At 36.4% G+C, this 72,089-nt stretch overlaps 2 protein-coding genes and 1 pseudogene across 3 annotated transcripts; all 3 read left to right on the top strand.

Annotated features, from left to right (window-relative positions):
- The first annotated feature begins 51,004 nt into the window (after positions 1 to 51,004).
- On the top strand, positions 51,005 to 54,892 carry LOC119983113 (multiple organellar RNA editing factor 1, mitochondrial-like). Its single transcript, XM_038826784.1, has 5 exons — positions 51,005 to 51,463; positions 52,806 to 52,903; positions 52,975 to 53,040; positions 53,161 to 53,939; positions 54,593 to 54,892. The coding sequence occupies exons 1-5, from the start codon at positions 51,075 to 51,077 to the stop codon at positions 54,602 to 54,604; spliced, it is 1,344 nt and encodes a 447-aa protein (XP_038682712.1). The 5' UTR covers positions 51,005 to 51,074; the 3' UTR covers positions 54,605 to 54,892.
- Positions 54,893 to 56,062: 1,170 nt separating this feature from the next.
- Positions 56,063 to 57,296, top strand: LOC119981893 (annotated as a pseudogene).
- Positions 57,297 to 60,218: 2,922 nt separating this feature from the next.
- LOC119982442 (phospholipase D delta-like) lies at positions 60,219 to 69,271 on the top strand. Of its 2 annotated transcripts, none has more exons than XM_038825821.1 (11): positions 60,219 to 60,506; positions 61,253 to 62,210; positions 62,947 to 63,063; positions 63,217 to 63,411; positions 63,559 to 63,831; positions 63,925 to 63,993; positions 64,167 to 64,314; positions 65,554 to 65,702; positions 66,536 to 66,709; positions 67,146 to 67,343; positions 68,877 to 69,271. In XM_038825821.1, exons 2-11 carry the CDS (start codon positions 61,254 to 61,256, stop codon positions 69,168 to 69,170), a joined length of 2,574 nt encoding a protein of 857 aa, XP_038681749.1. In that variant the 5' UTR covers positions 60,219 to 60,506; position 61,253; the 3' UTR covers positions 69,171 to 69,271. The 2 variants fall into 2 exon arrangements, with proteins under 2 accessions (XP_038681749.1, XP_038681748.1); XM_038825820.1 differs by having other exon boundaries at positions 61,206 to 62,210.
- Positions 69,272 to 72,089: the final 2,818 nt, after the last annotated feature.

The raw sequence follows: 72,089 nt of genomic DNA, 5'->3' as shown, positions 1-72,089 counted from the left end.
AGGCTGTGCCATGGAATTATGAGGTTGAAGTTAGAGGAAAGCAAGGAGAAATGGTAGATAATATTTCTGATGTTGGTGGAGTTACCCGAAGTGGGAGATGTTACACGAGAAATGAGCCAGAAGGGAATCCGGTAGTGGATCTTGAAGCTGAACGCAAAAGAAAAGGGAAAGCAACACCTGAAGTTGAAGGATTTGGTTCTATTCCGGAAGAAGGTCTTTTTGTACGCCCAGAGGAGAAAAAGAAAGTTGTAACTGATGTGGAAGTCCAGGAGTTCCTGAAAATTATTCGGCAGAGTGAGTACATGATAGTGGATCAATTGAAGAAAACCCCTGCAAAGATTTCGATTTTGGAGTTGATAATGAGTTCTGAACCGCATCGACAAGTCTTGATGAGAATGTTAAATCAGGCGTATGTATCAGACAAGATTCCTACAGACTCTTTTAATGGCATTGTGGGAAATGTGTTGGCCTCTCATTTGTTGTCCTTTACTGAGGATGATATTCCGCCTGAAGGGATGGGGCACAACAAAGCTTTGCATATTTCAACCATGTGTCGTGGAAAGGAATTAGCAAGTATTTTGGTGGATAATGGGTCATCGCTTAATATTTTACCAAAGGAGACTTTTGAAAAGCTGCCGATTGACAGATCTTATTTAAGACCAGTGCCGATGGTAGTAAGGGCATTCGACGGAACACGTAGAGAGATTATGGGAGAAATTGAAATACCTTTACAGGTTGCAAGCGTAACTTTCAATGTACCATTTGTGGTAATGGATATCTCACCAACTTACAGTTGCCTGTTGGGACGACCTTGGATTCACACTGCAGGAGCCGTTCCCTCATCATTGCATCAGATGCTCAAGTTTGTTCATGATGGAAGGGTTTATATAGTAAAGGGCCAGTCAGAATGGATGGTTGCTAGTTTGTCTAATAATTCTCCTATTGATGCTCCAACAGAAGGGATTGAGAGTTCATTCCAATCTTTTGAAATTGCTAGTGCTAGCTATGTGAAGGAAGGATTTTCTCCCCTAATGCCACAAGTATCCAAGGTTACGAAGAATGTAGCAAAATTTATGTTGAAAAAGGGGTTTCGCCCGGGAGAAGGACTTGGTAAGAATCAACAAGGAATTAAGAAGCCAGTAGAAATGGTGAAACATCCAGAACGTTGGGGTTTGGGTTATAAGCCAACTAGAGCTGACAGGAACCGTGCACAAGCAGAAAAGCAGGCGAAGATGTTTGCTCGTCTGGAAGGAAAGGAGCTGGAAGTTGAAAAGAAACCGATTCCTTGGCTTTATGACAGTTTTGTGTATGGAGGGATGCAGAACAAGATAAGTTTGGCTGATACTGGGGCAGTTTTTGGAAAACTGCCAGTTGAAAACTCAACTGATGTAACTGGGGCAATTTTGGCAAATATATGTGTTCAGTTTGAAGAGTTCCAAGTAGCTGTGGTGGAAGAGGAACAGAGTGCGACTGCTAGACCTTGCTTTGTCATCTCGCGTCCTTCAAATTTCAAATTAGACAACTGGACCAGTCTGGAGCTCCCAGTATCTCTCAAGAACCTACAAGAGTAATCCCGAGTGCACTACCATCGTGGGCCCAGCTCACGGCCTTCGTTTGGGTCTTTTGTAATGAGCATGCTTTACTTTGCTTTCAATAAATCTTATAGTATGGCGATTGCATGTTCAATCTTTGTACATATTCCCTTTTCCATGAAATGAAAGTCTTTTGACAGTTATCCATATTCATGTTTCTCCATTTCCATTTAAGTTTTGTTCTCCATTCTCAAAACCATTTTTATTCATTTCTTTCACAGGATTGAAAATGATGATAACGAAGATGACGAACTTAATGAACCAGATTTTGATGCACCCATTAGCAATGTTGAATCTGACTATGAAATAGAGGAAGAAATTGAGATTTTACCTGAAATGTTAAGACAAGTCAATCAGGAAGAGAAACTAATAAAGCCGCACCAAGAGATAACTGAAGTTGTTAATTTGGGAACTGAAACGGAGAAAAATGAGGTTAAGGTAGGAGCTGCCTTCGAAGGAGAGAATAAGAAGAAATTGATAGATTTGTTGCATAGTTACCAGGATGTCTTTGCATGGTCTTATCAGGACATGCCCGGTCTTGATACAAGTATTGTTGTTCACAAGTTACCATTGATTCCAGAATGTACCCCAGTGAAACAAAAGCTAAGGAGATTGAAAGCAGATATGCTTTTGAAGATAAGAGATGAAGTGAAGAAGCAGTTCGATGCTGGTTTTTTAGCAGTGGCTAGATACCCTGAATGGGTGGCAAATATTGTACCTGTTCCCAAGAAGGATGGGAAAGTGCGGATGTGTGTCGATTATAGAGATCTTAATCGTGCAAGCCCGAAGGATAATTTTCCACTTCCCCATATTGATGTTTTAGTGGATAATACAGCTAGACATTCAACTTTCTCTTTCATGGATGGATTTTTGGGTTACAATCATATCAAGATGGCACCAGAGGATCGTGAGAAAACGACTTTTATTACCCTCTGGGGAACCTTTTGCTATAAAGTCATACCGTTTGGTCTGAAGAATGCCGGTGCTACTTATCAACGGGCCATGGTCACTTTGTTTCATGACATGATGCATAGAGAAGTTGAAGTATATGTCGATGATATGATAGCAAAATCCAAAGAAGGTGAAGATCATATTGTGAATCTCCAGAAGTTGTTTGATCGATTAAGGAGGCATCAATTGAAGTTGAATCCAGCTAAGTGCACATTTGGGGCAACCTCGGGGAAGTTGTTAGGTTTCATTGTAAGTAGGAAAGGAATTGAGGTAGATCCTGATAAAGTGAAGGCGATCTTGGAGATGCCACCCCCTCGGACAGAAAAGGAAGTTAGGGGTTTCTTGGGAAGGTTGAATTACATTGCCAGATTCATTTCACAGTTGACGGCTACTTGTGAACCTATCTTTAAATTATTGCGTAAGAGTAACTCTACTGAGTGGAACGAAGATTGTCAAATCGCATTCGAAAAGATCAAGCTATATTTGAAAAGTCCTCCAGTATTAATGCCTCTTGTGGCGGGCAGGCCGCTTATTCTCTATTTGACTGTCTCAGATAGTTCGATGGGATGTGTGCTTGGACAGCATGATTCATCGGGAAGGATAGAGCATGCCATTTATTACTTAAGCAAGAAGTTTACTAGTTGTGAAGCAAATTATTCGATGTTGGAGAAGACTTGTTGCTCTTTGGTTTGGGCTGCACATCGGCTTAGACAATATATGCTTTATCATACGACGTGGTTGATTTCCAGGATGGATCCTATCAAATACATTTTTGAGAAACCTTCTCTTTCAGGGAGGATAGCTAAATGGCAGATGTTGTTATCAGAATATGATATTTTGTATGTCACACAGAAGGCAATCAAAGGGAGTGCAATAGCAGATTATTTGGCAGATGGAGCAATTGATGATACTCAGTCTATGGATTTGAAGTTTCCAGATATTGATGTCATGACTGTGTCGATAGAAGAGGGGAATCAGAAGGATTTGGCAAAATGGACTATGTTGTTCGATGGTGCTTCTAATATCATAGGATGCGGAGTCGGTGCAGCTTTGATATCACCTGAAGAGAATGTTATACCGTTTACAGCTAAGTTGTATTTCGAATGTACTAACAATGTGGCTGAGTATGAAGCATGTACGATGGGAATTCAAGCTGCTATCGATATGGGGATTAGGAGGCTACGGGTCTATGGTGACTCACAGTTGGTGATTAGGCAATTGAATGATGAGTGGGAAACTAAAGATGACAAGCTCATTCCATATTACCAACATATCAAAAAGTTAGTCAAGTTTTTTGATTGGATTGAGTTTGATCATATCCCCAGGGAAGAAAATCAAATAGCAGATGCTTTGGCAACTTTGGCGGCAATGTTTGATGTAGACCCAAAAGGGGAAGTGCAGCTAATTAAAATTGAGAAACGAGAAGTTCGAGGTTACTGTTCAAATTTAGAGGGAGAGCCTGATGGTAAACCGTGGTATCATGATATCCAACTGTACATTGAAAAGAAAGAATATCCATCAGGGGCATCAGAGAATGATAAGCGCACCATCAGGAGATTGGCGGGATCTTTCTTCTTGAATGGAAATGTGCTTTATAAAAGGAATGATGGGGTAGTTTTCTTGCGTTGTGTCGATATGGCGGAGGCTAAACTAATTATGGAGGAAATTCATGAAGGAATATGTGGGACTCATTCCAGCGGATATGCAATGGCACGGAAGATTATACGTGCAGGGTATTATTGGTTAACCATGGAGAGGGATTGCATAAGTTATGCAAACCGATGCCATAAGTGCCAGATTTATGCAGACAGGACACATGTTTCCGTCAATCCATTACATGTGTTGACGTCACCATGGCCTTTCTCAATGTGGGGATTAGATGTCATCGGTCCAATTGAGCCGAAGGCTTCTAATGGGCATCGGTTTATTCTGGTTGCTATCGATTATTTTACCAAATGGGTGGAGGCTGCTTCATATTCTATTGTGACGAGTAGCGTGGTTGTTCGGTTTTTGAGAAAAGAAATTGTTTGTTGATATGGAGTCCCAGAAAGAATTATCACTGATAATGGCACGAATTTCAATAGCAAAATGGTGAAGGATTTTTGTGACCAGTTCAAAATTAGTCACCATAATTCAACTCCATACCGTCCAAAGATGAATGGGGCTGTCGAAGCGGCGAATAAGAATATCAAGAAGATCATTGGGAAGATGACAGAGAATTACAAAGATTGGCATGAAAAGCTCCCTTTTGCTCTATATGGTTATCGGACATCAATACGCACATCTACCGGGGAGACGCCTTTCTCCTTGGTGTATGGCATGGAAGCGGTTTTGCCTATCGAAGTGGAGATTCCATCCCTTCACGTAGTTCTGGAGGCAGAATTGGAAGAATCAGAATGGACTCAAATGCGTTATGAGCAGTTGAATTTGATTGAAGAACGAAGACTAAGAGCAATTTGTAAAGGGCAATTGTATCAAAGAAGATTGATGAAAGCACATAATAAGAAAGTTCGACCTCGCAGTTTCAGGGAAGGAGATTTAGTGTTGAAGATGATCTTGCCACCTCAAAAGGATCACCGAGGGAAATGGACACCGAATTATGAGGGACCATATGTGGTGAAAAAAGCTTTTGAAGGAGGGGAATTAATTTTGACAAGAATGGATGGAGAAGAATTGCCTAATCCGGTGAATGCAGATGCCATCAAAAAGTATTACCCATAGCAAAAAAAAAAAAAAAAAAACTCGCTAGATTGAAAACCCGAAAGGGCAATCTAGGCAAAAATTAGAGCAAAAAAAAAAAAAAAAAAAGAGCTCGCTAGATTGAAAACCCGAAAGGGCAATCTAGGCAAAAATTATAGCATAAAAAAAAAAAACTCGCTAGATTGAAAACCCGAAAGGGCGATCTAGGCAAAAATTAGAGTTAAAAAGCTCGCTAGATTGAAAACCCGAAAGGGCGGTCTAGGCAAAAATTAGAGCCATAAAAATCCCGCTGGAGTGAAAACCCCTCGTGGGCGCTTCAGGCAAAAATTAGGGAAACAAGAAAAGTCTCTACTATAGTGAAAATGGGAGCTTCAAATAATATTGAGATCAGAAAGGTGTGGTGAAAGCAACTAAGGGGAATGAGGCAGAGGCTTTTCGAGGATTTGAGATGAATATAAGGAAATACAATGAATGACAGATAGCGAGGCTGTACACAGGTGAATTGGTTATGTTCAGGGGTATGCATGATGAGTCTGCGAAGGAGAAGATTGATATAGAAGTGGTCAGATTCAATAATTGCAAAATGGGGGCACACAAAACTGGGGTAGTTTTGTGCGGAATCAAAGTTATCTCATTTTATATCCTGTAAGGATTTCTGTTATTTCCTTTATTTCTAACCCTCTTGAATCATATATATACTTGATCAGTCTCTCCTGTTATTTATCTATTCTAAATAAAACTCTCTGAAGTCATTCAATTCATTTCTGAATTCCTCATTCATTGTTTGTGTTCTTCACGATTTTTATTGTTTGTATATCTTGCCTTCAGAAATTTCATGTAGTACAAGCATTGCCATACTATTGAATTTATTTGGAAGTTAAGTGAAGTAATAAAAGAATCATGACAAGTGTATTGAGACATTGTTCTTAGCAGGAACTTGAGAGATTTTGGTGTTCTTGACTGTAAAGGAGCTAAAAGAAATTAAATGGCGCTAAAAGGCATGGTGGAGCCGAAGAGATTTTGGTGTTCTTAATTCTAAGAGAGCTACAAGAAATTAAATAACGTTAAAAGACATAGTGGGGCCCAAGAGATTCTGGAGCCGAAAAGCTTTTGTTTGGCATTAAAGGTATGTCAGATTTGATGGAAATAAGATGGAAGCAGTAAATTGATGGAAAGACCAGACAAAACGAGAATGAAAGATACAAGAATAAGCATAGCATGGCAGATTGAAGATAGGGTGGAATCAAAATTCGCAGTCTTCTCATGATGGATGATTGTAGGATGATAGGGGTGATGGTGCTTACGACAATTAACCAAAATCAAAATTTCAAAATGAGAAAAATAAAAGAAAATACAATTTTCTTCATGCATTCATACACTCATGGATATTTTCTTGCATAAATTCAAACCAACATTTGGCCAAGCAGGGAATGGCCTTGTGATCCCGTGCCCTTTATTTTTCTGCACAAACATTTGGCCAAGCCGGGAATGGCCTTGTGATCCCGTGCCCTTTATTTTTCTGCACCAACATTTGGCCAAGCCGGGAATGGCCTTGTGATCCCGTGCCCTTTATTTTTCTGCACAAACATTTGGCCAAGCCGGGAATGGCCTTGTGATCCCGTGCCCTTTATTTTTCTACACCAACATTTGGCCAAGCTGGGAATGGCCTTGTGATCCCGTGCCCTTTATTTTTCTGCACAAACATTTGGCCAAGCCGGGAATGGCCTTGTGATCCCGTGCCCTTTATTTTTCTGCACCAACATTTGGCCAAGCCGGGAATGGCCTTGTGATCCCGTGCCCTTTATTTTCTTGCACAAACAGTTGGCCAAGCCGGGAATGGCCACAGTGATCCCGCGCATTTCAGTTCCCGTACGAAACTCGGTTGACTACACCTTTGTTTGTTTTTTATTTCATAAAAGACATACAAAGGGGGGCAGCTGTAGTACCCGGTTTTCGTCCGGCCCAAAAAAAATAGAAAAAATTTAAAAATTAAAAAATACAATAATAATAATAATAATTCAAAAGCCCATTCTGGAGCCCGTAAGCTCACAAAAAATTCAAAGCCTGTTTCTTGGACCCACAAGCATGCAAAAAATCCTAAAGCCTATTTCTTGGACCATAAGCCCATAAAAATTCAAACCTAAGCCCAAAAGATCTAAACCCTAGAAAATATCTAAAAATAGGGCAATTAAATAAATAATAAACAAAAGAAAATCCTTAAGAGGGAAAGGTAGTTCATTTATTAGGGTTTCACAAAAATAAGGAAAAGACAAAAATGTAAATCTTGTGGGTTTTAGAGAAGAGGGGAAAAATAGGGTTTTTGGGGACATTTTGGGATTTTTTACAAAAAAGAGGTTAAAGAAATAGAGATTAGGGGAGCCGCACAAGGGGGAGGAGCAAAAAAAGGTTTTAGAGGTGGGGAGAGAAAAAGCAAGAGGAGGCGACAATTGAAGAAAGAGCCGCACAATTGGGAGAGAGAGCAAGCCGTGAGAGAGGAGAAGGGGGCGGAAAGAGAGAGAACAGAAAAGGAAGAAAAAAAACAGAGGTTTTGGGTGTGAAAGAAAAGAAGAGAGGGAGCTTGTGAGAAAATGGAAGAGATATAGAAGTGTAAGGCCGCTGCAGAAGCTGACGCTCAAAAGAGAGGAGAGAAGCAACAATCGCCGCCGCACAATCAGGAACAGAAAATCGGAAGCTGCCGCACAGCCAGGAATCGCGAAGAAAGGAGAAAGAACCGAGAAGGTAGTGATTCCTTAATCTGAATATGATTTTCTTTTTCTTTGATTATTCAAATTCTGCTTTGCAACCGCTGGCTTTTATAGTTGAGATGACATAGACTTGTATAGGTTGTTAAATTTTCTTCACTGGTGCCTTAAATCTGATTCACAGTGTTGGTCGTGTTGATGATAAACAACCGAGGGTTTATATGTTAGTTGTTTAGGTTCTGAGGATGTGTTTGCTGGTGTTTCAAATTCTATGTGTTGTATGTGGTTTATGGATATATGTTGGATTTGAATGAAACATACTTGCTTGCTCTTTAATGTCGATATCTGGTTCAGATTACATGTGGCTTACTATGGTAGCATCGGTTTGTATGATGGGTTCTGTTCTTGGTTTGGTGCTGGTTGTATATGTGTTCTTGATGCTGGGTTCTGTTCTTGGTGCTGGTTACACAGATTTTCTCTACACAGACTTTCTGATTATGTCATTCGGCTTTTGTCTATAGGTACATGTATATATGCTCCTATTGATTCTTTAAAATCTGTTTAGGTGGGCTTTGGTAGTATTAATCTGTTGGCGTTGCTTGCTTTTGTTCATATTGAGATGTTGGTTTTGTACGGTTTCTGAACATGTTTTATATATATATATATATTTTGTTCATATAGGTGATAAATCTTCATGTGTTTGTGTTTATATGTTTATGTGTATAAATTTATTAATATGGAACTTATTTGGTAAAATTCTGATTTATGCTAAGTATCCATCTGACCATTTTCTTGTTGATGTTGGGTTTGGACCGGGATTGATCCCGCTTGGGCTGGAGAGTTCATTTGAAGATTGGACTGGGTTTGAGCCACACATGGGCTCCATGGGCCACATTTTGTATTTGTATTATTTGTTATTTGTATATAGTTTTATCTTGTTTTTATTTGTATACGTCTATTTTTGTAAATGTAAGTCATGTAATAGGGTAGTGGAAATAATGAAAAGTAGTTTAGAGTAGTGTAGTTTAGTTTCATTTATTTTTAAAATGATTAGTATGCATGTTTAGAGGTTTAGTTTTGCCAATCTATCAATTTAATAATCACGTCTTTACCAACTTTTCATAAAAACAAATTAATGGATACTACATTAAAGTCAATTAGGAGGAGGACTTGATGACATTCATCTCCTGCCTAGACTTTAATTGTGTTATCCTTATTTAAACAAATGTAAATGGTAATTTAATTTACTAGATACCTAAATTAAAGTTCATTAGGAGGAGGACTTGATGACATTCAGCTCCTGCCTAGGCTTTAATTATGTTATCTTTTCAAATTAAAGTGTCATTTGTATTTCTAAACACAATGATAAATTAATTTTCTAGATACCTAGATTAAAGTTCATTAGGAGGAGGACTTGATGATATTCAGCTCCTGCCTAGGTTTTAATTATGTTATCTCTTCAAATTAAGGTATCATTTGTACTCGAAAACATAATGGTAACTAAATTGAAGTTGATTAGGAGGAGGACTTGATGACATTCAGCTCCTGCCTATGCTTTAATTATGTTATCTTTTCAAATCAAAATATCATTTATATTGGACAAACAACTTTTCAAGAAAAAGCACATAGATCAATCTAGGTAACCTTTTAGGGAGTTGTGGGGTGCCTAACACCTTCCCCACACTCAATAGACCCCCTTACCCATTTTCTGGTTCGTAGACCATTTTTAGTGTCCAATTGCACTTAAATCAATTGGTGGCGACTCTAAATCATTTTTTTCATTCTTCCATCGCCAGTCTGCGTCGTGACCCCGGTTGCGACACTGACTTATCCACATCATTCTTATTATTAAAATAATTTATATTAAAAGGTAAATAAATGAAAAAGAAAAGCCACGCTTGAAATTAGGGAAAAAAAATTAGTAAAACTTCCATCATCCCCTCCGCAAACTCCCTAACGGCACTACCGCACGTGCACACCTGCATCGCTCAACGTCGAGCTCGTCTCCCTCAAACTCCTCCCTAAATCCAAGACTCGAGGCATTCAAAATTAATCAAAGAATACAGCTCGGTCCAGGTTCTGCAACTTCTCAATCTCGGTCAAACCCACACCTACTCTTCTTTTGTCCACAAACACACATATTTCTCTTCTTCAATCATCAACATCAACCTAAACAATGGAATAGTTGCAACTACCCGGAGATCGTAGTGGGTTGAACAAGAAGATCTTTTATTTATTATTTATTTTTATTTTTTGAAACAAGAAATCTTTTATTTCTTATTGAGCAAGAAGATGAATAAGAATTGGTGCAGCAATGATCGGGAAAAAGGGAAGCTTCCGGGCAGAAGTCGATTTTTTTTTTTTTTTGTAAATTGGGGTTTGGCCTCTTGGTGAGTTGGTGTTTTTAATGATTTGGATTTTATTTATTTTTTTCAAAAATGACACGTGTATGCCATGTTGGATTCCAATTGCCACATCTACAATTTCCGTTGAGTAGTTAGCCGAAAAATGAGGATCATGATAGATTTGGGTGGTTTTTTGAAACATCAAAGATATTTTGGGCAAAATTTAAACTTCAAGGATAGAAACGAGAAACAAGTGTAACTTCAAGGGTATAAAAGTTGGTCTAGCCAAAAGGATAATGCTGAAAACAAGAGCAGTCTTAATGCAAAATGTGTCAATGGGTGGATGTGAGAATGGATGCAAATGATTTTTTTATCTTGAACTTTGATAAACTATATGATAGACATTGGAGCAAAGATGAGCACTAGTTTATGGAAATTATTTTTGCTTTGTTAGTATAAGTCCATAACTAGATGCACTTTAATTTCTTTGTAAGTATTCTACGGTTTGTATATATATTGTCGATGGACTATATTTCAATGAGGGGTGTACATTGGACTGGGTCCCAGGTTATCGGTCTGGGTTTGACCTGACCCGATAATTTTTAAGAGGTGTATGACCCCGCTCGATAACCCGGTTAAAGAACTCCGGGTTATCAGGCTATACCGTATTTAACCCGATAACCTAGGTGTATAAGTTCTTTTGAATTAATGTTGAGTTGTCAATGGGTTACTTCTTTTTAAAATTTGTTTCCCTTTGTTTCTTTTCTATTTTTCTGGTGTGAGATACTTGTTCTGGTAGCTTTATTATACTAAGGGTGTACGCACTTCAACCTTTCATTCATGTGAGCAGTTTTAAAAGTTTGACTACCAACACTTGCAAATTTCAAGCATCAATCATGTCAATATTTAACACTTTCTTGGGTCTCCATAAAAGCAACAATTTTCAAGCTGTTGATAGTAACCAAAATGTAGTAGGAAAGTATTAAAATCCAATTCAAAAAGGTTGGTTAGTTGCAGAGGGACTCTGCTATACCATACTCCTTTCTCCAATATCCCACATCGAAAACATTAAAAAAGAGCGTAATGGGAAGCCTCTTTAAAAGCATAAAGAAATCCTTTAAATACTGGGCTAGTTATATAAAATTATTTTTGGTTGGGTTATTTTCTTATCGGGTGACTCGATAACCCAAAAATCATGAAAATAGTTTCAGAACCCGACTCTATTAAAAAATTATTGGGTCGGGTTTAGCTCGGAAAGATAAAAAAGTTTTAAGGTCTGCCCGATAACCACCTGATTTATCTGGGTCATCGAGTCGAGTTATGAAGCCCAGTGTGCGCCCCTAATTTCAATACGTTGATATTTTGTTGATTTATTATTCGCATGTTCTTTTGTAATAGTATTTTTTAGTTGTTTTATGCATAGTTTATCTATAATTGATAGTATAAAATACAAGTTTCAACTTACAACATAATTATTGTGGTTTACATTTTTTTTATCCTGCTTTTTCATAATTTTTTGGAGGTCTTAGAAAATTGTAGTTTGGTTCCATATTAACATATCTATAAGTAAATAGTAATCATATTTTAATTTTTAATTACGTATAAAATGTTATATTATGTTAATTATTTGTATAGAAATAATTGTGCTATCAAAAAAATAATTGTATTAATTTAAATTTATTTTTTAAATTTTGTAAAATCTTATGATTTTTCGATTCGATTTTGTTGGCCTTCCATCTGATAGAGATAATTCCAGAGGTTAATAGTATGATCGAGATACTCCAGGAGATAGACAACTTGTTGATGAAGCTGGTAGTAAATGTAACGCCCGACCCGGGATGCGTTATTTTTGGTATCCTCTTAATCAATCTCCTAATTAATCAATCATTAGATCACCCAAAAATTCCGACAGCACCTCTCCATAATACAGAGGATGTCAACCTGGAGTAACACGCAGCAATTTCACAAATATATTCACAACCTAGGCAGGGCCTCCGGTCATCTAACAATTCATATCACAATTTAAATTCTCAATTCTAAGCAGGACCTCAGGCCACCTAACAATCATAGCATCAATCAATTTTCACATCTAAGCAGGGCCTCAGGCCACCTAACAGTCACACATAATTTCTCCACACAACAACATATATAATCAACATCCAGCACAAATAGCAATCCAGCAAACATAAGAAATCGTTAGGACACGAAGTCCACAAACCCGGTTCGGGAATCCCGATCACACGGAGTACCCTCCCTATCGTCCATCCCATCATCGAATAGGGATATCACACAATGTCTTAACTAAGAAACATAGATATGACAAAATAGTAATAACATAAATCAAGTTTAGAACTATCTAGTCCTATCACTCTCTAGGGGTCCATCCATGTCACGCTCCCTCCTCCTGATCCGCGACCCTGGTACCGGAACTAGACTCACCTGCGTGGAGGGAATAGGAGAAAGAAAAGGGTGAGCGAAAGGCCCAGTAGGGAATAATAAAGAGTAAGTGAATAACATAAGACTAAAATATTAAAGAAAGGCACAAATGCAACAATATGATAGCTAACATCATGTACACCAAACACAAGTAGATAACCACACCATACGAGATCCTAACTTGGCCCACCGGCATCCCTACACATATCGGGACCCTGAACAGCCCAACGACATCATCGCATGGTGTTTCGAGCACATATGGAATCCTGATCCGGCCCACCGGCATTCCCGTAGTCATGGGAACCCTGAACGGCCCAACGACATTCCACATTTCACATCAATCACTACTAGGAGATATACGGGTCCATACCCGACATCTTCCATGCAATTACAATGCATGTCCAACATGGTTATGCAATAGGGTATACATACAACCTAAATATACATATATACTGCTACATGATGCATGTTCAAGAGTAAATCATGCTCAATAGAAGATTGAACAAGTAGGGTATGCAATATAATTCAAATCATACAATAAGGATATCACAAAGTGGGGTTATTCTCCCTTAGGCACAAATTAAGGCGAGAACGCATCATAATGAACAATGGGGAAAGATAAATATTCTCAATAGGAAGACATATTCGAAGAGAATAACAAAGGGTGGAGTTTCCCTACCTCGCACTCCAAAAATTAGCTATGTAAATCAATACTCAACCTTGACTTTTCCCGGCCTCAACCAACCTATTATTCGATAAACCCATCCTCCAATCAATATACAAACAACTTCAATTGCACATATCTAACACAAATTAATCCAATAAATCAAGAACTCGTTACCTTCTCTTACCCAAAACTTCTCAAATTCTTGAACTTCACCTACTCAAGCTTGCTACTCCAATCCACAATAGAATATAGCAATACAACCATAAACAAGTTTAAATCAACCTATTAGATCACTAATTTCATCTAATTTAAAGAATTTCCCCCAAATCTACAAAACCCATGAAACCCTAGAATCCCAAATCACCCAATCTTTAAATCCTAGCTTTTAGGTTTAAGAAACTTACCAAGGTTGTAGAAACAAGTAGAGGGAAGGGATTCCCGCTTCCTTTAGGCCTCAAATGATGTAGGAACCCATGGATTTGAGTTTGGGTTCAAACCTTGAAAGATTAGAACAAAGAGAGGGATTTAAGAATATGTAAGCTAGATAGAGAAGTTAGGAATCTAACTTGAAACAACTTGAAAGAGGGTAATCTTACCTTGGTTGATGATCTTAGATTGATGGGAGAGAGGAAATTTAAGAGAAAATGAGGTTTAGGGTTTGTTTAGGTCGGATATTTTGAAAGAAATCATGAAAATGGATGTTTTAAACCAATTTCGGGGTGCAGAATTAGGGAGGTGTCCGGACACCTCTATAGGTGTCCGGACACCTCCCTAAATCTACACCCCTAGGTGTCCGGACACCTATGCCTAAAAATCTCCCTGTTCCGTTTTCTTCTATATCTGTCCGGACGGTTACCTCTGTAGTCAAAAATTTCAGTTTTAAAACCACTCGTACACCCCCCAAATCACTCGGTATTAATTTCTAATGATTTTATATATATATATATATATATACATACTCAACACGTGTTTGTTATACCTAATTTCTAAAAGAAATGAAGTTCGGGGTATTACAGTAAAGACTGATATCACATTGATACAGCTGATAATCCCTACAGTTTAGCATTTGTTTATTTGTAATTATCATTTGTATTCATCTTATTTATTACTGTGATTGAGTTTCCTATTTGGTTAAGGAAACATGTCACATACGGTTGTATATATTTCATACCATACGACTAATACGAATATTCAACTTTCACACAAACACAGAAGTTCTTCATGGTATCGGAGCAAGCTATCTAGAACAGTCGATCCTTATCTTTACCAACTCATTCTTCTTTTCTTCGTCTCTACGAAAATCTTTCTTTTCTCTGCTCTAACTCTTACCTTCTAAAATCTCAAATCCTTCAACACCAAAATCTGGTTCAGTACCACAATCTGATTCAGGAAATTCTCAAAGTAATCCCGTGACCATTACCTCTTCAATGTAGCCCGGAACCGTCATTCCTCTTATTGGGAACTTGATCTCTTTAAATGCTTCATCTCAATTACCGTTCAAGCTTGCTAAAGAGGAGGAAATTAGACCTCTTGGAAGTCACAAATGACCAACCTTTTATTTGAGTATGGTCTACTTGGCTATGTTGATGGATCTCTGGTGTGTCCAGCGTCTACAGAACCTGACCACCTGCTTTGGCTTCGGGAAGACAGATTGGTGTTGCTGGGTATGCAAGCCACAATCCACAGTTCACTCAGACCCACCATCGACAGTTGCAAAAGCTCAACTGAAGCTTAGAATAAATTAAAGTCCAGCTATGCCAATAGGTCCAACACCAGTATACTCACACTTCTCTCAACATTGATGAGCACGAAAAAGGAAGGCAAAACAATTGCAGAATACACGAATCGAATCAAAAGTCTTGTTGAAGATCTGTCTCAAATCGGACACAGATTAAGTGATGCTGAAATCATTGCCCATACTCTCAATGGTTTGCGTGATGAATACAACTGTGGCGGTGCGGATCTGGGACACCCCAATCTCATTCGAAGACTTGTATGACAAAATGTTAAATGAGAAGCTGGTTAAAAAATCATATAACAATACATATGATGAGTCCCCAATCACTGCTAATTATGTCTCAAAGAGAGGAGGAAGACACAGTTGCGGAGGAAGGTACAACTGTGGGGGTTATCATGGTTATCAAGGAGGACGCAATCCCTCACATACAAGCCATCAAAATTCCTCCCGAGATTTCTACCTTGGAAATAATACACAGGGTACTTCATCACTTTCTAGTTTCTCTAATAATCATAATTCCTCTTCCTCATGGAGACCAAACAGCTATACAACTCAATCAAGGGTGATTTATCAGTTGTCTGATACACCGGGTCACAATGCCAAATTTTACCGATCCAAACCTAAGCCTTCAGCTCATCACAATTGAGAGCCACAAGCTAACTATGTTGAGAGTGATCCGAACTCATCTCCAAATAATTGGGTCTTTGATTCTGGTGCAACCCATCATGTAACATCTAATCTTCAGAACATGACCATGTACTCCGACTATACTGGGGATGAAAATGGAACAGTTGGCAATGGTAATAAACTTGTTATCTCGCATGTTGATTCTTCAATACTTCACTCACCCACAACCACTTTTACACTCAATAATATTTTGTGTGCACCCTCCATTAAAAAAAACCTTATTTTTGTTTCTCAGTTCTATCGACAAAATCATACTTCTATTGAATTTTTTCCTACTCACTTTCTTGTGGAGGATTTGAGCAGGGGGGCATCCTTGGCACACGGCCAAAGTAGGAATAATCTGTATGAATGGTCCCCTCAACATTCTTCATCTGCAGCACTAAATCCATCTGTCCATCTTCTTACAACATCTCAACTATGGCATCAACGACTTGGTCACCTGTCTGCTCCTGTTCAAAAGAAATTAATTGCTCACCAATTAATTCCTTTTGACAATTTATCTTCCTCTATATGCAATTCTTGTTTTTGTAATAAGAGTCACAAACTATCTTTCAAGACTTCGTCTGTTCTTTGCTACGAGCCCTTTCAATTAATATATTCAAAGGTTTGGGGTCCTACTCCCATTCCCTCTTTTAGTGGTATTCGCTATTATGTTATTTTTGTGGACTACTACACCAAATATACTTGGTTATATCCTCTCAAGCAAAAAAAATGATGTCTCAACCTTTTTGAACAATTCAAAAAATTGATTGAAAATTATTTTACCACTCACATTAAAACCGTTTATACTGATGGTGGTGGGGAATTTCTCGGTCTGTCTCATACTCTAAAAAAATATGGCATTCAACATCTTACATCTCCCCCTTACACACCAGAACATGTGGGCTCTGCCGAAAGAAAACATCGTCATATTGTCGAAATCGGTCTTACACTTCTTCATCAAGCATCTATGCCTTTCCATTTTTGGCCTCATGCTTTTCAAACTGTCGTATATCTCATTAATCGAATGCCAAGTTCTGTTCTTCAATTTGACACACCTTATCATAAACTCTTTTATGTTCATCCAAACTATGGGAATCTTAGGGTTTTTGGTTTTCTATGTTACCCCTGGCTTGTGGCTTCGTACTTACACTAAACATAAACTTGAACCTCACTCGAATCCTTGTATCTTTTCACACAAACACATAATTTCTTCACCATCGATCTTATATAAGATTTCGATTTTGACAACCTTGTGTACTACGCTAATCCTCTTGGGGACAATCCTGAGCAGCTTCATGCATTGGTCACCCAGGAGTAGTTTGCTTTACTTACACAACATATGCGAGTTATGATAGAAATGTTGACTGCACTTTCATAGCTATAGCCATAGTCAGAGAATCCAGCTCTAGACAATGAGGAAAATGAAGGGCATTCTTGCTCAAAAAGTCAGAGGCCCAACACCTGAGAAGACATCCGAGATAAGATCTTAGGGATCAATCTCAGAGGACATGGAGTTTAGGAGATGGTGGATCGACATATCGCATCTCTTAAGGGAGAAGTTCTCATGAGCACTATAAGAGATATCTTGTTGGCACCTCTTTGTCTACTGAGCTGCTGAGTGTTAAGATACCGTAAAACTTCAAGGTCGCAACATTAAAGAAATATGATGGATAAAATGACCCATTCGATCACGTCATGGATTTTAAATTTGTGATGGAGTTTCGAGAGGCTATCGATGTGGCATTATGCAAAGCTTTCCCAACCTTTCTCGTAAGAACGATGAAGACCAAGTCTCTAAAGCTACCTCGTCAATGAATCATTTGACCAAGTTTCTAATGCTACCTCGTCAATGCATCATTTGCTTTGTGACTCAATTTGCAAGTGCTCAAAACCGAGTAAAACCAACCTCAGCCTGATGAACGTCTAATATGGCAGGGATGAGTCCATGAGGACTTCAACATAAGATTTACTCAAGAACGCCTAGATGTCCTCTATCTCCAAGTCCTAGTGGCGATAACAGTGTTGATTTGGATTGTGCGACATGAGGGTTTTCATAACTCCTTCTCAAATAAGCCTCCCTAGGACATGACATGTTTGAACTCCTTGCTTGGGCCGAGAAATATATCAACTCGGAGGAGATTATTAGCGAAGCACAAATCGCATCTCATCCTTGACAAGGAAGATGAATTTTGAAGAGCCTAGTCAGTCCAACCGAGATCGACAAGAAAATTAAAGGAGACGGGGAAGAGATGACTAGAGAAAAAAGGAAAGGAAAATCGAGCAACCCTCAAGACCTTGGTATAGCAATTACACACCCCTCAACTCATCTCTTGATAAGGTATTGATAGAGGTATGTAACATTGTTCTCCAAAAGTGGTCCCAAAAAGATGAAGGCTCCCTCGTGCAAACGACCCAGGGACAAGTACTGCTAGTTATGTCGAGTCAATGACCACGACACCGATGATTGCAAGCAGGTCAATGATAAGGTTGATGGCTTGATTATGAGTGGGTATCGAAAGAAATTTACTAGTGGTTGGAATGACAGGAGACAAGGAATAAATGATGAAAAATATGATGACAAATGATAGAACCAAAAATCAAGGAGGGATGATGACTCACCTTGGTGAGAAAATATGGAACTACAGGCATAATAAACATCGTAGTTGATGGATTGGCAGCCGATAGGGAAAGCTCTTTAGCAGGGATAGCATATGCCAGAATAGTTCACCAACTGTACCAACAACCCAAGAGATCGAGGAGTTCATTACCTTCTCAAACAAGGATGCTGAGGACATCTAAACTCCTAACAAAGATGAACTAGTGGTAGAGATGAACATCACCAACCACACCATATATAGGGTCCTGGTAGACAATGGGAGCACTACAGACATACTAGTCTTTGAGGCTTTCAGATGGATTAACATCCTCGAAAGTAAACTAAGATATCCTCGACACCACTATATGGGATCAGTGAGGAATCAATTATCCCAGTAGGAGTGATATCTCTCCAAGTGACCCTTGGGACTAGCCAAAAGAGGAAGATGTTTCTGATCGATTTCCTAGTAGTGAATATCAAGTCTTCCTACAATGGAATTATCGAAAGACCTTTATTACTCAAAATCCGACCAATGGTATCAACATACAACCTCAAGATGAAATTCCCCAAAGTATATGCTATGGTAGTTGTGAAAAGAGATTAGAAAGGAAGAATATGTGGAAAACATTATTATAAAGAGCATAAGATCATCCAAGCAACCTACAATAGATCTTTGACACTCTGAAAAAGTTTCAGATGAAACTAAATTAAGAGTATTTAGAATATGCTCAGTGACATTCCTAGGATTCCTTTTAAGTAAAAGAGGGATCAAGACAAACCTCGAGAAAGTACAGTCTATCCTTCATATAGAGCCACTGAGCAGCCCCAAGGAGGTAAAACAGTTGACTGATCGAGTAGAAGCATTGGGGAGATTTCTTGCTCAGTTGGGAGACAAATTCAAACCATTTTTCAATGCATTGAAGAAGTCTAAAGAGTTTCGATGGACCAAGAAGTGTAAAAAAGCTTTTGTAGATCTTAAAAACTACCTCGATTAGCCACCTCTACTCACCGCCTCAATGATGGAGATGAGTTAAATTTTACATTGCAACATCTGAGCATGCAATTTGTGCTGTGTTAATCTGAGAAGAGGAGAAAATACAAAAACTAGTATACTATTTCAAAAATGTAATTATAGGTTCATAGATCAGATATAGTCGAGCAGAACAAATGGTCTTTGCTCTTGTCACCGCAACTAAAAAATGGAGGCTATACTTCCAAGAGCAGACCATGATAGTCCTCATCGACCATCCCCATATATTGCAAAAACTCAACACGTCGGGCAGACTATCAAGTGGTCAGTGGAGCTTAGTGAATTCGACATTCACAAACAACTAACACAAGCAATCAAAGACAAAACCTCAGCAAACTTCATCATTGAATGCCAACAACCACTCAAAAGGAAATGGCTGAGAAGGACCATGACCAGTGGCAGCTCTAAGTGGATGGATCCTTCAACCAGGATGGAAGTGGAGTAGGTATACTCCATAATAGGTTAGCTCATCCCAACCTATTGGTTTATAGCCATTAAAGAGTTTAGTTTGATCTGGTGATAATGAAACCGATGGGTTTCTTTCTTCCAATTGGATTTATGGGCCAAGTAGAACATACCCAGACGATATCACAACCCAATCTATGCACAAGTCTCGCTACTATACATAATACCAAAGAAAACCACTGAACATATACCAGATAAACAAATAAATTAGTACAGATAAATTTTCACAGATAAATTGACAATGAATCTTGTTTGAAAGAGCTTTCCACGATTGTTAACAGATATATATGTATAAAAAAAATTTCATAGATATAAACAAATAAAAAGATAAACATATATGTCGCAACCGAGGTCACGACGCAGACCGACGATGGAGGATGAAAACGTTTAGAGTCTCCACCAATTGTTTTAAGGTGCAATTGGACACCATAAAGACCTGCGAACTAGAGAAAAGGGGTACGGGGATCGCTTGAGTGTGGGGAAGGTGTTAGGCACCCCACAACTCCCGTTTGAAAATGGTTACCCTAATTAATTTAATGGCTATCTCATGGAAACTTGCTCTTCACAAGATGTAATTGTTTAGAGAAAAAGTTTATATAAAAAATACTATCAACTTATGATAGTTTTGGAAAAAGGTTTGGAATAACACTCTCAACTTATGATAGTTTTTGAAAAAGTTTGAAATATTACTATCAACTTATGATATTTTTTTGGAAAATGTTTGAAATATCACTATCAACTTATGATAATTTTTTTTTTTTAAAGTTTAGAATAATACTATCAACTTTTGATAGCTTTTTAGCAAATGATTTTTAATCAATAATGATTTGTTCAAATATTGACTATACAGGAGCAAATTTATTGAAATAAGATACTAACCGACTATTTATCGAAATGAAAATAAATGGTGGATTTAATAAAATGCACTACCAACTTTTGATAGGTTTAATAAAATACACTACTGGTAAGTTTAATAACATAACTCCAACTTATAATATAAATTGAGTTTAATTTTAAACACCAACTTATGACATTAATGGACTATTGGAAACAATATCACCTATCAATTTAATCTATCATTGTTAACTTATGAAAAATTTATAAGTGAGATCAAATAAGGTCCATAATTCCAATAAAGAAAATCAACTTATGATTTCCTTAATTGAAATGGCCTACACTCAATTTTAAATTTACACATCAAAAATGGGTACTCAAATGTAAATCAAGATTCAAATCAAATCAAACCTAATCAGGGTAAAATTAATCCACAACACCTAAACTATGTAGTTCACAACACCATTGAATACTTATATGAATAGTATGCTAAAGGCCATTATTTTATGTAATATTCAAACTCGATTTATTTATTTGAATAAAATATATTTAGCATTCAAAATGAGAAAAGACATATTGGCATCAGTGTCTTTTATTCTATATGGTATATGAATTGGTGTGTAGAGTCTAAGCTTACACACGGAAGATCAATTCATAAGTTCCTATCGAATATAAGTAAGCGACCACAGCTAAGACGGAATTGGACAAACCGTCGGCTTGGCTGTGCTATAGTATTTCAGTATACCTATCTTGGTTACGGAGAGCGGCAAAGCTTGAACTTACTATACCAGTACACTTGGAGTGTATTGATCAGGACTACGTGTGAGTCAATTTTCCCAGTCTGACTATATGAAAAATTGTAAACTCACACAGACATTATAGAATTGTTCATATTCTTAATTTATTAAGGATTATTGGTACATGTGCATTTAATGTACGGAACTTTGATTTACTAAAGGGTGAGGTCTTTTTGTACAGGCCAACAAACACCAAGTGAGTTGGGTCATCGCATTAAATGTACGATGGAAAATAATCTGTTAATAAAATTCACGTCCAATTATGGATTGATGATACCTTCTTGAGAATGCTTATAGGATTTGAGAATGTGTCAAAACCCTGTAGGTGGATTTTGATTAATCCGACACATTCAAATAAGTTAAGTGGTAAGCTCAAGGAAATATTAAAGATGTCAATTAAATATTATATGTCAGTGGCATATTTAATTGACGGGTATCTATAACTTAACGTGAGGAATTTATGAACAAGTATAACGAAAGGCTCAGATTTAATTTGAGATAAAACGGAGAGTGCAATTATAATAGTTTAGTGGAATATGTTATAATTTATGAATTATAATTATGTCCATGGGTTTGGGCTGATAATTAAATTCATAGGAAGCTTATGTTTTATTTTTCCTAGTTGGTCCCCACTGAAGCCCAGAAACCCAATACTAGAAGATACAGGAAAACCAAAACGGACCGGAATTAGGAGAGGGAGAGGCTTAGGGGCCGGCCCACCTAGGGAGAAAACCCTAGGTGTGGCCAAACCCTATAAATACACACATAGTGTGTGTTTTGTTAACACAAGTTTTGAGACACCAGTTGGCCTCTCTACTCTCTAATCGTTTCCACTAGTTTTGGTTTGTGTTCTTCAGGTTCTTGGAGAAAAGAGACCACCCTCTCAATCCAAGTTTGAGAATTGGTGCATACGGTGGAAGATCCGCAGGTTTGAGCTTAGTATCAAACTCGCTGACTCCATCCTTCGTTCCTGATTATTAGAGATCAAATCAGAGAGATCTCAAGGTATATAATCTTCTTGTAATTAATTGATATATGGTTTGTGATATGGTGATTAGTATTTGATAAGAAATTTTTGAAACCTGTCTAGCTATCATTTATGTCTATGAGGTCCTTATACGTTTCCGCGAATTGCATGTTTCCAACAAATACATGTACAAGACAAATACGTTTACACAATATACATAGACGCAGGCAAGAGTGCTTTATTTTTCATTTTTTTTAGGGCCACATAAATAACTCAATCTCAGAAAGCGTGCTTCCTATTGATCATTAAGGGTTATCTTTGTAAAACCTGAGATATAAACCATCAGACGAACATGCATTTGCCCTCTCCATTGCAAGATAAACTCCATAAAGATACAAGGGCAATAGCAGTTACTAAACAAAACATATAAACAAAACAGATGAGAATCGGAGAGATACCTTGTTTTAGAGTTTTGGGTGCTTATATAGAAGCGATTGGGCAGAGAAGATGAGGAAAAGAGAGAACCGGGAGAGGATTGCCTCAAGTGGCTCCTCCCTCCACCAACAACCTTAGCCTTCTTTTTCTCTTTCATCTCACTTATGGCTACCAAAACCCTTTTTGTTTTTTTTTTCCGGGGCTCTCCCTTCTACACCAAAAACCCTATTGCTTTTCTGATGCAAATTGAGATTGAGATATTTCAGTTAAATATTTTATTTTGATATTTTAGGAAATCAATTGTTTGTAAATCAATTAGTATTATTTTTCTAGGAGTCTAGTATCTTTTTTATTAGGAGTAACATTATATATTTACTTTTAGGTATTTGTTTCCCGTTAGAAGTGTTAAGGGTTTGACTAGGGTTTCGTTTAGTTTACTATTTAAGGTTGTAACCCTTATTGAGGAAGGGAGTTTTTGAGTTAAATAAAAATTATTGAGGCGAGCCGCCTTTTATTTCCAATTCTTTGGTATTCGTTAGAATCAACAAAGTCTTGAAGCCTTAAATTTGGTATTCGTGTGTCGAATCAACAGATTTAAGTAGACTTGTTCCTGGTATTCGTGTGTCGAATCAACAGGTTCAAGTACTCGTTCTTTCCACCACGCCGCGCTGCATCATTTTCCCCTTTTTTTCTCTATTGTGCCGCTTCTACTTCTTCTTTGCTCCAACCCAAAACCTTTTTGTTTCTCCTCTCCTTTTTTGTTGTCCCTCTCCGGCTCCTTCTATCTCCCTTTTATATTATGAGACTAAAACTCTATTATTCTCTCTTTACCAAAAAGACCCCCGAACCCTATTTATTATCTCTTTAAAAACCCTAAGAAACTAATGCTTTTTGTATTTTTCATTCCTTTTGTAAAACCCTAAAAAGTTGCACCTTTTCTCTTTTTAAGGTTTTATTTCCAAAATCTTTTAAGGTTTTTAGATATTTTCTAGGGTTTAGTCGTACTGGGGCTTGGGTTTGAATTTTTATGGACCTATAGTCCAAAAAAGGGTTTTTGCATATTTGTAGGCTTGTGGGCCCGAAAAACGGACTTTTGGAATTTTTGATTTTTGATTCTTGCATTTTTGTATATTTTTTATTTTTTACTCATTTTTGTTTTTATTAATTATTCTTCAACCGGACGAAAACCGGTTACTACAATATACCAGATAAAAAATAAATCAATGCAGATAAATTTATGCAAATAAATTTAGTGCAAATAAATTAGCGTAGATAAATTTTTGGAGATAAATTTAATACAGATAAGTTTCATATGCACATAAATTGATGTAGATAAATTTAGCGGAAATACATTTAACGCAGATTAATTTAAACAGGTAAATTTATGCAAATAAATTTAATATAAATAAATTTATTGCACATAAATTTCATATGCACATAAATTGACGTAGATAAATTTACTGGAAATACATTTAACGCAGATAAATTTAAAGCAAATAAATTTAATGCAAATAAATTTATTACATATAAATTTAAGCATATAAATTTCCACATATAAAATTCCACAGAGTCTTGTTTAAAAGAGTTTTCATGCTTATTAATAGATGTCTTAAAAAAAGCACATCAATAGTACTTGATCTCTTTTGTGCTGGAAAGGACATCAGTCGCTTCTAGCAGTTGGGGATAGAAGTGTTTGAGCTGTAAATAGTGTATGTGTGTTTAGGTGTGCCAAGACTTACTGTCAGTCCAAAGATTCTTGATATGAAGATTCTTGCACCGAATCTGACCTTTTTGCCAAATGAGCTGTGTGCTACTTGAGAACACAAGAGCTACAGGTTCAAGGTTGCCTTTCGAGAAAAAGGACTTAGAATTAATTAGTGTCAAGGAAAAAGTAGGAGATAAAATACTAACACCATAATGAAAGAACTTCTATTGAAATGAAATGAAAAACAACACATTACAGGAATGCATCAGGAATTTTATTAACTGGGAATAAATCATGGAATGTATTGAGGGCTTGCTTAGAATCTAAATAGAACATAGCCATGGAGCTACAGCCATGAAGGCTTGAAAAGTAAAGAGCTAAGCTAAGAACTAGTTTGTCGGAGCCATGCTAATTGTATAGATAAGTAACTGAAATCAATGCCTATTAAAGAAGTAAAGTTTTGTAGACACAGAGTTTGTGTTTGACGGGGGTGAGTGTAATTCTCTCTTCTTCTTCCTTTTATATTCTTGATGATTATAATGGTCTTCATCTCTTGATTCCCTGGCACGATACTGGCATGTGCAATAGTGGGAAATTGTCTTCCGTTTTGTTGATAGGACTGTTGGGTTAAAACTTTTCATAACAATAACATCCTAAAAGTAATGGGCATCATGGTGAGCATCCTAGGTTGTACTCCTTCTTTAAGGTGGATGTAGGAGTATTGGGAACATGCATCATGTTGTACTCTCCTAGATTGTAGGCATTGTGCTTGTGAAGGAGGAGAAATGGCTAACAATCGCCATATTGATAGTGTTTCTAAATGCTTGAACGTGGGAATGTTTCTGCTTCTTCAAAGTGTAGGATGAACGTGGTTATAATCTCTAGTTGGCGTGCAATTGCTAGAGACGTGTTTGAGACTTTTTAAGAACGTTTAGGCTGCAAACTCTGAAATCTCCTAAACTTCATGTACGCTTATCCAGTTGAAATCTCGGTTTCCTTCTATCAAACTATTTTAAATCATACTTAAACGATTATGACAATAGATCCTTTGATTGTATCATTTTGGACATACTTATTCAGGCATCCCTGATTTCCAGTAACTACCTCATGGATTTTAGCTCATATAACAGTAGATTTTTTGCAAAACGAACAAAAAGTTAATTTAAAAATTCTCTTACCCTTGCATGTGTCCACTAGTGATTGTTTGACCATTGCAATTGTGGACCCCACACTGCCATGTGTCAGCAGGTGACTGGAGGTCACTTTTGGTACAAACACAGTTATAAATAAATAAAAAGACAAACATATACCATAAAAATAAATAAATTAATATAGATGAATTTACACAGATAAACTTCTACATAAGGTCCTATTTGAAAGAAATCCACTCTTGTTATATATATATATATATAACACATCCATAGATATAAACAAATATAAAGATAAACATATATCATAAAAATAAATAAATTGATGCAGATAAATTTACACAGATAATAATTTTCTAAGCTTATTCCGAATATATTATTTTCTTTAAAATCTATTATATTTTGAGAGATAAGTCATTTTAAAGTTTTGTTTGGGAAAAAAAATCAAAACTAACGATGTCATGTGCGCGTTGAAAAAGTGTGAGAGAGCAAAATGCATTGATGAATATGAGAATTTAAGAGTAATTTGGTCAATAAAAAAAGTCAAAACTTTTTGTTCTTATTGGTAAATGTTTTAAAACCCAATGGACTTTATGGTAAAAAATTAATTACATGAATCGATTGGAACATGACTTCCAATTTTTGTCATTGATGGTAATTGTCCCTTTTAACTACTCGGTAGTGATAGTCATCCATAGGATTAGTGTACATAATGGCCATAATGGCATGGCATGTCATGTCATGTCAAGTGATGACAAAGCAAATTCAAATAAGCAAAATTTTCAAATTTCAAAAATTCAAATATTAACGCAAAACCTAGTCTTATCTCTCCTCTCTTCTCTTGAGATCCAAATATTTTTTTCTCTCTCCTCTCTCTCTCCAGCGACATTCTCTTTTCCTCTCTCACGGCCAACAACAGATCTCTGCCGTCCGTCCACCAGAGTAAATCCTAGACACCACTTGTCGGCAATCGTAGTTGGTTTTGTCATAAATCCATTGTGAAGTCGCGGGTATTCGCCAGACAAAAAGCAACGATATAGATGATTTTGGTGTCGGTTTGTCAACCCAACACCACCAATGGACTCCCTAGGTGAGGAACACCTAGCATAGCCCTTCATTGACTTAAACGGTCACCGAAAAATGGAGACCCACGTCGAAGGTATGCTCCAGTGTATTGTTACATTATCTCGAATTAATTACACTATCAAGAAAAAACTTAATTATCAATATGGGGAGTTGAGTTCAAGTTTTTTTGGTGATAATAAAGTCTAATGTCATGATGTATTGTATTTTTAGGTTTCTTCGTTTAAATTTGTTATGGCATTGTTATTATTAGGTTTCACTTGTTCAAGATCTGCGGTGGTTTTTGTTGATTTGAGTGTTTTGGCTTGTTATGTTCAAGATCCAAGTTGAATAGTAACTATGTGATGCTTATTTTCTTTCCTAATGTGTTACATCCTCATTTTAATGTGTTGTCCAAATATTGTTTCTCATTGATGCAAACTCTGAATATTACACTTTGATATTGTATTTTTTCTCATTGTTTATGTACTTTGTGATTTCTAGTAGTGTATTTCCTCAGTGTGTTTACCCTAGTGGGTTAGTACATAATGAAATCTAGCTGTGTATTTAGCCCATGATATTATTACACTACGCATTTGATAGTGTATTTAGCTCAATGTATTATTGCACCATGCAGTGCACAATGTAATTATCCCAATTGTTTATAGTCTAGTTCATACTAATAGTATAGTTAATAACATGTAGTTAAAAATATTAATTAAAAACAAATGCTCATTGCTAATTAAGAATTGTTTGTTTCAGGATGGCGAAAACAAAAGTCAAAAGAAAAAAGCTCAATATCCCCTTACAATACCAATCCAATTTACAAAGGATAAAATCACTATTTGGAAGCATACGTCTGAAAAATAGACATAAAAGTTGTTTACAAAATACATCTTTTTGGTGTTTGATAACATTACTAAGAACAATGTAATTATCTCATTGAAGAACTATTTGGAACCATTTTCTTATGGTATTGTTTTGTGAAAGTATAATACTATGATAACATTATCTAAAATAACGTATTTAGCTTTTTTCTGAACTGTTTTGTACAATTTTTTATGAATTTGTTTTTATATGAAATATTGCAAGGTGTTATTAAATTGTCAAGATTAACAATGTAATTAGAAGTCTGGTGAAATAATGGTAATCATTTATCAAGTTTCTTTGGTAACAGTACAGTGTTGGGACAATGTGATTAATCACACGGTCTAATATGAGAATGTAAGTAGGCACTATCTCCATTACATAGCAATTCAACATAGAGAGTGCCTTATTATATAGTCAAAATGGGACAATGTAATTGTGACAGGGTAACACATTCTGCTACTAACATGCCATAATTTTGATCGATTTATTATAACTTAGAGGCTATTTAGTTGCACAAAATAATTAAATTAAACTTTTAAGAGGTAATATCAATCCTAAAACTATGAAAATGTATTTATGACAGTGTAGTTGTTGCAGTGTAATTGTGACAGTGGTTTATTACACTGTCTGACAATATGCACTCCCCTTATCACATGTCCTAATCTTGATTGGTTTTTTATTACTTGGAAGCTATTATGTTGCACCAAATAACTAAATTACTCATTGTATGCCCTCTCTAAAGCCTATACTTCTCGGTTGTATTCTTCACATACTTACCCAAATCCAGATGCACAAAAACAACAAAAAAGGGAGAGGAAATCCAATAAAAATGTCTTATTACACTGTCAAATGGATACAGTGCCTTACGACACTATCAGATTCCAACAACATTTTCGGTCGAAAATAGGGTGGGTTAGATACTCCTCGCCGTGATGAGTCCATTGGTGGTCTTGATTTTCTTCAAAGGTGGTCAGATTGTTCGATTCTGACGATTTTCCTCAAGGTGGCCGCGGACTTTTGAGCACGATTTTGACAATTATGGTGGACGAAACTCGTCTGGGTTTGTTGGGTTTTATTCCTCATCTCTTTATTGTTCGTTTGGAACTAGTTGTGTCACAAACGGTGATCAGATGATAAAGATGTCATGGGAGAGGTGGTGAGCTCAAGTGAGGAGAGAGAGATGAGATGAAAGATGAAGAAGCTGGAATGAAGAGAGAGAATGATAGAAAGAGACGAAAAAATGGTATGTAATCTTTGAAGAGAGAGAGAGGGGGAGAGAACAAAAAAAAATGAGGTCAGAAAAGTTGAAACATGTAAAAAATATTTCATGAGAGAGAAGCAGAAAAGTAGTATTAGTTTTAGGGTTTTTTACCACAAAAATCTATGTGACATGCCATATAGATTATGTATGTTATGGATGTCAAAAGTTATGTAACTATATCATTTTCTTTAACTACTACATCTAGCCAAACACAAATAGAAGAATTCAACTCTTATAGAACATGGGCCTCTGACTTACTAGAGGTTCTCTATTATTGGGTTTAATAACAAACCAAAAGAGTTTCACTGCTTCAGCATCTAACAAACCAATAGTAGTAGATCTAGCAGCGAGCTCCAAGCAATGACATATAGAACTCGTAAGTTAAGGATTTCATTCATATAGAAGCTGTACATTTTCCATAGTCTTCAAATGAAGTCAATGAAAATACATTTTTATCTCAGTATGAACTTAGAAATGACATATGTCATTTGGTTCTTGAAATAAAGTATGCAAATTTATCAAAATTGAAGGGATAGTTTGCACACCATCGAAGAGAGATTATTATCCGTGTTTCATTCACTTGAATCTTCTGGTGAAGGAAACTCTATTTCTTCGTCCTCTGAACACTTGGAGTATTCTTGTTCGCATGATATTTTTTCTTCTTCCCGGTTGAAGCATATCCTAAATTCTTTGAGTTGTGTAACACCAAGCCAATTCTTATTGCAGGCAATTTCAACACGTACTCCCAAAGCATCAAAAATAGTTTTTGCAATGTGAGATCCTTTGTGACGTTCATTCTTCGGATAAATAGAACCTATTTCAAATGCAACAACTCCTATATATATATATCAACTATAAAACAAGTTCCATAGATACAACAGGATGTCTAATTAAAGAATGTTATTCATCATATTCATTCTGACCAACCAAGTCCCAACATGATGTTGAAAACTCACCCATAAGAGGGCCCCACAGCCAAGGTCAAAGTCAGGGGCCTAATTACATATTGAAAAGTCAGCTTGTCAATAGTAGGATTGCCCCCTCCTTATATTCCACAAGCCAGAAACTCTACTTCTCGATATGGTATTCTCATCACATCACATGATTTTAACACAAGTACAAGTTTGACCCTCTATTAAAAAAAGAAGAAGAAGTAATTTGACCCTCTATTATTTTTGAAATTATGAATCAATACCCTCTCTTTTTTCTGCAATCATGAATTTTTATACAAATTGGAAAAAATTAAAAATTCTGCAGGTGAGGATTCATCAGGAAGAGCATACTCTCAATAGATATAGAGATCATTCATTCATTCATTTACCATTCAATAGTACTACTGTTATGTTCCTTATATATATTCATGAAAATAAGAATAATAATGTGAAAGTATGCATACCTATTTCAAGTATTTGGAGAAAATTATATTCATGTATGAATCTCAAACCAGTTTTGTAATAAGATATAGGGTCTTGGGGATACTTATAACACCTTCCATGTCGGATCCATTCCCATCTCCAAAACCATTCATTTTCAGTATCGTTTTTGTAGTGCTCAACATGTGGCCAATCTTTGGTCAAATTTGTTGATATGTGTTTTAATAACTCCCTCTGTTTACATTATATAAAAAAAAATATATTATCACGAACAAGAAATTAATAAAGATGAGATGAGTAGTAATAATTAATGAGTGATAAAAAAAAAACAACATAATTCATACAAATATATACTAACGTCAATATCTCTTGGCCGTGTTGGTTGAACTCTAGAACATCCAGATTTGTTGAATGGTTTCACCGACTTTTTCTCTGTATACATCGGCCAGACACCGTGAATAACAAAATGTTTTATGAAAGGCCTATGACAGTCACTTTTTTCTTTCTTCGAATTGCACAATGAAGTCGGCCATGCGAAACTTGTTTTCATTAACTTATACGGACCCAATTGCTTGGCCGTCGCGTCGAATGATGAGGAGGTGATCATGACTATGATCATGTAAACAACCACCATATAGCCGCCCAACTGCCTCATAATTTTCTAGTAAACAAGAAGGTGAAGGTCTCTCAGTTAGTGTTGTTTTGCTCAACACTTTGAATGTGTTTTATAGAACCTAATTTTCAACAGTAGGAGGGCCGGAGCATATTTTTTTTCCTTGTCTTTTGTGCTGACATTACAAATGCGTTGAGACAGTTTTTTTGTTTGTAAACTCCTCCGTGTTTGCAGCAAGAAAAAACAAACCTTTCATGTTAAGCCATCCACGTTAAATGCATATCAAAATTAACACCATTCTTGGTCACTAGTCCACCTTGACGGGTGGAAATATGGAATAACCGTCCTGCAATATTATAAAATCATGAATAAAAAGAGATAAAACATGGTGGTATTTCATTAATCCGCATAATCGGCCGGTTTCTATGAATCGGAGAATCATGACTACAAAACTTTGAATTCTTTTTTAATTTCATTATCTGTATTTCTTTTTCCACATATAATTTGATAATATTTGTATATCTATATCAATTATCATAACATATGTACATGTATATCAATTATCAATTATCACTTGAGAATATAATTTAATCGATATATCAATATAATCTATTATTATTATGTACATTACAATAATACTGTTAATTGTTGACTTTGTTGTTAATTGTTGACTTTGTATTATAATCAGCTCCTTAATTATAGGTAGTGTTAGGTAGTGATTGATGATTAAGTCTTCCCAATGTTAGGTAGTGATTGATGATTCTTCATGTAATTAGGGATTGTATATGATGCATTTAAAAGGGGACCTTTAGACCGTGTAAAAGGGTGTGAGAAAAACTATCAATAATATTAATTTTATCTTTCTCCCAAATCTGTGCTTTCTTCCAAATCTGTGCTTTCTTCAACTTGGTATCGGAGCCAGGTTCTTCACGATGACTGACAAACCTGCCGCTGCACCTCTAGTTGTTGTTGGTTCAGGAAGCAACTCCGACAATTCCAATTTCCAAATCGGTATCGTGTTGAATGAAGACAACTATGATTTATGGGCACCACTTGTTGAGATGCATATTGCAGGGAGAAAGAAAATGGGATATCTTCGAGGTACGCTTACGGCTCCCTCCGAAGATGATCCAAAGTATGATGATTGGTTCTCTGAGGATCAACGAGTTAAAAGTTGGCTTCTCTCTGTCATGAAGCCTGAGCTGATGAAGCACCATATCCGCTTGCCGACTGCAGCGGCCATATGGCAAGCTGTAAAAACTTCATTCGTGGATGACAAGAATGAGGTACGAGTTTATACTTTGAACCAAAGAGCTGCCCGTATACGTCAAAACGGGAGACAAATCTCTGTTTATTTTGGTGAGTTGTTTGAGATATTTCAAGTGTTGGACCACCATAGTAGGGTGGTTATGAGTTGTGCCAAGGATATCAAAATATATCAAGATTTCAAGGAGAGACAACGGGTTTATATCTTCTTGGGTGGTCTTGATGATGAGTTTGAGCAAGTTCGTGGTGAAATCCTTCAAAAGGAACCTCCACTTGATCTCCAGGCATCTTATACTTACGTTAGACGCGAGTTTGATCGAAAGGAAGCCATGAAGGGTGAGGGGGAGAACATTGGGGCTATGCTTGCCCGAAATAATCCCTCACGAAATCGGCCAATTGGAGATCGATTCTTCACGGAACAAATGTGCTCATTGTGGGCGTCCAGGACACTCTAAACAAAAGTGTTATGAGCTAATTGGTTATCCGGAAGGATGGGACAAGACAAGGGATTCACGATACAACAAGCAACGGGCATCTATTGCAGTAACAAAAGCTTCTACTGACTTCCATGAGGAACCAGACATAATATTGGACCAAGCTACTGCATTAGCTACCGCTACACATCATGAAGGTAAGGTCATATCAACCAATCATTCTGTTTTGAATAATGCATGGATAATTGACTCTGGGGCTACGGCCCATATGACTTATGATTCCAACCTCCTTAAAACTTTACATATATCCTCACAAAGTGACGTGACTACTGCAAATGGTAGTATTGTTCCCATAATTGGGGAAGGTACTGTCCATTTAACAAATGACCTTCATCTAGATACTGTACTTGTCGTTCCATCTCTTGATTATAATCTCCTTTCTATTGCTCAAATAACTGCTACTTTACAATGTATTGTTATTTTTGGGCCAAACTCATGTGTTTTTAAGGATATCCAGACCCGGAGAACGATTGGTTATGGCACTAGGCGCGGGAAGCTATACTACCTGGACCTTACATCGGAAAGCACTGGTCACCTGACTCGAGCCCTTATGATGGATGGTTCTCAGCAAAATTCTAAAAATATTTCTGATATTTGGTTATGGCATCGTCGCTTAGGACATGCTTCGTTTGGTTATTTGCGGAGACTATTTCCTAAATTGTTCTCAAAAGTTGACGTTTCTTCTTTTCAGTGTGAAGTTTGTGAATTGGCACATAGCCATCGAGTTCCATTTTCTCCTTGTCAGAATAAAAGCTCAGTTCCTTTTATGATGGTTCACTCTGATGTTTGGGGCCCGTCCAAAATTCCTACTTTAAACAGAGCTCGTTGGTTTGTTACTTTTATTGATGACTGTACACGCATGACATGGGTTACTCTTATGAAAAATAAAAGTGACGTGTGTTCTATGTTCCAGAAATTTCATAAAATGGTTATTGTTCAGTATGGTGGTACCATTAAAGTCCTCCGAAGTGATAATGGTCGAGAATATGTGAATGGCGAGTTGACATCCTTTTTGGATACTCATGGTATTATTCATCAAACCACCTGCTCTAATACTCCACAGCAAAACGGAATTGCCGAGCGAAAAAATCGTCACCTTTTAAATGTTGTCCGAGCTTCTCTACTAGAAGCACATACCCCGGTATCATACTGGGGTGAAGCTCTCCTATCAGCTACCAACTTGATTAACCGAGTACCATCCCGTATCCTAAATTTTCAAACATCTCACCACACCTTAACTACCTTGACTGTTGCTCCTACTGCATCCAATCTCCCTCCTCATGTGTTTGGTTGTGTGGCTTATGTACATTTACATAAGCATCAACGTGATAAACTGGAACCCCGAGCGTTACAATGTATATTTGTTGGGTATGGTATTCATCAAAAAGGATACCGCTGCTATCACCCACCTACAAAGAAAATCTTTGTTACTATGGATGTCAAATTTCATGAAATGACTATGTACTATGATAAGCCTGAATTTCAGGGGGAGAGATGTGCTGAAAGTGCCGAAATTCAGTCCCTACAATACAGTGTCATACCAGTTAGTGGTGACACAACAGTGAGTGGTAGTGGTGAAAAGGTGGCAGCTAGTGGTGGTGAAAAGTTGGCAGTTAGTGGTGACACAAAAGTGAGTGGTGGTGGTGAAAAGGTGGCAGCTAGTGGTGGTGAAAAGGTGATTGAAGCTACTGTAGATGAGCAGCCCATTTCGCCTCCCACAACTGAGCAGAGTGTCATAACTAATCAGCCATTGACTGAGCAGGTAATGGATAAAAAAAATGAGACAGGTACTGATATGGTTTCTGCGCCAAGTTTGATGCCACATAACCAATCGTCTCCGGCAATGGAAGTTCGTCCACTCTCACGTCTCCCACCGCGAGTGAACCGAGGTATTCCAAAACTTGCCTATGAACCTGATCCTAAATGTACTGTAAGATATCCTTTGAGCAATTATGTGTCTACTAAGTCATTCATTTGTCAGTTATCCTATGTATCGATTCCTAACAGTATGCAGGAAGCTATGGCTGATTCCAAATGGCGAGCAGCAATGGATGAAGAGTTGAGCTCATTAAAAAGGAATGCTACATGGAGAATAGTTGACCTGCCACCTGGAAAGAAGCCGGTGGGATGCAGATGGGTTTTTACTATAAAGTATCTGGCAGATGGATCAATTGATCGATACAAGGCGCGACTAGTAGCGAAAGGATATACACAAAAATATGGCATTGATTATTCAGACACTTTCGCACCAGTAGCAAAGATCAATACTATTCGGGTACTATTATCCCTGGCAGCAAACCTTGATTGGTCTTTGCATCAATTTGATGTAAAGAACGCATTTTTACATGGAGAGCTACAAGAAGAAGTTTATATGGACCTTCCACCAGGATATAGTCTACTTGGCACGCATAAGAAGAAGGTATGCAGATTGCAGAAATCACTCTATGGGCTCAAACAGTCACCTAGAGCATGGTTTGGCAGACTGACTCAAGCAATGCGACGTTTTGGCTACAAACAAAGTAATGCAGATCATACTTTGTTTATTAAGAAGAAAGAAGGTAAAATAACAATTCTTATCGTGTATGTTGACGATATGATAGTCGCAGGAAACAATGCAAGGGAACGGGTAGCACTTCAGCAATATTTGTTCAAAGAGTTTGAGATGAAGAACCTTGGTTCCCTAAAATATTTTTTGGGGATTGAGGTATCCAAGAATAATTCTGGGATTTTTCTGTGCCAAAGAAAATATATCCTTGATTTATTGAAAGAAACAGGGATGACCGCTTGTCAACCAGCCGATACACAATTAGAGGAGGGACTGAAACTTGGGATGAGTTCAAACCAAATATCCGTGGATAAAAGGAGGTATCAACGGTTAGTAGGCAGGTTAATGTATTTGGCACATACACGACCTGACTTGGCACATGCGCTTGGAGTGGTGAGTCAATTTATGCACAATCCTGGAGAACAACACATGAACGCGGTCATGAGAATACTAAGGTATTTAAAAGGGAGTCCTGGAAAAGGTATTTTGTTCACAAGAAATGACCATCTCAATGTCGAGGGATATACCGATGCTGACTGGGCAGGATCAATAGATGATAGAAGATCCACGTCTGGTTATTTTACATTTGTTGGCGGCAACCTAGTCACATGGAGGAGCAAGAAGCAACATGTAGTTGCTAGGTCTAGTGCTGAGGCAGAATACCGTGGAATGGCACTAGGCATTTGCGAACTATTATGGATTCAGTTTTTGTTACAAGATTTGGGTTATAGTAATGGTCAACCAATGCATTTGTTTTGTGATAATCAAGCTGCTCGAGATATTGCACATAATCCAGTCCAACATGATAGAACAAAACATGTAGAAGTTGATCGATTCTTCATCAAGGAGAAGATCGAAAGTGAAGTTATAAAGGTGCCGCATATTCGAACAGAAAATCAGGTAGCAGACATTCTAACGAGGGCTGTGAATAAGCGTGTCTTTCATCGATTCTTGTCCAAGTTGGGTATGTATGACATCCATGCACCAACTTGAGGGGGAGTGTTAATTGTTGACTTTGTTGTTAATTGTTGACTTTGTATTATAATCAGCTCCTTAATTATAGGTAGTGTTAGGTAGTGATTGATGATTAAGTCTTCCCAATGTTAGGTAGTGATTGATGATTCTCCATGTAATTAGGGATTGTATATGATGCATTTAAAAGGGGACCTTTAGACCGTGTAAAAGTGTGTGAGAAAAACTATCAATAATATTAATTTTATCTTTCTTCCAAATTTGTGCTTTCTTCCAAATCTGTGCTTTCTTCAACAATATTACAAAATACAAATTAAAAAAAAAAAAAAGTCAAAAAACCCCCAAACCCAAATTCCCCCAAAAATTTCTCAACCTGACATATAGACCACTTATAGAGATCCACACGATGTAAACTTTAATGTATTTCTTTTTTGTGATCATTGTTCTACTCTATATAATGTAAACTTTAATTACTTTTGTTTTAGACTTTTTTTTGGATGACCATATTTTGGTTTTTATTTTTATTTTTATTTTTTAACATTAAATTTAATTTTAATATATTTTTTTATTTGTTAATTGAATTTGCAATTCGACCAATGAATAATTCATTGGTTCAACCAGTGACCCGATCATTTACGTGGATCGATGTCTCACACGGTTTTAATAACATTGCTTTATAGAACACGCGCCTTTGACGTCACTGAAGGGTCCCTACTTATTGAGTTTAATAATAAAAAGAAAGAGTTTCGGCATCTAACAAACCAACAGGAGTAGTTCTAGCCTAACACTGAGCTCCAAGCAAAGAGAATAATAATAATAATAATAAGGAAACATAAAAAATGGCTAGATCTAGAAGTTATGATGCACCATAACTTGTAGATCTGCATCAAGACCGGACCTACAAAATTTGGGGTTTTAGACGAATCATTTGGTCAGGCCTACTTAACACAAACTCATACAAGATTTCATCCCAGCTTATCTTTTTGTGCTGCAAAATGACTTGTTAAAATTTATATTCAATATCTTATGTTTTATTTTTGGGATAAGTATGATAAAAACACTTAGACTTATGAAAAAAGATCGATTGAGCCTTTGTGTTTTTTTTTCATGCCAAATCAGCCCCTCGACTTCAAGAAATTGGCAACATTAGCCTTTTGCACTCTTTGTCGTTAAAAGAATTTGATGTGGACTACATTTGATGACATGTCTTTGATACTGTTCAAAATGATAATTATGTGTAATACATGACATGGCATGTTAGAAACAAAATGAAAATAAAAATAAAAAAATCCACTAAAATTTGAAGATCAAAATAGTTCGTACGAACCAGCTACGAACACCCTTGTCCAGTGTGGCCCTCACCGGCAAACTCCCCTCGAGCAAAACCCATTAAAATTTGAAGATCAAAATCAGACGAGCAAAACCCACTAAAAGGGTTTGAAGAAATGGGCCATGCCGATTCAAGGGTTTGAAGAAATGGGCGATGACGACGGTGCGGTGGTGCGTATGATAGCTTCCGTCAAACCTTGAGCTAGTGTGGTATGACAATGGCAGTGGCATTCTTTGTAGAGAGAATCATAAAGAAATGGGAGAAAAATAGTTATCAATTTTTTATTATCAATAATGCCTTGCTTAGTTCCTTGAATGTGGAATGATAATGTAGCTCAGAGGGCTTGAAAGCTCCAGATTTGTATTCACAAAGATGTCGGGTGGAAGTGAAATCTGTTGGAAAATAATGATATTAAATATCATTAAGTGTAGTTGAATGAAATATACTTCATTCCAAGACACATTTTCCACTCATGTGTAATTCTCATATACATTGGTGCATAATATGACCAATTCAAAGTTAGTTAAGGTCCTCCCACAAATTTCTTGGTTTGTTTATGGTCAATGATTAGTGGAGATAATTTCACCATGAAAGTGGGTCAATAATGAGTCCTAAAAATCAGTCCATATTGCTGATTTTGTGGACCATTTTGTTGAAATGCTCTACTATAAATAGAGAGCTTAGTTGTAGAGTTGAGAGACTACAAAAACAATTATTCTCCTCTTATTCTTTTGTTCACAAATCTGAGAGTACATTCATTTTCTTGGTTCGAAAGTGTTGTGTGGTATTGAAGTGTCACTTACCTACACAAAAAGAGCGTTGTATCTTGGGAGGTGCTTGTCCGGAAGTGTTGACACCAAGTGGCTGGGGCAAATTCACCTTAAGGAGATTCGGTGCACACCGTACCTCGCTCTTCCTTGCTGTTCTCCTATCAATTGTCTTGACGTTTTGGTTTGGTATTCTTTAATATAAGCAATTGCATTTATGTTACTGTTTTGTTTATGTATGTTACTGTTTGTGTCACTTGGTCATTGTTTATGCAATTATTACTATATTGACTTATGCATGCTATATATATATCCAACAATCTTAAGGTGAATTTTGGCTTTTGTATCTTTGTTAAATCTGGCATGCTTGCATATATTGAAAGTGTATTGAACAAATTTTGCATCTGGTAAAACGTGTATCTTCGCCTATAAATTGCTATATCATTTATTTGTATAAAATTACTGGTGCATGCATATTGAACGAACTTTGCATCTGTCCATCTTTATATGTACGTGCATATCAACTTGATTAAAAAAAAAACCGATTAATGCAGAATCAATGAATTGTCATATAAGTTTGTGCATGTGAATTGTCATATAAAATTACTATTGTTGTTGGTTCGGTGCAATTGTTATAGTTGGATTGATTTCATTGGAACAAAGCATGCTATATGCTTAACTGCTTTTCTGCCAAATGAAAAATTAGATTAAAATTTTTTTTAACCGTGTATGTCTCAATATATGTGATACACAAATTCAATCAAGTACTATTAATCGGTTTTTATCATTACTTTAGTTATTACAACTGAAAATTTTTGTTAAGTGTTTATTAGTGATTCTAGTTCAATATTCTTATATACTGAATTTTGTCATTGTATGCAAATATTTTGGTAATCTTTTTAGTGATTTAACGATGACTAAGCAATGTCTAGAAAGTTCTGTCTAGGAAAGAGGTTATTTAATTGAGCGCCGTAATATACGGAAGGCCCCCTCTTACCTGGGAACGATCTGGTTGCTAAAGTTGTTAGTCTCTAATTTAGAAAGCCGACAAAGTTTTTTTGTGACTTTAAATTCTGTGTTAATTTTGTGGTGTTATATCTTAGAATTATTTGATCTATTTGTGTTACTTACACTACACATTGATTTGTGTAGAAAGACAATGGCTGAAAATCAAAATAATGAGAAATCCACCGTCCTTCCTGGAGGTGATGAGAATACCACTGGTGGTCTGACCCCAGTTGGTTCTGTTGCCCAAGCTGGCGTGACTACTCAAGGTAGCCCTGCTCTTCCTACCAACGTGACTGGTATGGTTGGCCCTAGTGGCGTTGGTGTGACCACTCCGATGGCACCCACTGTGGGGACAGCTGATCCCGTGACTGGTCGCGTGACTTCTGTGGTTTTGGGAGAAAAATCGGAGAAATTCAATGGTACTGAGTTCAAGAGGTGGGAACAAAAGATGCAGTTCTACTTGTCCACTTGTGGACTTTCAAAATACATCACAGAAGTGTGTCCTGCCATATGTGCGGATGGGTCGAATCCTTTGACTGTTGCTACTGTGCAAGCATGGATGTATGGAGACTATCTATGCAAAAACCATGTCCTTAATGGATTGGTGAACTCACTCTACGGTGTGTATTGCAAGATACCCACCGCTAAGAAATTATGGGAAGCTCTTCACAAGAAGTACAAGACCGAGGATGCCGGCACAAAGAAATTTGTGGTCAGTCGGTTTCATGATTTCAAAATGGTAGACTCAAAGTCTGTCGTTGCACAAGTGGAAGAGTTTCAGCTTCTCCTGCATGAAATTGAAGCAGAAGGAATGAATTTGAGTGAGGCTTTCCTAGTAGGAACAGTCATAGAGAAATTACCTCCTGGGTGGAGCGACTACAAGGATCGCTTGATGCACAAAACCAAGGAGATGAATATGGAGGATCTAAGCCTTCATCTAAGGCTTGAAGAGGAAAATATGAAAAAGAGTGGCAAACTTCCAAGGGTGCCCAAGGCAAATTTGGTGGAAACTTCCAAGCCCAATGGGAAAAGGAAACGAGATCACCAAGCCAAAGGCAAGCAGTCACAAAAGTTTCAGGGCAACTGCTATGTCTGCGACAAACCCGGACATAGAGCCAAAGACTGTAGAAAACGCTCAAACAACAAAGGAAAGGGCAAGGGAAAACTTGCTAATCAAGCTCATCTGACCGAGCAAGAAGGTGAAGAAGATGATGAGATACTGTGTGCTGTGGTCTCCCAGGTGAATATGGTGACAAATACCAAAGATTGGTATGTGGACACAGGTGCAACTGCTCACATTTACACTGACAAGAATCTCTTCGCCTCCTATGAAAAGAAAGATGATGGAGAGAAGATCTACATGGCTAATGGTGTTCCTGCCACTGTAGAGGGAAAGGGTAAGGTGATCCTGAAGTTCACATCCGGGAAATCCTTGGCCCTAATGAACGTGCTTCATGTTCCAGAGGTTCGCAAGAATCTGCTCTCAGTCCCTGTACTGATCAAGAAGGGATTCAAGATGGTGTTTGAATCCGACAAGTTCACTATTAGGAAGGGTGAAATGTATGTAAGAAGGGGTTATGCTAGTGATGGCCTTTCTAAGGCTTGTGTTGCTGTAATGGATGAAAAATCCAAATTTGTGTACCCGAAGGCTGTTATTGCCAATAATAATAAAGCAGAGTCTTCAGTTTACTTTGTTGTTTCTCCTTGTCTATGGCATGGTAGATTAGGACATGTAAACTATGGTACAATGAAAAAACTAGCAAACTTGGGGCTAATTCCCAAATTTAATTTGAATGACAACCATAAATGTGAAACATGTGTTGAAGCAAAGTTTGCTAAAAAACTCTTTCAATCAATTGAGAGAAGCACTGAGCCTCTAGCATTAATTCACAGTGATTTATGCGATTTGAAATTTATTCAAAGTAGAGGTGGAAAGAAATACTTCATCACTTTCATAGATGATTGTACTCGGTTTTGCTATGTCTATTTATTAGCGAGCAAAAATGAAGCTTTGGACGCTTTTATCAAGTATAAAAATGAGGTCGAAACTCAACTTGATAAAAAGATCAAATCTCTTAGGTCCGATAGAGGTGGAGAATATGATTCTGCCTCATTTGATGAGTTATGTGCAAATTTTGGAATAATCCACCAAACTACTGCACCATACACTCCTCAGCAAAATGGGATTGCTGAAAGAAAAAACAGGACATTAAAGGAGATGGTTAATGCCATGTTAATAAGTTCTGGTTTACCTCAAAACTTGTAGGGGGAAGCAGTTTTAACTGCTAATTATATTCTTAACAGAATGCCCCACAAAAAGACAGGCAGTATTCCATATGAAATGTGGAAAGGAAGAACACCTTCTTTCAAATACTTGAAAGTGTGGGGGTGTCTTGCTAAGGTGGCAGTACCTCCACCAAAGCAAATTAAACTTGGACCTAAGAAAGTTGATTGCATATTTATAGGATATGCACAAAATAGTAGTGCATTCAGATTTATGGTACACAAATCTGAAATTGATGACATCCATGTTAATACAATCATGGAAACAAGAGATGCTGAATTTTTTGAGGAAACATTTCCTTATAAAAATACAGAAAACTCTCAGAAAAGGGTTAGAGAATCGAATTCTGAGAATGAGAATCAAGAGGCTGATGAAATAGAACCAAGAAGGAGCAAGAGATCAAAAATCTCTAAATCCTTTGGTTCAGACTATCTAACATACATGATAGATAGTGAGCCTCAGACATTCAATGAGGCAATGTCAACTCCAGAAGCTCCATTTTGGAAAGAAGCTGTAAACAGCGAAATGGAATTCATTCTAAGTAATCATACTTGGGAATTGGTTGATCTCCCTCCGGGGAATAAACCAATTGGATGTAAATGGATTTTCAAAAAGAAGCTTAAAGCTGATGGTTCTATAGATAAGTACAAAGCAAGGCTTGTAGCCAAGGGGTTTAGACAAAAAGAGGGTCTAGACTACTTTGATACTTATTCACCGGTCACGAGAATTACATCCATCCGGATGCTAATTGCCATAGCCTCACTATATGAATTGCAGATACGTCAAATGGATGAAAAACTGCATTCTTGAACGGTGAACTCGATGAGGAGATCTATATGGAACAACCTGAAGGGTTTAAGGTCAAAGGATAAGAACACAAAGTATGTAGACTTGTCAAGTCATTATATGGACTTAAACAAGCTCCTAAACAATGGCATGAGAAATTTGACCAAGTGATGATTCGGAACGGATTCCAAATCAATGAGTGTGACAAATGTGTTTACACCAAAGTCGTTAACGACGAATGTGTAATTGTTTGTCTATACGTCGATGATATGCTAATTCTTGGACGTAATATTGAGATAATCAATAGTACCAAGAAAATGCTATCAAAAAATTTTGATATGAAAGACTTGGGTGAAGCTGATGTGATACTGGGCATTAAAATTTCCAGAAATTCGGAAAGTCTAGCTTTATCTCAATCACATTATATTGAGAAAGTGATTGAAAGGTTTAAAGGACATGGCATCAAGGATGCTAATAATCCTTTTCTCCCTCATCTAGTCTTACATAAAAATACTGGTAACAGTATTGAACAGTTGGAATACTCTCGGGTTATAGGCAGTCTCATGTATATTATGAACTGCACGAGGCCAGACATTGCGTACTCTGTCAGTAAACTAAGCAGGTACACAAGCAATCCTGGACATGAGCATTGGAAAGCTCTATTAAGAGTATTAGAGTATTTGAATAAAACCAAGGAGAATGCTTTGCATTATGGTAAATACCCGGCTGTTCTAGAAGGGTATAGTGATGCTAATTGGATTTCAGACTCCAAGGAGTCGAAATCAACTAGCGGTTATGTATTCACCCTAGGGGGTGCGGCAATATCTTGGAAATCCTCAAAACAGACGTGCATAGCACGTTCAACGATGGAATCAGAGTTTATCGCTTCGGATAAAGCTGGTGAAGAAGCAGAGTGGCTTCGTCACTTTTTAGAGGATATTCCCATATGGCCGAAACCCGTGCCTGCAATTTGCATTCACTGTGATAATCAAGCTGCAATTGCAAGGGCACAAAATATGATATATCACGGTAAGTCCAGACATATTCGTCGTAGACATAATACCGTTAGGCAGTTGCTCTCAAATGGAATAATTTCCATAGACTTTGTGAAGTCTAAAGACAATTTAGCGGATCCGTTTACAAAGGGGTTGAGTAGAGAGCAAATTGACTGCGCATCGAGGGGGATGGGCTTGAAAGCCTTATAATAATGAGTTATCCAGATGGAAACCTAACCTAGCAATTGGAGATCCCATGGACTAGGTTCAATAGGACAACACAAGTTTGTGTAACTCAAGTGAGTACCTTGGAATTTTAATTCCAACCCATTCCTTGGATGCACCAAGTGCTAAGCGAGTATCAAGGTTAAGCAATGCTTTTAATGATACCTATATCTTGTAAATACAAGTGGAGTATTAGAGGATACTCTTGATAGGATATCACCTATGTGAGTGAAGAGTAAGACCGACTCTATGAAAATCTTTAAAGGCGGGATTTTCTAAAGCACTCACTGAACCCAAGATGTTCAAGACCGAAATAATGAACACAACCGAGAACCAATTATGAATTGGATTAGTGCTGTGTGAGATTTATTGACTAGGCTTACATAAACAACTGGCAGTTCAAGGCATTAGTCCACTGACTAGTTAAGTGAGTCCGATAAGTTTTCACTAAGGAAGGTTCAAAGCCAAAAGCTACCTATCTCGATGCAGTACTTCTCCTAATGTACTCTCAGACTAACTTCCGTGTCTGAATTATCGTCTATTGTCATTCAATGTGGGGGATTGTTGGAAAATAATGATATTAAATATCATTAAGTGTAGTTGAATGAAATATACTTCATTCCAAGACACATTTTCCACTCATGTGTAATTCTCATATACATTGGTGCATAATATGACCAATTCAAAGTTAGTTAAGGTCCTCCCATAAATTTCTTGGTTTGTTTATGGTCAATGATTAGTGGAGATAATTTCACCATGAAAGTGGGTCAATAATGAGTCCTAAAAATCAGTCCATATTGCTGATTTTGTGGACCATTTTGTTGAAATGCTCTACTATAAATAGAGAGCTTAGTTGTTGAGTTGAGAGACTACAAAAACCATTATTCTCCTCTTATTCTTTTGTTCACAAATCTGAGAGTACATTCATTTTCTTGGTTCGAAAGTGTTGTGTGGTATTGAAGTGTCACTTACCTACACAAAAAGAGCGTTGTATCTTGGGAGGTGCTTGTCCGGAAGTGTTGACACCAAGTGGCTGGGGCAAATTCACCTTAAGGAGATTCGGTGCACACCGTACCTCGCTCTTCCTTGCTGTTCTCCTATCAATTGTCTTGACGTTTTGGTTTGGTATTCTTTAATATAAGCAATTGCATTTATGTTACTGTTTTGTTTATGTATGTTACTGTTTGTGTCACTTGGTCATTGTTTATGCAATTATTACTATATTGACTTATGCATGCTATATATATATCCAACAAAATCTTCTTCAAAAAGAACAGCAGCCCAGTATTCATCACTAACATCAGTTTGAAGGACTCATTTACCGTGAGTAGGTACTTTGAGAGTGGGAAGAGTGTGAACTTGAGCTTTGATAGCCTGAACAGTAGTGGAATGTTGAGATGTCCATGGAGGGAGTACAATTGTGGAACCACTTATACAAGTCTAGTAACAGAATTAGTAACTAACTAGTTAACGGACGTTAACTAAGAAGTACCACGTCATTCTTTACAAACGGAAGAATTAACAGAACTTAAAACACAAGTAAAATGACACTGGATCTTCACAGGCTCTTATTAGGGTATGCCTTCAGATTTGTAAAGATGAAAATCGTATCTTCATTATACTCCAAAGGAGAATACAAGAGTATATATACAATAACTCATGAGAAGACCAAACTACCCTTCAAGACTAAAAATATACACATATACACATCTATACACATCTCTAACAAGATTAAACAAATTAATCCTTAATTGTAACATAATTGACTAGTGTAAACTAAGAATCTCTACAATAATAACTGAAGTATATTTAATTACTTAGGCAGCCTTATATTCTCAATCAAGATAGCGAAAGGATAATCCCTTTTTTCCCTTGAGTCATTTTTTGAGGAGTGGACAACTAGAGAGATGCATTTGTTTAAGAGAGAAAGGCAGGGCTTCATTTGGCGAGGATTGGAGTTTGGGGCAGTTCATGATGCTCAGGTGTTGATAAACTTCGAAAAATTGGCTTTGACCTTACTCTTCATTAACGATTTCGATGGTGTCTAAAATCTCAGGGCGCTTGAACGAAACCAACGTCCACCGTTGATTTCTCCAAAAATCATCAGAATCACTGTTCATGTAGAGCTTCAAATCCTTGTTTCGTTCCTCGATCTCGACTGTCTGTATGTGGATTCGCTCCTCACTATTGACGTTGGCTTCAGCATTCAATGAAAGATACGGAGATGGTGACGGTGACACAGTCACACAGGTTACAGTGCTTATGGGAGACTAAATAAGATTTAACTTTTATTTTTTATTTTTTATCAATAAAAAGTAGTGTATTTCCACATGAAAAATTAATTAACCAAAAAAAATTATATGACTCTAGTTAAAAAGTAAAGACATCTCTACACGAAATGATGCATTTTCTCTTTGAAAACTAGGAACACGTCTCTGCGCTATTAACTGTACATGTTTTACTTTAACACGTGGCACTGTAAAACCCATGCCTTTATGATTTATTATAGCACAATGAAAATCATGCCTTTATGATTTATTTTGACACTCGAAATTACATTAAATATTTTACAAATATATACGAGTCTGTTTGCGTATTTGTTTTCACTCATGCCTAAAATTCATCCAGACATTTTAATTTTTAACATTTGACATATTAAGAGAAAATCACCTTTCTTTAAATTACTAATTCTCTCTTTTGCAAACCCCTTCAGGACTTTCCGCTAAGTTGATGTCAATTCCAGCTTCCTCAAGCCATCGTAGCGTTTCTCTAAGCTGATGTCAATTACAGCTTCCATATGCCATTACGTCTCTTAAAGCTAATGTCAATTCCAGCTTCCACACACCATCGTGGCATTTCTCTAAGCTGATGTCAATTCCAACTTCCACACACCATTACGACTCTTAAAGCTTATATCAATTTCAGCTTCTATACCCCATTATGGCTCTATTTTAAGCTGATGAAAATTCCAGCTTTACACACCATCAAGGCTTCCTCTAAGCCGATATCAATTCCAACTCCATGTGTCGTCAAGGCCTCTTTAAAAGTTGATGTCAATTCCAGCTTCTATACACCTTCAATGACTCTCTTCTAACATGACTATCTTCTATCTAAATCACACTATTCAAACTTGGAGAGTGGGGGACAAATTGTAGTGGCCAAAAATTGATTGGGCCAACTAATCTCCAAAACATCGGGCCAAGCCCAATACATATTAAGTTGACAAAGCAAGTCCATAAAAGTTTAAGGCTCTCAGCCTACTAACATTGAAAACATGGGCTCAAGCCCAATAACTTTATCTACTCTGTAAGTCCATCAAGATCAAGCCCAAGCCCAAGACCCACCCACCGCCCATGTCATGTGTCATGCGTCATGCGTCATCACAACCTGTAAGCTGACATCTGCCCAAAATAGAATATCACAATCTGATAATCGCCTAACAAACGCCCAACATTGCACCAATTAACAGCCCGCCAAGCGCCATCTCAACTTGTGGCTTGGCCCCCCTTATAGACCAATTATAAACTAGTTTCTTAAGTGTGAATGGCATGACAACTCCATCATAACCCCCACTTGATAGGTATGATGACCTTAGGTTTGATTATTCTTTCCTTACGTCAATTAAAGCATGCATGTACATTTCCCATAAAGATACTCCCCTCTTATCTCCTCAGATATGTGGCAGGTCTATACTTCTTCTAGACACCTAGCCTATCTAAATCCTTCCTTTATCACTTTATATGTCCCGCTACACAATTTATTAGACGTCACCTTTGCCTATTAGTTATCCCATTTGAACAAACCCAAGTTCCTAGATAATACTTTTCTCAAATAGTAACATGCCACTTGTTATAGAAAATTCTATAAATATTCCTTCCCCATCATTGGGAAAGGCATGTAAAAATAAGCCTAAACACTTAACCTAAGCTTTCAACCTAAACTCTCTGCCAAAATACTCAGCCTAAATACCATCCTTTGTCAGTTTCCATCCACGGTCACATTCCTTCTTATTCCCACTACTGATTTGACCGTGGGAGTCTCTTCAACCAAACCCCCCAGTCTAGTCTGAAAGCTTCTAACTGCTATACTCTTTGAAGTGTTGCAGGAACAGAAGGTTGCAAGTTCTTCTCTCTTTCTAGGTCTTCGACCTCTCTCGTGAGCCTTCGCTTAATCTCCTTCAGTTGGAAAATACGGCCCTTGAATCTCATTTCCTCCTCAGTCTTGTGGTAAAGTTGTTTCTCGAGTCTTACCATCTTGCTCCAATTAAGGTTTTAAATCACGACATTGGCATGTCGCTTGATTTCCTCAATCATGAGTCTGGCAGTGTGGTCATAATACTCATGAGCCCCTGAAACTTTCTTCACTACCACGAGCGTGTGTAGGGGGTACCTTTACCCCTTCGAGTCACTACCCATAGCTCTAAATCTCCTGTCAGGTCACTTGGATCTTGATGGTATACCGGATCCTCATAGCTTAGCTTCTTCCTAACCAAGTCATCAAGAAACCTTCCTCTATTAAGTACAATTCGTTGTCCGTCCATTTCACCTATCATCACAAGTTCACCCAATCAGACTCCAGTTCATAATATATATATTTATCTATATTTTTTTAGTTTTATAATATTAGCGTTTTTAGCTTGCTCCGATACCAAAAATGTAACACTCCTCTTTTAAGGTGCCACATGGCAAGGTAAATTGACACCAAAAGTCAACTTCATGACCTTTGACCCATCCACCGTAAGCTTTACCGAAGAAAATTAAATAAATACACTCTTAAATATTAAATATACTTCTTATTCTTACAGTATCTCAAGATTTAACAAACTTAATAAAAATAAAATTCTAACGCCTCCATCTCTAAGGCCACACCTTCCTTTATTCCTCCTCCGAAAGTTCTTATTACTTGTCTACATGATTGAAATGTGCAGGAGAGGTCAGCCCGGCTATATTATCAATTTAAGAAATTAAAAATGATATTTCCAAAATATACTTTTAATTCAAGAAAGTAAATTTCCAAACATCTCAAAACATACTGTTCATGACAGAAGAGAATCCAAGTTTATAGAGTAAAGGTTAGTCACTGACTAATCCCTTACTAGATTTAGTAGTAACTAGCCACAAATCACATTTCAGAGTATGGGTTAGTCGTAGACTAAATCCATACTGGGTCTAGCCGCAACTAGTCGCGAATTCAATCATTTGCCTGAGTCAGTATAAAATCACCCATTTGGCTCAATCATCCCCATAACCGGGTCAGGGTTGGGGTAACTATGTGCATATGCTGAAGTAAATCATTACACGTATCCATTCTTCAAGTTCTCAACAAAACAACATCGGTACATGAACGGTTTTTAAAACAACATTAAACCAATACAATATTCCTTTTTCAACTGAAAATAATAATTTTTCATACTTCATAAACATAATCATTTCCCAAATCACGTGTCACCAAAATCATAACATTTCAATATCCCTATTCACGGGTAAAGATATTTCCTTATCATTTACTCATTTTCAATCCACAAAAAATAATTCATAGATATATATTTTACAAACGGTTATTTTTCTTTCGTAAACATTTCTTTCATAAAATCGAATTCGCAAACATAGAATCAAAAGAGATTTCCATATATTTTTATAAGACATTTTATAAAAGCTCAAATAAAATTTTTTAACATGTTATAACACAAGGACGCCTCACTTTTTTAGCGTCTACTAAATCCTTAAGCGGATGCTTTCCCTTTACGTTTACCAAACATCAAATAGGGACTTTAGCCACTTGCCCTATTTAATTAAATAAATACATATATCACAAACAACCCTAAGCCATTAATCAACACCAAACATAACTCATATAAAATGTATCAATCACCAAAAACTCATCTCACCAACCCATGCTCTTACCCGAAACACCACCTTGTTTAAAAATAATTGTTATCATCTCATACCATTACCAAATAAATCATACCATGCAACATGTCCAAACTATCTCATCATGACTCTTTAAGTCCAAGACAAAATATATTATAGACTCACACTTATACATTATCCAAAATTGGCTTTAAACAAAACATCATAGTTTTTTATGGTCATTATCTAATTTGACAGTTTGATGGAAAATATTTACACAATTGAGAACCAAAACTCATTTGTTCTTCAGTGGCAATTCACGATATTGTTAGCCGTCCATTACAAGTATGTAGATTAAGTTTTTAACCCCCCTTTTGTTTTAAACCTCTCTATAGTGAATATATGCCTTTGATTTGCTTACAGATCTTCCATAGTTGTTCCGGACAATACGTCCACCATATACACAAAATCAATCATAAACTAGCAACCTATACATACTATGATTTGCTTAACTTATATACAAAAATCATAACATGTCTACTATCTTCGATTAATAGGGAAAACTTACTAGAAAGTAAATCCTTGAACACAACCTTGATCTGATTCAATCCTCTACCACAATACCGAACAAACCAATGCCAACACCTTGCTTAACAAATCCTAATACCTGACAATTCTACATATCAAATCAGTTAAGAAATCCATCTAATCCGAACACCACATTAACCACACAAAAATGGAGTCATCCAAGAACCTTACCTTATCTATAACTCAATTTCTGCACTTCCAGCACCTCAATACAGCTCTAGAATACTCCTTTTTAGAGGATTTTTACAAGATCAATTCATGAATACACCATTCTCTTTTATAACCCAAGTTGTCATAACACTAACCAACCTTTTGGATGCCTAACCTTTCCCATCTTTTAATTCCACAACTAAACCTCATAAGTATGTTCTTAATCACCATACAAAAGCCTTAAACAGAACTCTTAATTTTGTAAAAAATATACAAACCGACATACCATTAAATATACTCAAAAGCTATATCTGCAATAGGTGTCTGGACATTTATTCAAGGTGTCCGGTCAGCTATACCTCCATCGATCGCATTTCGCCATGGGTTTGCTAAAATTGAAAATTTTGAGAACTTGTGTCCGGACACCTGCTGTGAAAACAACAGCCTAATCCTACGAAGCCCACTTAATTTTTACCAAGTTCAATTACTTATGGATTTTGTGGATTAAAAAAAATTAAAATGGATCTATTGGAATAAAAAATTGATTTGAGGGACTTATTGCTAATTAATCCTTTTTTAAATTAGCAAGGCCCATTAAAGATTTTCCTAAAACAAATGATGAGCAATAAAATATCCAAAATTTATGATAAAATAATTATCTACAATTTTAAATTTTAAATTTTAATTGTGCTATGTTTTAGTAAAAAACTGTAAAGTGAAATATGTTTTAGTTTATTTGGAAAAAAAAAATTAAAGTTGGCAATAAATAGATAAATCTTTAACGCTGCTTTGCTTCCCTAAACCCAATAGAACCCTAAAACCCCCAGTTCTCTGTGCACTACCACCACCAAAACCAGCGATGGCACTCCACTTTCTCCGCGTCCGGCGGGCCCTGGCCACCGTCTCTTCTCTCCACCGTTCTCTTCCCTCTACAATACCCAGTATCGCATCCTCTCCTCTCCTCGAAAAATCCACTCCCCTTTCCTCATCATTGGCGACGATCTTCTGCAAACCTCGATCGTTCTCACTGACTCGGGTTTCCTTCTTTTCTTCTTCTCCCTCAACCCGATCATCACCGCCGAGGGTATGGAAGGAGGGGGAGGAGATCACGCCTGACATGGTCTTGTTCGAGGGCTGCGACTATAACCACTGGCTCATCACCGTAGACTTCCCGAAGGAGGCGAAACCCCCTCCTGAAGAGATGGTCCGCACCTACGAGGAAATCTGTGCCAAGGGTCTCAACATCAGGTCTTAGTACCCTTCGTCGTCCTCCTCCTCCTCCTTTTCTTTAATTATGGAATTTGATACTGGAAGTTCGAGTTAAATATTCATCTTATTTTCTGGTTTTTTTGGTGTGCAATATGTTGTCAGATATATTACACATATGGGTAAATGTATACGCTTATCCACTGGCTGGTTGTTTGTTGAGGACATGAGGTTGGAGAAGAGGGGGAATAGTAGAATATTGTTTGTATTGAGTAAACCATTGTGCCAACTTTGTTTCAGTTTGATTTTCCTCCTTGTTGCTGTTTTTGATAAATATGCATATGTGCAGTTAGAGCATTCAGCATGAGCACCTATCAACAGCAATATCACTTTTTCACAATTTATCATTATTAGTTTCGTCTTATTTTATTGTTCCTTGTTTATATTTTTGATTTCAAGTAAAAATAAATTATATAGGGGTTACATTAGAGTTTATATATTGTTTCAAAAAAAAAAAATTCCTCAGTGTGCTGCGGTGGGGGTTGTGTGCTGTGTTGGGGGGAGTCCTGTGTATGTATCACGAGTGGTTGTAGAAAAGAAAAAAAGTTTCCACAAATATTTGACATATAAAAGATAAAATATATTAACTATTTTAATATATTTTGGTTTTTGGAGACTTGGTAGCAGTCACACTGTCAAAGACTCTGTTGCATGCATTTTTTTTTGGTCAAAATCTGTACTTTTTAAATTTCTCACTTGATATTGATAGATTATATTGCAATTGCTCTTAAGGGCATTAGTTCTTGCAGAGTTGAATGTTTTCTGGATGTAAAGTTGTAAACAGTATTCATCTTGAAAGCAACTGCTTTATTAAAAAATGCTAAGAAAATTAGGGCTATTTCTACATTTCTTCACAAAGGCCCGTTGGGTGGTAGCTACTTATTTGAATTTGAGTATACCTACAGATACTTCTCGTCTTTTTCACTTAAAAGAAAGGTTTTCTGGGTCTTTTGAAATTTCATTGAGGACTCACATTTAAGTTTTTAATCTCTTCTTCCCTTCTAGGTTTTCTTTTTGTCTAATTGTTTCATAGAATCCTTTTAAAAGTTTCCAGTGGTAGATGGAATTGAACTCAAATTTCATTTTCATCTAAATATATCTGATTTGATATGAGAAAAGCAGAATACTATGAAAGGTATAAGTAACCAACCTGGTTTCCCTCGGCCTTGATGCTTTCTTGAATAATTAATTTTAGTGTCTTCTTCTTTTTGAAGGCTCCATAATAACAATGTTTCTACCTTCATGAGTTGTAGATTTTTTTTTTCACTTTTCATTTTACATTTTCTGTTGTTGTGCTGACTATTTGTTATTCTGATGGTATCAGTTTGGACGAGGCAAAAAAAAGAATGTATGCATGCAGCACAACTACTTATGAAGGTTTTCAGGCTATAATGACAGAAGAAGAGTCTGAAAAGTTTAGAGGTAAGTATGATTATCATACATCCAAATATAAAGTGGATGGAGCATGACTAACTCAATTTTTTGTGTGACAGATATCCCTCAAGTTGTTTTTGTGTTGCCAGATTCCTATATCGATCCAGTAAACAAAGAGTACGGAGGTGGGATTTTCCTCATAATTGTCCCTTTGCGTTTTTTGGTCCCCCTCAGTGTTCCCTGGAAAAGAAAATCACGATCAATTTTTGTTGTAATTTGAACTTGAAACTCTTGTTCTGTATCAGGAGACAAGTATGAAAATGGAGTGATCACACACCGGCCACCCCCAGTTCAATATCACAGAACTAGTGGAAGATTCAGAGACCAGCGAAACAGAAATGCTGACCGAGGTAGGTATGACCAACGAGGAGGTCAAGCTCCGAACCAGCAAGGGTATAATCAGCAAGGAGATGGAAGGAATTATGGAGCCTCTCAAAATTATTCACCTCAGCAAAATTATCCTCCACAACAAAATTATGGTCCTCCTCAGCAAAATTACAGTCAACCTCAACAAAATTTTGGACCTCCTCGACAACATTATAGTCAACCTCAACAAAATTTTGGTCCACCTCAGCAAAATTATAGTCAACCTCGACAAAATTATGACAGTCCACCTCAGCAAAATTATGGTCCACCTCAGCAAAATTATAGTCAACCTCGACAAAATTACGACGGTCCACCTCAGCAAAACCATAGCGTGCCACAACAAAACTATTCTGGGTTCTCCGATCAGGAATCTAAGAGAGGTCCAATGCCTTCATCACATCAGGGCAATCACCCTCAAGGAGGACCAACAAATAATAATCTGCAAGAACAAAGGGAGTTCCCTCAGGGAAGTCGCAGGGAATATGCACCTCCAGGACAGGGAGGCTATGCGGGAGATAATAGGGATCATGGTCAAACACAAGGTCAAATGCAAGGAGCAAATCCTGACTATGGGCAGGGTTTCTCACATGTGGAGCAGAGGAATGCACAAAGGGAGCAAAGGAATTATATGGCCATGGGACAAACTGGACCAGACCAGGTAAGACATTCTATTTTGAGTAACTAGGATAAACCTCTCTTGAATGGCTCATCTGCATAATTTCACTGCTTGAGATCATAACAAACACGTAGCTTGAGCATTTTTAACATTTATCTTTCACTGGTAGTAGTTTCAGGCTCTAAAGGCTTGTAATTTGAAATTCCATCTTCTCCAGCATCAATTGAGTTGGCAAGAAAATAGTGACAGCTTACAGTTCACATGACAGACGAGCATGTGAGCCGAACATGTGACTTAGAGGTCACAGAAAACAGCCTTTCCACATATTATGTGGGGTAAAGTCTGTGTGCATCCTGCCTATCCTCGATTCCACACATTGTGGAAATTTTGTGCACGATAGTTGTTTACTTTTCTTACCTCACTGTTCACATGATTTGGAAGAGTGTTTACTTAGATTTCTTTTAGGGATATGATCTTCGATTATTAGTTGAGCACAATTTTTCACTATGAAATTTCGTTGTTATATTTTCTGAATAGCTGGATGAAAATTGCTCAACAAATATTCGTGTTTTAGCTGGCTAGAATACTTGGCTAGCTGTTGATGAATTTTTATTGATGAACTTGGGTAAGTTCTTTAAACTCTTGTTATTTCAGTTGGTTGGACATTATCAAATAACAAGGTTTTTCTCTTACAGGGAAGGTATTGAGGTCTCAATTTAATTGTTGTGAGGACCTGAACGATCAAATTAATGTCACCTATCTAGCTGCTCACCAGAGTGAAGGATTACATATTTCCTCTAGTCTTGGTCAAGTTTGGGGTTAATGGTTTGTGCACCACTTCACTTCTGATTTTCTAATCTTTTTTTGCTGATGTCTTAATTTGCTGTACTTCGAATATATTATGAACAAAGATCCCCTTATCTATTTACAAGTTACAATAGATTGTGTACGTATTGCTGAATGATTGAGATAGCGAATCAAATGGATTTCGTGGCCATTGAGTCAGGGCAAACGGTGAATGGTGACTGTAAATGTTTGGTCATTTACGGCAGGTGCCAACTGCATTAGGAGTTGGGATGCAAGGCCTCGCACTTCAGCGTCTCCGTTTGAAACTCGCTAGTTTTACAATTTTTGGTTATAACCAACTCTTTTTTTTCTTTTCTTTTCATTTTCTTTTTTTTAATGTGATTTATGATTTAATGTGGTGTGTCTTGATAATAACTGATCGGTCGGTTAAATTTATGTCAAAAGAATTGAAAAAATGACTAAACCAATTGTGCATAGCTCTAATTACTAGAATAATTTCATCTTCTACACTAATTAAACAACATAATATTAACCGAGCGCTGGTTATGTCGGAAGAAAATGAGTTAAGAGTATTTTTTTTCGTTGATTATTATATTTTTGTTTTAGCAGATAATAATTTTCTCGAACCATAAATTTGCTTGAAAGAAACAAAACTCTATTGCAATTTGAGATGGCATGTTTGCTATGAAAAACTTCATCAGCTACTGTTTCACTTAACTAGAGTTGGGAGGGAATGAGAAGAGTTAAGGGGTTGTAAAAAGGGAGTTGAATGGCTTCAGAGTGTTAGAGCATCCATAACAACTCTTCTTAACAGATTCTCTAAAATATGATAAAATGAGTCATTTTACAGTTTTACAGAATCATAATTCATCAGCACTCTACAACAGCTCTTTTAAACCATTTTCTATAATTTAAAATATTCATTTCTCCAATCACTTTTATAATCTTTTATGTTTAAATTTTATCAATTACATTATATAATAACAAATATATTTTTGACAATATCATTTTTAAAATAAAATAATATATTAAATATATATTTTACAAGAAATTTTTTACCTTTTCAATTTAGTCTAAAAGTTTACTCGAACGGCTATATTCTCAACACACAAAATTCCAACGATCATATATCAAACGACTATATTTACCAAATATTCGAATGGTCTAGAATATTCTAATGGCATATTATAGAGGATCAGAATATTCCAAAGCATATTCTAAAGGATCATAATATTTTAATGGTCAAAATTTCAAACGTTACTTTTCAACGATCACATACTTTTATTATAAAAGAACTAGTGTCTCGCAACTTCATTTACATATCTCCCAACTCTTCTTCATTATATAATATTTTCATAATGAATTGTCTTTTCAAGCGTATACAAAAAATTTATGATGATTCATCATCAAACTCGTCCTCTGAGGATGAGTTTGAAGATCTTTTATTTTTGGAGTATGAAAGAAAACGATTCGAGCGAGGATCAACATCACGTACCAGTTCTCATCGACAACATTCGGTCATTAATCATAATCGACTACAAGGTCATGAACGCATTTTCAACGATTATTTTGCAGAATCACCAGTCTATAATGATGCTATGTTTAGAAGGAGATTTTGCATGAATCGAGCTCTATTTCTTCGCATTCAATCCGTAATAGAAATGCATGGACCGTATTTTCAACAACGAAGAGATGCAGCCGGTAGACTGGGGTTATCTTCTCTTCAAAAGATAACTGCAGCATTGAGGATTCTTGCTTCCGGAGTTGCTGTAGATTTCATGGACGAATATGTAAGAATTTCAGAAAGTACTGCTATTGAGAGTGAAATATTTTGCAAAAGCAGTTATTTCTATCTTTGGTCCTGAGTATTTGAGGTCTCCCAACAGCAACGATATTGAACTACTGCTAGCATTAAACAAAACTCGTGGATTTCCTGGGATGCTAGGAAGCATCGATTGTATGCATTGGAAGTGGAAGAATTGTTCGACTGCTTGGAAAGGTATGTACACTGGACATTGTCAGGAACCAACAATTATTTTAGAAGCCGTTGCATCATATGATCTATAGATATGACATGCATTTTTTGGACTACCAATGTCACATAATGACATCAATGTGTTAGAACGATCCCATGTTTTTTTTGAACTAACTCAAGGGCGTGCCCCTACAGTTAATTATTCAATCAATGGTCATAACTATACAATAGGATACTACCTAACTGATGGTATATATCCTTCCTGGGCTACGTTCGTGAAATCGATCCTGCTACCACAAACTATGAAGACCAAACATTCTGCAAGGTGTCAAGAAGGTGCCAGAAAAGATGTGGAACGTGCATTTGGAGTGCTACAATCTCGATTCGCAATTGCACGTGGACCTGCTCGTTACTTTGAGACAAAAACACTTAAAGAGATTATGCTTGCATGTGTCATATTGCACAACATGATCGTTGAAGACGAGCGACATCTACACCTTCAACCAAATATGTCCTTCATATATGATCAAATCGATGAAAGTCCTCCACCAATAGAAGTGCCAGAAGACCATGCATATGAACTTCAGGATTTCATAGATCAACATTTTCAAAGATGAACAAGTTCATTCTCAGCTCCAAAGTGATCTTATCGAGCATTTATGGAATATTTATAGTGAATCGTAGTTTGTACTCTTTTCATTGTATTCTAGTAAAAAGTTGTTATTTATTTGTGTGTTTATAATTGTTACTCAAATAAATTTAAGTCAAATGAAAATAAATATTATTTATCAGACTAAAACCAAGGTGATTTACCCACATTGATAAACATAAGAAAATTGGATAATAAAAAAAAAGATAGAATAATGTAGCCATGACCCATGTGACTCACGTATGTATCATTTAATATTAAAAAATGTTTACAGGAGCTACAGTGCTCTGCTACCTCTAGCGCAGCACTGTAGCATCACGACACTTTAGCGGATGATATACTGTAAAATACAGGAATCGATGCAGCTGGTTTTTTGGAACTTTTTAAGATTTGCTCTTGTAAAATGGGATACAACACCAGTTTACCAGAGCCGTTGGGGCTGCTCTTACTCAGCCTAATCGCCCAATACTGTTGGGATAATATCAAGATCATTCTTTAAGAATGATCAAGAAACAAAAGAGAAATGGAAATAAAGAATAATAACAAAATCACAATGGAAGATTTTGGGTAAAAAACTCAAAATATCGGAGAAAAATAACAGTGATTGTCTTTTGATTGTCAAAAGACAATCAGAGAAAATTTTGTGTGAAAAATTATTACAGCAATACTCTTAGTAATTCTCTCACCCAATATCCCAATTATACCCAAGTGTAACTCTAAATACTCTCTCTCTCTCAAGTTTCTTTGTGAGTTATGTGTCCTGAATGAAAAAAAATTATGTATCTATTTATAAAGTTCCTTAGCCGAAATAGCAATAGTATTTTGAATGTGTTTTTATCATGTATTTTATACTAACCTTGACTGATGCCCACAAGAGCCATCCATGCTTTCATTAAACCTCATTTGGCCCTCCAACAAAAAAAAAATGTCTTTTCTCATACCTTATTTTTGATCAACATTATCAATCTCCATCTTAATCAAAACTCCAAAGCTTTTGCTATCAACCCTATTTTCACCGATGGTCATAATTTTCAACATAGAGAATCATCTTCATATTCCACCATAAAGGATTTACACACTTATAATTGACCATTCTAAGAATTTCACTTCGGCTCATGCCGAACAACTTGTTAAAAAAGTTATGGTGCAACCCCCACATTTGGCTTTCCATGTAGTTCAACAGCAAATCAACATGCAATTCCACCATGCACTTTACACCAATGTCAAATTAATGTCTGTGTGCAAATTTATGGACTTGCTAGTAGTAATACATCTCCTTTCATGAAAATTTAAGAGACTGACGACATACCATGAGGATGTATATGCCTTTCAAACAACATCATTGTAGTCTCCCAACATATACACGCTATTAGTGTCACCAGAGATACTTGCCGAACTAGCTCCACCTTTCAGACAATTTCATTTTAGGTGCCCATATTATCCACACCCCCGACACACTATCTCTTTCTTCACAGAATTTTTCTTCTTCCAACTTCTTAGCTACCAATACTGAGTTCTCACGTGAAACTTTATTTCCACCACTCAACTTCTTTTTTTTAAAAAAAGAAAAAATCTTGAAAGTAGCTTTTGAAAAATTATTTTCTCATTCCATGCATCAATATAGGTTTCATGTATTCATAAGAAGATGAAAGAGACCATATAAGTCTTAAAGATATATCTTCATCATTTTTCTTAATTACAATAGCCACCTGAGACGCTCCAATTGAGAACACTCAAATTATCTGAGGTTGTAGTACCTTCACTCATGTGCAATGTATGAAATTGCTCCTTCAAGTACATACAACTTGATATGTCTTTTGACTGATGCAATTTTTCAAGCTTTTCCCAAAGTTCATTGACTGTAAATAGTTCATGCATATTCGCAAGAATATTTTTGGTCAAACAAAGTCGAATTGCACTTGCGACTCTTAGATCAAGATCTTCCCAATCTCCATCGCTTATTATGAATTTATAATATTTTTTTACGTCAGATTCGCCCAGATCAGTATTGGAAACATGGGCTGGTTTCCCCCTCAATGCCATGTGTAACTTGGATTAAATTAACAAATCTTTGATATGTACTTGCCACGAGCCAAAATTGATTCTCTCATCAAATTTGTCAATGTCGTATTTAACACCCGACATTTTTGCTTGAAGGAACCTAAGCTCCGATACCACTTATTGAGAACATATCAAGAAACAAAAGAGAAATAGAAATGAAGAATAACAACACAGTCATAACATAAGAATTTATGTGGAAAACTTTAAAAACCGGAGAAAATCATGATTATTGTTAAAGACAATTAGAGAAAATTCATCATGTGAAATTTTATTACAACCACACTCACAGTAATTCTCTCACCAAAAAAACTCTAATTACACTCAAGTGTAACTTTCTTATGCACATACTCTCCCTCAGCTTTTCTCCTAGGATTCTTTATGAGTTTTGTGTCTTGAATGAAATTTTTTATGTCCACATGTATTTTTACTAGGAAATTGCTACGCATTTTGTCAAGATTTTATCATGCATTTCATACCGACTTTTGATTGATGCTCACAACAGCCAACCATACTTTTTTAAAAAAAAGTAGGATTTACATGACACCCAAATAATAGTTTACACTTGAGTCACTAATTGGAGTGATAAGGATGATGTGTATCATCATGATATCAAGGTTTTAATCTTCCCTTCCCGTTTTGAAAAAAAAAAAAAAAAAAAGTAGTCTACAAATTTCAATGATAATATCATCTTATTATATTTGAGAATGCTTAGGGAATAAATGAATATAATACCGATGATATGAAAATTGGAAAAAGCACAAAAATGTACAAAATTGAAAAGATATCCAAAAAAACTCAAACGAGACAGAGGAAGCAGAAAAAGACTTCCCTCTCGTCGGTTAGACAAAGTTACACACAGTTCTGCGCGGCCGAGAAAGCACGAGACACAGAGAAAATGGTGCTGCTTGCCTTGCCTAAGATTTCCCGCCATTCTCGGTTCCTAGTCTCTCTCATTCTCCTGCAATTGTTGGTATTTGCGTTGCCCGATTCTCTCTCACCCAAAAAAATAAATAAGAGGCAGAGATTGTGGTAAAATTTTCCTTCTGCACGTCTCTCCTTCACTGCGTCCCTATTCTGATCCTAGGTCTCCTACTCTTCTTCGATCTTTCTTCTTCAGGTGGGAATGCCAATGCTGATTATGTCATTTCCTGTGTGTGCCATGTAGTATCTTCCTGATTTTTATTTTTTGATTTATGATGGTGCTGTTGCCGTCAATGTGATATTGCTTCTCTGTCTTGCTAATTTAATTTTTTTTTAAAAAATTATTTCTTATGTGTAACAAAAAAACTTTGGAATCTTGAGTTTGGCATTTTTAATATGTTCCCAGATCATTTGAACTTTATCATTGAGTAATAATTATCACCAATCTCAAAAGATGAAAGGGTTCGTAAAATTGGGAATGGGTGAGTGTAATCTATCAAAAGGAAAAGAAAACAACAATTTGCATAGAGAGAGTTATACTTCAAGCAGTCTTTCCTTTAGTTCCTCTCAATGTTAGCAAAATGTTTAGCTGATTTTTTCTCTAGCTCATCTTTCCAGCAAGGGAAGGTTTAAGATAACAAGGTAAAGGTCTTGAAATAATACAGTTGGGAACCCCTCTTCGCGGCTGAGTGATTGTTCAGGATAACAAAGAACATGCATTTCTGAAATGTTAGTTTTCTCAGTGAATTTTCCAGCTTTGAGAGATAAAGATAGATCATGTTTGGAATTGAATTTCATAGATAGTGAAGAAGAGTGTTCTAACTAGTCGTGGAAATTAACACACGGTTTGGACTAACTAATGCAACTACTTTTTTTTTTTTTTTTTCCGTAGCAGAAAGGGAATGCTATAAGTGCTTAGTATTTTCTCCATTCTTAATTTAGGATGGACAGTGATCTTAATGTACACCAGAATACTTCAACTAATGGGGTTTCAGCTTCCAACCAACCGGTTTTCTTGCATGGGGAATTGGATCTGTGGATTATAGAGGCTAAATCTCTTCCAAATATGGATTTAGCTTCGGAAAACATGAGGAAATGTTTCACAATGTTTGGACCTTGTGCACCTCAGTTTGGGAAGAAACCTTCAGTTCATACAAGCGGCAAACGTTCCATCATCACTAGTGATCCTTATGTGTCTGTTTGCCTTGCAGGGGCTACAGTCGCTCAAACCAGAGTTATTCAAAACTCTGAAAATCCTTTATGGGATGAGCATTTTTGTGTTCCAGTTGCACATCCTGTTGCAAAACTGGAGTTCCATGTCAAGGATGATGATGTTCTTGGGGCCGAACTTATTGGCGTAGTGGAAATATCTGTTGAAAAAATCCTCTTGGGAAATGAGATCAATGACTGGTTCCCTGTCGTTGGCCATTTTGCAAATTGTCTGAAACCTTTTCCTGAATTGCATGTTTCTATTCAGTTTAGGCCAGTTGAAGAAAACCCTTTATACAAGGATGGTGTTGGCGTGGGGCCAGATTATACAGGTGTTCCTAAAACATATTTTCCACTGCGTGTAGGAGGTAGTGTGACACTTTATCAAGATGCCCACGTACCTGATGGGGCACTACCCAAAATTTTATTAGACGATGGAAAAGTTTTTCAGCATGGAAAATGTTGGGAAGATATATGCCATGCCATTTTGGAAGCACATCACCTGGTATATGTTATTGGGTGGTCTGTGTATCATCCTGTTAAACTTGTGAGGGAGCCAACAAAGGCATTACCTTCTGGAGGAGAGCTTTCTTTGGGAGAGCTGTTGAAATACAAATCACAAGAAGGTGTCCGTGTTGTTATGCTGATATGGGATGATAAAACTTCCCATGACAAACTTCTACTGAAGACGGTAAATGCTTTTGACACTCTGTTGTACTTTCCAAATAGTTCATGGTAGTGCTTCACATCAATTGCAATACATATTCAGAATTATTTAGAATATGTTTCCACCCCTAGCCCCTAGGTGCAGATAGACCATAATAAAGCCTGCTGCTGGGCGGACCTTGGTTTAAATCTTTGTAGCAAATAAGAATTCTTTTGATTTACTTTATGCTTTTGAGTGAGGGGCTGTTCCAAGTGCCCAAGGTTGGCCTGTGCAAAGCAAGGCTTCTCTTGTCGTGAAATTCATAATATTTCCCCCCGAAACTGAGAGCTTGTGGAGTCAAACTAGTCTTTATAAGCTTAATAACACTTCACGGAAGTTCCTTGATGCTGTTTTAGTATTACATGCTTCAAGAAAAGTATAAGTTTAAGTATCTTTCCTTTTGAGGGGCTGTTAGTAGCCCTTGGTTGAAGTTGAAAAGGAAAATTCAGGTGTTAAGAGATAAATTACTTATAAAAGAATTCTACATCTTTTAGATGAGTTAAAGACTTGAAGTTAACAGCAGAGATAGGCTACTACGGAACGTTATTTTAGAGGTTCTTAGACATCAATTTTCATTTAAAAGTGTATTTAGTGGAACCTCAGACACTTCTCCTTATATTCTTTCTTTTTTGCTCTCCTATTAATACTCGAGGAAATTTCCCATTCACATCTGAAGCTACTTGACGCATGTACATTCTGACATTTATTGCCTTGGGTGCAGGAAGGTGTCATGCAGACACATGATGAGGAAACTAAAAGGTTTTTCAAACGCTCTAGTGTCCATTGTGTGCTAGCACCTCGTTATGCGAGCAATAAGCTTAGCATTTTCAAACAGCAGGTGTGATACTATTGTATTTGGATTTCAAACATCATCACAAACATAATGCTAAATCAGATGATAGATTCTTAATTAACCATTACTGAATTTATCGATGGATATTTTGGCTTGATTTTTTTATTTCATTGTCTTGAATGGATCATCTTAGTGCAGGTTGTGGGAACCCTCTTTACTCATCACCAAAAGTGTGTGCTTCTTGACACTCAAGCTTCTGGAAATAACCGTAAAATTACTGCATTCATTGGTGGTCTAGATTTATGCGATGGCAGATATGACACTCCAGAGCACCGGCTCTTTGATGATCTTGACACAGTCTTTGAAAAAGATTTTCATAATCCCACATTTCCAGTAAGTACTTATCCTAAAATTTCAAAACTCTCTCACTAGGTATTTTTAATATTGCTTGTTAAGTTGACGCAGACTTAAGGTTAAAAAATAGTGCCTTAAAGATATGAGAAATTTGATATTTTTCTTCATATTCTGGTGATTCGATAGTCTTATGCCCGAAGCCCCAGGCAACCTTGGCATGATCTACATTGTAAAATTGAGGGTCCTGCAGCATATGATATTTTGAGAAATTTTGAACAAAGATGGAGAAAAGCCACAAAGTGGCGTGACTTCAAGCTAAAGAAGGTCACTAATTGGCACGATGATGCCTTGATAAGGCTGGAACGTATTTCATGGATACTCACACCATCTTCTGGTTCTGGCGGAGACCAAATTGTGCGTGTGAGCACCGAAGAAGATCCGGAAAACTGGCATATCCAGGTAGGAAGTTAACATTTCATTTTGGTTTTTTTCCCTCTCCCCATTTGACAAAAATCCATATGAATTGTGATTACTGTCAGTTAATTAATATAGGTATTCCGGTCCATTGACTCAGGATCTGTGAAGGGTTTTCCAAAAGGCATTGAGGAAGTCATGGCCCAGGTTAGATCTAGGCTCATGTAATGCTATATAAGCAACACGGAGTTCTATATTTTCTTTATTCTTTAACTTGCTTTTTGTTGATTACGTATGCTTTTATGTTTGCATCCTTGCAGAACCACGATAATGAATAACCAAGTTGACTCTTTTTTTCTTTTCTTTTTCCCTCTTTGCAGAATCTTGTCTGTGGAAAGAACTTGGTAGTAGATAAGAGCATCCATACAGCATATGTAAAAGCAATTAGATCAGCGCAACACTTCGTGTACATAGAGAATCAATATTTCCTTGGATCTTCGTACTTTTGGCCATCATACAAAAATGCAGGTACATGAGGTACAGGATGATTATAAGATTCACTTTCAGGGTAAATCTTGAAACAGGTTTTGACTACTGTTAATTTTGAGCATAATTGATTTGCTGACTTATATCTTATGAGTTATGAAAGATTGACTGAAAGCAATATGCTTTTATTTGTAGTATTTTTCTGTATGATTAGAGAACTGTTCATCTGCCTCACCCTGTCATGGTCATATGCTCATTGATTTTGTGAGGCTCAAGTTTTGAAATTGGTGACCATATCAATATAGTATAATTTCTGGAGTAAGAATGTAGGTTCTAGGCTTTTGAGCTAGAAGGAAATCATTACTCATTACTGTAACAAACATAAGAATTGTGTACAAACTAGACGATTGAAAGATCTATCTAAAAATGAATTTCGGTAGATGTGTGTGCTTCTAGCCTTGTTCATCAAGTTATCTGAGAGGTACAGTCGTTAATCCTTATTGGCTTTTCCTCATTAATTTTCTTCTTGTTATCTATTCGGCATAAGGTTTAATCTTCAGACTTCTCTTTTTCATTGATGTCCAAGGTTACTGAGTGCTTTACATGAATGTTCTGTCTCTGAGTGGCATGGACGATTTTTTAAAATCTTCCACTGATAGGTTTCAGTATAAAATGTATGTGTGTGTATCGACTATCTGCCTGTTTGTTGCAGCAGATCCGCTGGCTCAATGCCAGCAGATCCGGCTCAAAAAAGAAGCTCCCTAATTATATATTTTATACTCAAAAAAGGATCCGGCTAAGGGAGCTTCTTTTTTGAGCGGAAGGCGTTTTAGAGCCTTTTTTTTTTTTTTAAATGTGGGGTCCACGCATAATTATATGACTTAGACGTGGGTCCTACTTGTATATAAATTTACTAATATATTGTTTTATACAAAATATGTCATTTAATTGATATATTACTAATAAATCATATAATTCAAAATGTGGGTCCTATTTTCATTAATTAATATTTTTTAATTAATAATTAAAATTAATTTTAATAAAAATTATATAAAATTTTAATAAGAATTATATTTATTAGATTTAATTTAATATAAAAATAAAAAATCTAATATTATAATACTTTATTTCAATAGTTTTTCCGCTGATGCCAGTTTTTACTTCACCAAACACCTCACAGCATATTTCACAGCTTTTCCGCTAGCATTGAAAATCAATCTTTCTGCTCTACCAGACGGACCATATATATGAAGCAGTTATGAGATTTCACTTTTTAAACAGGTGCTGACAATTTAGTCCCCATGGAGCTGGCCTTGAAGATTGCCTCCAAAATCCATGCACACGAGCATTTTTCTGTGTACATCATAATACCAATGTGGCCAGAAGGCGTCCCTACTAGTGCTGCTGTTCAGGAAATTTTGTTTTGGCAGGTTTGAATAATTCTCCTTTGCTCTTTAAAATTTTGATGCTAGTGGAGACTAAATTAGACCAAGAAAATGAAACATGAAGCTGATGGGAATGGAAATTGCATTGGCTTGCATGCGAACCAGCAAAACATAGGTGGATGATGACAAAGACGTCTTGCATTTGAACAAAATCCCGAAAGCCTAAAAGCTTAATGGCATTTGCTTTGGAAAAGTGAAAAATTGGACCAAGTGCAAGATACGCTACTTTCTTTATGTCCCCCTGCTTTTTCCCTTATGGAATTCCATCCAGTTCTGGGGTGACTTATAGTGAATAAAGAATCAAAGTTTGCATGATAAACAAAGAAAACTGTAAAACCTTGGTAAAAAAGAGAAAGACCTTAGCGAGAAAATGGTTCAACCCAATCCCACCAACTGGTAATGTATTTGATAATAGCTTCCCTAGCCTGTCCATATAAACGATATGGGTATATACTCATCTTTTCGAATTATGCCTGAATTGGAAGTCAACAACTCTTATAAGATTATGGGTGAAATAGATACTGGGAGCTCAGCGAGGGGAATGGAACTGCTGGCATTCTTATTAAATGGAAGACCTGAGGTGGACAAGTAGCATGGATGATATAAGGTTGAATGGAAAGGAGAAGTAAATATAATCTAACATTAAATTTTGTGCTTTTCTCTTTAAACCATCTGGTAAATTGGAAGTTACTCAGTGACCATTTTGGTGAGGTGTGGCTTTCATTAAGCAGTTAGATAAGAGTTTGCCTTTCCATCATTTTTGTTTGCAAGCAAAATTACATGCTGGCTTATCAAGGCTCCGTTTATGATGATAACAGGGACAAACTATGACCATGATGTACCATATTGTCGCACAGGCACTCCAAAAAGCAGGCCTTTCTGAGTCGTATCATCCACAAGATTATTTAAACTTCTATTGCCTTGGTAAGCGCGAAGCTTCATCTGTAGGAGGTTCATCTCAAATAAACCAACCAACTGAAAACCATGCACTGGTATGCAATTTCATCTTTTTTGGGGAAATAAAGATAAGATTTCTTTTTTGTTTTGCAATTTACTGTGAATGTACTTTTTTATTTGTTTATAGACAAAAGCTAATGTGCAATGGTACTATTCACTCTTTCACGGAACTAATTGGAGTCATTTGTTTGTATTGTTGAAGTTAATTTCTGTAGCACAATTCCTTGTCAGTTGACTTATCAGGGCGCAAATTACACTAAAAGAATTTCTGTTTAAAATACATTGAATGATAATGACATAATATTTTTTGGATAATTAATGGTATTTTATTATAAATTTTTTAGCATAGGACACTCTAATTGATTGCTCGTGTTGTCAACTGTATACCAGCCATTTTCATTCTTCTGATACTTTTTTTATACATTTTAAAATTACCATGATGAATAACCTTTTCTTTTTCCTCTTCAATAGTCATCAGCACAGAAATACCGTAGATTTATGATTTATGTCCATGCAAAAGGGATGATAGTTGATGATGAGTATGTGATTATGGGATCAGCAAACATTAATCAGCGATCTCTCGAGGGTTCAAGGGACACAGAAATTGCAATGGGTGCTTACCAACCAAACTATACATGGGCAAAAAAGAATTCTCATCCACACGGTCAGGTCTGAAACTTCTACTCATCTGGTCTCTTATTAAATTGCAAAAATGTTGGGATAAATCTCTTTTGCGACTCTTTGTATAACTTTTCTCTACCATCAGTCTTTTTCGTTCTTCCTTTTCCCCCTCCTTCAAGGGTCATGCTTGACTATCCTTAGTACGTGGGTGTTAAATGACAGTGTTAGTTCATTGACGACCTCACAGTGTTTGATTGATGTCAAAATCGAAAGACATAATTTGTGGAGTCAACGAACAAAAGTACATTTTAAGGTTATCTGGTTATAAACATACATTAATTAATAAGTAGGATTTATGGAAAAGATAATTAGCTTATATTTCCTGCCGAAATAAAAAAAGCTTGGAAGTTCCAAATAAGTAGGGGAGTTACTCTAGGTTATCAAACAACTATCAGTTCATGTATTTTGATGCAAGATTTGGTGATCGATAAAGTTGCAGGCAGATGAGGATGCATAATTTTTCGTGTGTGAAATAAATCTTATTATCAGGATTCAGAAACCTTTTCATATAGAACACTTTGACTTATTGGAAATATAAAACAGATATACCGTCTTGTGAAGTAGAAGTTATATATATGTGGACCAAAAACAAAGAATGAGATTAAAGAAGTGATATAAGATTTAATGCTCTAAAGAAGAACAATTTCTAAGGATTTCAAATGATCTGCTGTAAATTTAAGTTTCTGTTTCTAGAATCACAAATTGTGAGCTTTAAGCTTTAACGGACCAATTTTATCGAGGTTTAACGACCTAATCAGGAAGCTATAAACCTGAGACTACTCATCTCATTATGGAGCAATAGTTGGCCTATTGGTGGCATGTTCCTTTTAACTTACATCTAGTGCAAGGTTCAATTCTTCCATCCCGCAAAAAGTTAATAATTTAACCCCTCCAAAAAAAAAAAAACACTCATCTCATTTCAATTATCTTTTCTTGTATTCTAGAGTTACATTTCCTTCCTAATCCTTCTTGATCATGTTTTCCTTCTTCCACATGTTATAACCAAACAACATCAGCCTTCATCAGGTTCAAAGTAACATCGAGTCTCTCCATGTATAATTGAATATCAGTTGTCAATTTGTCATGTTACAATATTGAGTTTCTACAAGTCGTACGCTGTTTTCTTTGCAAAACTTTTTTTTATGGGTTGTCAAATTGTTAGGGATGAGATTTACGTTAACTGGATTTCATACTCATTTCTATGATCTATAAATAAGTTTATGATTGTATAGTATGTCTATCAATAACATATGTTATGCTATGTATATCAAATCAAAGGCTTAATAAGTGTCCTTACATTTTGGTAACAACTGGATATTTGTTAAACAAAAAACATAGAATCTTCTGTGGTCAAAAGAACACACAGAGTTCGAGCGGTCAATCTTAGAGATATATCCCACAAAGTTGTCAATTGTCATGCTCTTGTAAATGGGTGCGGAGAAAACTGACAATGAAACATTGCAAATATTTTGGGAACAAGTTTTTCCAGTACTTACCGAGTCAGTGATGTTGCCGATGCAGGTATATGGTTATCGGATGTCTCTCTGGGCTGAACACCTTGGCTTTCTCGAGGATTGTTTCCAGCAACCGCAGAGCCTCAAATGCATGAAGCGTGTCAATGAAATTGCCAGTTATAACTGGAAATCATATGTTTCTGAAGAGAGCAAGGAAATGAAGGGACATTTAATGTTGTATCCAGTAAATATCAGCAGAGATGGGAAAATTAGTGCATTGCCTGGTCAAGAAACATTTCCTGATGTTGGTGGCAAAATTCTTGGAGCACCCACTACGCTTCCTGATGCTTTAACCACATAGCTTCTGAAATCAAATGCAAGAATGATCCCAGTACATACTTCAAAGAAATTCTATATTCTCCATCTATGAATTCTTTAGGGAAAATTTATTAGAGCTGTGAATTTTGAGTCTATAAAGTTTTTGTAATACTTTTTTTTTTGTTACAGTTATTTGCATACATTCAAGTGCAAAATATATTCTCTGTTATCATTTAGACTGTTGATCCTAGGATGTTGATGCAAATAACATACTTTCTTCTATGAAGAAATATTCCAATTTTTGGCTTGAGGAGTAATAAGTGGACTAATTGAACAAATATTTCAGAATCACTATAATATAGCAAAATTTAAAATTTCAATACATTGTTTTATTAAATTGTTTTAACCAATATTCACCCATTGACCCATTTAGTAAAAGTCTAATAGCATGGATAGGTATCTAAAAAAGAAGTTCATAAGTGGGTTTTCATTCAACAGCCTCGATTTTGGATAGACTTGTTGTAAGTTGAGGGAATCCATATTATATCTGAGTTATTGTAGATCAAAAATAATGTATATACAAAGCTTTACAAAATGTACTACATATGAGAGATTCTAGTCTATCCAATATCAATTTAAGCTTCACATATTTTATCTAGAGCAGCGACACCTAAAAGCATGTTCCTTCAAAAGAGTTGTAAAGAGAAGATCCCGCGAGAGGTCAGTGATAGTTTTGTTAGTTTGTAAAAATGGAACTCATTTTGTAGTAGCATCATACTAAATCATTTAGGAACTAAGAATACATTTATTCACTTTTGTCAAGTATTTGATATCTAGATGATTCGATGACATGAACTATTGCTCTGTTTGTAGCTTTGCACATATCTAAGTTTTTGTTTTGAGTATTTTCAAAAGATTCGATGAGGCTTATTTCATCTATTTACATAACCAAAAGCAAAGAAGGTTGTTCCCTTGCAGATTACTCCTGAATCAGAGAAGATCAATTATTTGACATGATAGTTGATTTTTTTTAATAATGTAAGTAAAGTTTTTAGATTGTACGAAATTGAAAGATTATGAACAAATCTTTTACCTGGAACTCACTAGTGATGCTATCTAAGGTGCTGACAATAAACATTATTTTCTGTTATTTTGCTCACCTTGGTGGTTGATTCATCCTTTATTGTTTCCTTATGTTGAATCCCATGAGTAGTAGCAACTTGCATTGCATGAATCTTCTAAGTAATACCTTCAATCTTTACTTATTGTCTTTTATGTTCTTTGAGTTGTTTCTTCAGTTGTTGAGGTGTTTTCTGTATGTTTGCTTTAGCAACATTGCATACCACTCTAAATAGTTCATATTATTTCTTAGGTTTTTGCATACTATGTATGCTTTCTCTACAGCACTTGATGTTTCTGGTTGCGGAGTATGATGAAGTGCTTTTATCCTTTACATGTCATCATTGTATAGTTAAGAGAAATATTCAACTTGCTGAGGAAGAAGTTTCACTTTTTTGAAATAGTTTGCCTCAATATCTTCTTGTAGTTGAATCATGGGAGTTAATTGTTGGATATCCTGCATCATCCTTTTCAATTTTTCTTCAGCTTATTCGTATGTTGTTTCTCTTTATAGATTCAGTTGGAAAGTAGAGGGTTGCTTTGTTTTAGCACCAAAGTTGTTCTTATTAGTCTCTTTTAATTCATTCATTTTCTTGTGCAAATCTCGAAACCTTCAATCAAAGGCTGCACTTCATCTTTAGATAATTCCTCTAAGTCATCAATGAGACATTCTTCGATTTGTTTGATCAAGGATTTCATATTTTTAATTGTTTGTTCGTCACTTTCTCCCATGACTTCATTTGATTTATCTTCTTTGAAATCATCCATTCTTCTATCAACAAAAATTTGCATGCATGTTACAAATCTATAAACATCCAATTTGTTTATTATTATGGAGAGTGAAATTGTAATTCACATGCACATTTGATGAAGATGATGAAATTTCCATGGTAGATAACAGGAAGTAAACTCTGTCAACAGATAAATTATTAAGGGTAATCTTTCTATGGTAGTATGTTATTTTTGTTGTTATCAAATTGGTTGAGTGTTTTCTAATTTTTTTTTAAGTTTTTTTTATTTTTTTATGTGTTGTTTGGTGTTGAATAGGTATAATTTTTGTGTCAAATTTTCGCTGATGCTAAATCAATATTAAGTTATATTTTTGCTTGGCTCATACTGGATTGGGGGTGATTGGATTGTTTGTTTATCTATTTGTTGATGATATTGTTAGGATGGACACAAATGCTTGCTTCAAAGTTGGTGTGAATCATGGAGGTTATCTTTCGAATAATAATCTTGATTATGTTGGCGGGATGTTAAGCACTTGGTCTACCTATTGTGGTTCTTAGCATAAGGATTATTTTCTAAGGAGTTTGAAATCAGTGTTAGATATTAACATCACAAATGTCTCCCTTGAATATTTAAGGGATGAGGATTTCCCCCACAATAGTTTGGTTGAGTTGACTACTTCAAAGGATTATGAAGAGATGAGATGCATTGGTAGGCTGAATTGACATGTTGTAGTAACCGATTTTCGTCCGGCCAAAAATACAAAACTATAAAAAAAATATAAATATAAATATTAAAACAAAAAACAAAAAAGATAAAGTGGTGGAAAAGTAAAAAAAAAAGGGGAGGAGAAAAAGGGGAAGGAAATCGGTGGAAAAGGAGAAGAAAGGAGAGAAAAGGTAGGGGAGAAAGAGAGAAAAAGTAGGGGGAAATTGGGTAAATAAAAAAGAAAAAAAAAGAAGAAAAGAAGAAAGGGAGAAAGGAGGTGAAGAGAAGAAGGGGAAAAGAGAGAAGGAGGAAAGAAGAGAGAAAAGAAAACCGGGAGGCCAAGAGAGAAAGAAAATACACGAAAGAGATTTTTCGCTGCAATAACCAGAGGAAAGCGAAAGCGGGA

Source organism: Tripterygium wilfordii, chromosome 17 (genome assembly GCF_013401445.1).
Source record: "Tripterygium wilfordii isolate XIE 37 chromosome 17, ASM1340144v1, whole genome shotgun sequence".
Classification (NCBI taxonomy): Eukaryota; Viridiplantae; Streptophyta; class Magnoliopsida; order Celastrales; family Celastraceae; genus Tripterygium; species Tripterygium wilfordii.
The sequence above is the reverse complement of the archived record's forward strand: the minus strand, read 5'-3'. Positions and strand labels throughout refer to the sequence as shown.

Excerpts from the sequence above, each read along its gene's own strand:
- LOC119983113 (XM_038826784.1), top strand. The coding sequence starts at position 51,075 with ATGGCACTCCACTTTCTCCGCGTCCGGCGGGCCCTGGCCACCGTCTCT. Across the intron at positions 51,464-52,805 it reads GCCAAGGGTCTCAACATCAG|TTTGGACGAGGCAAAAAAAA; the intron begins GTCTTAGTACCC and ends TGATGGTATCAG. Across the intron at positions 52,904-52,974 it reads AGAGTCTGAAAAGTTTAGAG|ATATCCCTCAAGTTGTTTTT; the intron begins GTAAGTATGATT and ends TTTGTGTGACAG.
- LOC119982442 (XM_038825821.1), top strand. The coding sequence starts at position 61,254 with ATGGACAGTGATCTTAATGTACACCAGAATACTTCAACTAATGGGGTT. Across the intron at positions 63,064-63,216 it reads TTAGCATTTTCAAACAGCAG|GTTGTGGGAACCCTCTTTAC; the intron begins GTGTGATACTAT and ends ATCTTAGTGCAG. Across the intron at positions 65,703-66,535 it reads AGGAAATTTTGTTTTGGCAG|GGACAAACTATGACCATGAT; the intron begins GTTTGAATAATT and ends TGATGATAACAG.